Below are 72,089 nucleotides of genomic sequence, written 5' to 3'. Positions count from 1 at the left end.
TGAGCTACTAGCCGTGCCTTATTCCTCACCACAAGGCCATTTTCATCTTGCTTTTTGCGGTAGATCCACTTTGTGCCAATGATATTGTGCTTGCGAGGATCTGGACGTTTGACCAGTTCCCAGACGTTGTTGAGCTCGAACTGATGTAATTCTTCTTGCATGGCCTGAATCCACTCAGGCTCCATAAATGCTTCATCTACCTTAGTGGGCTCTGTAATAGAGACGAAAGCAAAGTGCCCACAAAAGTTAGATAAATGTGAGGCTCTTGAGCGTGTGAGAGGACCTGGTGCTTCAATGTCATCGATGATTCTCTCAATTTGCACTTCTTTGCAACGCGAGGATGAGCTGGTTGTCGTCGAGGAATTTGATCAGCATTTTCTTCAGCACCATTTTCTTCAGCATTTTCTTCAGGTGCATTAGCTCGACGTTCTTCATGTTCTGGAATGAATTCTTCAGCAGATTCCTCGGTAGGAATAACATCCTCAGTAGCCTTGAACTTGATAGATTCCTCAGGTGCTGGTTCATCTATCACAGAAGGTAGGTGCTCTCTTTGCGAGCCATTAGTTTCATCGAACCGCACATCTACAGTTTCAACAACCTTGTGAAGAACGTTGTTGAAGACTCTGTAGGTGTGCGAGTCCTTTCCGTAACCAAGCATAAAACCTTCATGTGCTTTCGGTGCAAATTTGAGTTGTGATGAGGATCTCTAATCCAACATTTAGCACCGAAGACTTTGAAATAACTCACATTGGGTTTCTTGTCAGTGAGGAGTTCATAGGAAGTCTTCTTGAAGAATTTGTGAAGATATACTCTGTTGATGATGTGGCACGCAGTATCAATTGCATCAATCCAGAAACGACGAGGCGTTTTGTATTCATCAAGCATAGTGCGAGCCATCTCAGCAAGAGTCCTGTTCTTGCGCTCCACGACGCCATTCTGCTGAGGAGTATAAGGAGCAGATAACTCATGAGTAATACCAAGTTCATCAAGATAGTCATCAAGACCAGAATTCTTGAACTCAGTTCCATTGTCACTTCTGATGTGCTTGATCTTCACACCAAAGTTGGTTGAAGCCCTCGAGGAAAATCGTTTGAAGACTTCCTGCACTTCATGTTTGTAAGTAACAATGTGTACCCATGTGTAACGAGAGTAATCATCAACAATAACAAAGCCATATTGAGATGCATCATTTGAAACTGCAGAATAATGGTTAGGACCGAAGAGATCCATGTGAAGCAATTCAAATGGTCGAGTAGTGGTCATGATAGTCTTCGCTGGATGCTTAGCCTTTGTCATCTTTCCAGCTTCACAGGCTCCGCATAAGTGATCCTTGAGGAATTTGACATTCTCAATGCCAATGACGTGCTTCTTCTTCGCAAGCATGTGCAAATTCCTCATGCTTGCATGACCAAGTCGTCGATGCCATAGCCAACCTTCTGAAGCTTTTGCAAGTAGGCACACGGCTGGTTGAGGTCCTGTAGAGAAATCAACAATATACAAGTCTCCTCTCCTAAAGCCTTCGAAGACTTTGGAATTGTCAGCTTCCATGATCATAACACAACAATACTTGCCAAAGACAACAACCATATCAAGATCGCAAAGCATTGAGACAGACATGAGGTTGTATCCTAAGGACTCGACAAGCATGACGTTGTCCATGTGTCGATCCTTTGAGATCGCAACCTTACCTAGGCCCAATACCTGACTTTTGCCTTTATCAGCGAAGATGATATGCTTCAGATGCGATGGAGATAAGGGAGCATCCATCAAAAGATTCTTGTCACCAGTCATGTGATTTGTACATCCACTATCGAGGACCCACTCAGTGTCTTTGGGTTGATCATCCTGCAGATGAATTAGTGCAACTTACGAACTTCATATACTTCATCAGTGAAGAATATGACATCAATTCATCAGATCAATTTCATCAAGCAATGCAACAGATAAAGCAGTATGAGGACGTGAGAAATGAAAGTTCATTTCTTCATGATTAGCCTGCGTCCTTTCAGGCACCTTTCAGGTCTCCAGCAAATTCTTCAGACGTTTGAGCACGTCTGGAGACCTGACCCTGCAGAAGAGATTAGTTCTTTTTCTTCACCACCCACATCTGAAGGGGTGGCAAAGAGTTCATCACTCTGCGAGCTCCATACGAGAAAGGTGGCATAGAAGCCAGTCCATTTCGTTTCACATAAGAGGAGTTAGGATAAGCATATGAATAAGCAGAGAAATTCTTCGAGGACTTATGAACATAATGGTTAGAAGAATAATGCTCATATTCATAGCCCTTAGCTCTTCCCTGCGAAACAGAGTTGTTAGCACGATGATATTCATATGAGGACTTTGATCCTTTTGAGGAATTTGATCCACGTGAGGAATTTGGTCCGTATGAGGACTTGGATCCATATGAAGAATTTGGTCCATATGAAGAATTTGATCTGGGGTTCCTATTCTTCACAGGTGGTGTCATGAGGACATTCACCTGAAGACTTTCAAGGCACTTTTTGGGAACCCAGATTTTCTTCATAGGGGAACCGTTCCTGCAGTTAGTGCCAACATATCTAGCAAATACTTCACCATTCTGATTTTTGAACAGTTTATAGTTGGAGTCAAATGACTCATCAGAAGAATGAGGAGATTCACATGTAAAGCCAGATAAATTAGATGGATCAACTGGAGGTCCCTTTGCAGCAACCCATGAGGTTTTGGGGTACTGCTCAGGCTTCCAATATGTACCATCAGCATTGAGTTTCCTCTCAAAGGCAATACCCTCTTTCCTAGGGTTCCTGTTGAGGATCTGCTTTTTAAGCACATCACAAAGAGTCTGATGCCCTTTGAGGCTTTTGTACATGCCTGTCATGTACAATTCCTTCAGCCCTGCATCATCAGTGATACTAGCAATGTCCTCAGATGAGGAATTAGTGATAGCAGAGACAGTTGAAGAATTTGTAGCATTAGAAGCATTTGAACATTCAGGTGAAGAATTAGCAGATTCACGTTCAATGCATTTCAAACATGGAGGAACAAATTCTTCCTGAGAAGCGCTGATTTGTTGAGCAAGTAATGAATCGCGCTCCTTCTGAAGATCTTCATAACTCACTCTTAGCTTTTCAAGATCTTGCTTTCTTTGAAGAAATTCATAAGAAAGCTTCTCATGATCAGATAAGAGAGTGTTATGATGACCTTGAAGGTTGTCAAACCTAGTCTGAAGTCTCTGAAGATTTTCAGTCAAGGTTTTAGTGCGATCCATTTCTTCACCCAACATATCATCACTTTTGTCTAGCATGTTTTGAACCTTTTCAAAATCCCTTTGTTGTTTCACAGCAATCTTAGCAAGTTTAGAGTAGCTGGGCTTGAGGTTTTCATCAGATTCATTCTCACTTGATTCAAATGAGGTATATTTGAGTACCTTGGCACCCTTTGCCATGAAGCAATAGGTGGGAGCGTAGTCATCATTGCCTTCATCAGCCTTGTTGGTGAAGCCATTTTCTTCAGAGTTGAAGATAGACTTGCTGACGAATGCAGTAGCGAGAGCTAAACTCGCCACACCAGACTCGGACTCCTCAGATGCCTCCTCTTTCTCATGTTCCTCAGATTCAGCCTCAGAGTCCATTTCCTTGCTAATGAATGCCCGAGCCTTCTTGGAGCTGCTCTTCTTGTGAGACGAAGACTTTGAGGATTTTGATGATGAAGATTTTGAGGATTTCTTCTTTTTCTTCGCATCATCAGAACTGTAATCCTTGTATTTCTTCTTCTTTGATTCCTTTTCCCACTGAGGACAATCTTGAATGTAGTGTCCAGGTTTCTTGCATTTGTGACAAAGCCTCTTCTTGTAGTCACTGGATGAGGAATCATTGCTCCTTGAGGATTTTCCAAAGCGACCACGTCTTGAGAACCTCTGAAATTTCTTCACGAGCAGTGCTAGCTCCTGGCTCAGTTCTTCAGGATCACCAAGGCTACTACCAGAATCTTCACCTTCAGATTCAGAGACAGCCTTGGCCTTCAGGGCACGTGATCTGCCATAGCTCGAACCATAGAGATCTCTCTTCTCAGCAAGCTGAAACTCATGAGTATTTAGCCTCTCGAGGATATCAGCGGGATCAAGTGACTTGTAATCAGCACGTTCTTGTATCATCAATGCCAGAGTATCAAATGAGGAATCAAGCGATCTCAGCAATTTCTTCACCACCTCATGATCGGTGATGTTAGTGGCACCAAGCGCTTGAAGCTCATTTGAGATGTCAGTGAGGCGATCGAAGGTTTGTTGAACAGTTTCATTATCAAGTCTTTTGAAGCGGTTGAAGCGATTGCGAAGAACATCAACTCGAGAGCACGCTGTGTTGAGACTCCTTCATTGACTTTGGACAGCCTATCCCAGATAAGCTTAGCAGTTTCCAAAGCACTCACTCTTCCATACAGTCCTTTGCTCAGATGGCCAGATATGATATTCTTCGCTTGAGAATCGAGTTGCTTGAATCTCTTCACATCAGCAGCATTCAGAGAAGGTGTGACTGAGGGAACACCATTTTCCACAACATACCAGAGATCGTTATCAATTGCCTCAAGATGCATTCGCATCTTATTCTTCCAGTAGGGGTAGTCCGTCCCATCGAAGGTAGGACACCCAGCAGAGACCTTGATCATACCTGCGGTCGACATAACTAAAACTCCAGGCGGTTAAACCAAAATCACACAGAACAAGGGAGTACCTTGCTCTGATACCAATTGAAAGTGCGTTATATCGACTAGAGGGGGTGAATAGGCGATTTTTATGAATTCTTCACTGAGGAATTTGCGGGTGAGGAAATTCCTTAGCGAAGAACTACTTGCAGCGGAATAAGTACTCAGAAGTAAACATAACAGAACACAAGCATGGTCATCATGATGAAATGAAGACAAGCACAGAGTACAGAAAGCGTAAACACAGGATAACACAGGATGAAGACAAACAGACTGAAGAAATTGAACTGAGGAAATTGAGAAAGTCTTCAGTCAAAGTCTTCAAACAGATATGAACAAGCACACAACAACTGTAATGAGGAAATGAAAGAGTTGAGGAAATAGAACCAGTAAGCTTGGTGAAGACAATGATTTGGTAGACCAGTTCCAACTGCTGTCTCAGTTGTACATCTGGTTGGAGCGGCTAGGTATTTAAACCTGAGGACACACAGTCCCGGACACACAGTCCTCACCATATTCTCCTTGAGCTAAGGTCACACAGACCTCGCCCAATCACTCGCGGTAAGTCTTCAGGTGACTTCCAAACCTTCACAAACTCGGTCACTCGGCGATCCACAATTCCTCTTGAATGCTCTAGACCATGACGCCTAACCGTCTGGAAGAAGCACAGTCTTCAAAGGTAACAAGCGTCGGATCCACGCAGGATCAATCTCTTCAGTGATGCTCAATCACTTTGGGTTTGTAGGTGTTTGGGTTTGGGTTTTCCTCACTTGATGATTTTCGCTCAAAGTCCTCGGAGGATGGGATGCTCTCAAATGACAAGTGTCAGTTTCTCTCGGAGCAGCCAACCAGCTAGTGGTTGTAGGGGGCGGCTATTTATAGCCTAGGGAGCAGCCCGACATGATAAGACATAAATGCCCTTCAATGATATGACCGTTAGGTGGGTAGATATTTTGGGACAGCTGGCGCATAGCACAGCAACGGTCGGAAATTTGAGTATCAAATTCCTCAGGGCTATCATGTTCCTCACTGTGTAGGCAATCCGCACTGGCGAATTCCTAACTCCTCAGTCAGAACAAATTCCTCAGAGACCAGAAGAACTTCGTCTCTGTCACTGAAGAATATGACTGAACTGTATGAGATTTCCAATGGCTTCACTCGAAGGGATTGGTAGGTGTAGGATTTTGAGTTGAGCATCACATGGAAATTTTTCCTTAGTATTTCCTCGACCCCCTTTAACAGTACGGTGTTTCCTATGACTCAAGAAAGAGAAAATGAAACTACAAAAACAAAAGTCTTCACGCTTCGTGTTCCTCGATGAATACCAAGTCTTCAAGGTCACACCAATTTCTTCATTTTCAAAGTCTTCAGAAAGTCTTCAGTCGAAGAACTTCATTTTTAGGGGTCGACTTTCTCTGTAAATATCAAACTCCTCATAGACTTATAGACCTGTGTACACTCATAAACACATTAGTCCCTTAACCTATAAGTCTTCAAAACACCAAAATCACTAAGGGGCACTAGATGCACTTACATGTAGACATGACCGAGACTCATCTCCGGTTAATAACCAATAGCGGAACCTGGATGCTCATATTGGTTCCTACATATTCTACGAATATCTTTATCGGTCAAACCGCATAACAACATACGTCGTTCCCTTTGTCAACGGTATGTTACTTGCCCGAGATTCGATCGTCGGTATCTCAATACCTAGTTTAATCTCATTACCGGCAAGTCTCTTTACTCGTTCCGTAATGCATCATCCCGCAACTAACTCATTAGTTACATTGCTTGCAAGGCTTATAGTGATGTGCATTACCGAGAGGGCCCAGAGATACCTCTCCGACAATCAGAGTGACAAATCCTAATCTTGATCTATGCCAACTCAACAAGTACCATCAGAGACACCTGTAGAGCACCTTTATAATCACCCAGTTACGTTGTGATGTTTGGTAGCACACAAAGTGTTCCTCCGGTATTCGGGAGTTGCATAATCTCATAGTCATAGGAACATGTATAAGTCATGAAGAAAGCAATGGCAATATACTGAACGATCAAGTGCTAAGCTAACGGAATGGGTATGGCTAGGAAACATAACCATCTTTGATTCAACGAGCTAGTCAAGTAGAGGCAAACTAGTGACACTCTGTTTGTCTATGTATTCACACATGTACTAAGTTTCCGGTTAATACAATTCTAGCATGAATAATTAACATTTATCATGATATAAGGAAATATAAATAACAACTTTATTATTGCCTCTAGGGCATATTTCCTTCAGTCTCCCACTTGCACTAGAGTCAATAATCTAGATTACACAGTAATGATTCTAACACCCATGGAGTCTTGGTGCTGATCATGTTTTGCTTGTGAGAGAGGCTTAGTCAACGGGTCTGCAACATTCAGATCCGTATGTATCTTGCAAATCTCTATTTCTCCCTCCTTGACTTGATCGCGGATGGAATTGAAGCGTCTTTTGATGTGCTTGGTTCTCTTGTGAAATCTGGATTCCTTTGCCAAGGCAATTGCACCAGTATTGTCACAAAAGATTTTCATTGGACTCGATGCACTAGGTTTGACACCTAGATCGGATATGAACTCCTTCATCCAGACTCCTTCATTTGCTGCTTCCGAAGCAGCAATGTACTCCGCTTCACACGTAGATCCCGCCACGACGCTTTGCTTAGAACTGCACCAACTGACAGCTCCACCGTTCAATATAAATACGTATCCGGTTTGTGACTTAGAGTCATCCGAATCAGTGTCAAAACTTGCATCGACGTAACCATTTACGACGAGCTCTTTGTCACCTCCATAAACGAGAAACATATCCTTAGTCCTTTTCAGGTATTTCAGGATGTTCTTGACCGATGTCCAGTGATCCACTCCTGGATTACTTTGGTACCTCCCTGCTAAACTAATAGCAAGGCACACATCAGGTCTGGTACACAACATTGCATACATGATAGAGCCTATGGCTGAAGCATAGGGAACACCTTTCATTTTCTCTCTATCTTCTATAGTGGTCGGGCTTTAAGTCTGACTCAATTTCACACCTTGTAACACAGGAAAGAACCCTTTCTTTGCTTCATCCATTTTGAACTTCTTCAAAACTTTATCAAGGTATCTGCTTTGTGAAAGTCCAATTAAGCGTCTTGATCTATCTCTATAGATCTTGATGCCCAATATATAAGCAGCTTCACCGAGGTCTTTCATTGAAAACTCTTATTCAAGTATCCTTTTATGCTATCCAGAAATTCTATATCATTTCCAATCAACAATATGTCATCCACATATAATATTAGAAGTGCTACAGAGCTCCCACTCACTTTCTTGTAAATACAGGCTTCTCCAAAAGTCTGTATAAAACCATATGCTTTGATCACACTATCAAAACGTTTATTCCAACTCCGAGATGCTTGCACCAGTCCATAAATGGATCGCTGGAGCTTGCACGCTTTGTTAGCATCCTTTGGATCGATAAAACCTTCAGGTTGCATCATATACAACTCTTCTTCCAGAAATCCATTCAGGAATGCAGTCTTTACATCCATTTGCCAAATTTCATAATCATAAAATGCGGCAATTGCTAACATGATTCGGACGGACTTAAGCATCGCTACGGGTGAGAAGGTCTCATCGTAGTCAACTCCTTGAACTTGTCGAAAACCTTTCGCAACAAGTCGAGCTTTGTAGACAGTAACATTACCGTCAGCGTCAGTCTTCTTCTTGAAGATCCATTTATTCTCGATGGCTTGCCGATCATCGGGCAAGTCAACCAAAGTCCACACTTTGTTCTCATACATGGATCCCATCTCAGATTTCATGGCCTCAAGCCATTTTGTGGAATCTGGGCTCATCATCGCTTCCTCATAGTTCGTAGGTTCGTCATGGTCAAGTAACATGACCTCCAGAACAGGATTACCGTACCACTCTGGTGCGGATCTTACTCTGGTTGACCTACGAGGTTCAGTAGTAACTTGATCTGAAGTTACATGATCATCATCATTAGCTTCCTCACTAATTGGTGTAGGAGTCACAAGAACAGATTTCTGTGATGAACTACTTTCCAATAAGGGAGCAGGTACAGTTACCTCATCAAGTTCTACTTCCTCCCACTCACTTCTTTCGAGAGAAACTCCTTCTCTAGAAAAGATCCATTCTTAGCAACGAATGTCTTGCCTTCGGATCTGTGATAGAAGGTGTACCCAACTGTCTCCTTTGGGTATCCTATGAAGACACATTTCTCCGATTTGGGTTCGAGTTTATCAGGTTGAAGCTTTTTCACATAAGCATCGCAGCCCCAAACTTTAAGAAACGACAACTTTGGTTTCTTGCCAAACCACAGTTCATAAGGTGTCGTCTCAACGGATTTAGATGGTGCCCTATTTAACGTGAATGCAGCCGTTTCTAAAGCATAACCCCAAAACGATAGAGGTAAATCAGTAAGAGACATCACAGATCGCACCATATCTAGTAAAGTACGATTACGACGTTCGGGCACACCATTACGCTGTGGTGTTACGGGTGGCGTGAGTTGCGAAACTATTCCGCATTGTTTCAAATGAAGACCAAACTCGTAACTCAAATATTCTCCTCCACGATCAGATCGTAGAAACTTTATTTTCTTGTTATGATGATTTTCCACTTCACTCTGAAATTCTTTGAACTTTTCAAATGTTTCAGAATTATGTTTCATTAAGTACATATACCCATATCTGCTCAAATCATCTGTGAGGGTGAGAAAATAACGATACCCGCCGCGAGCCTCAATATTCATCGGACCACATGCATCAGTATGTATGATTTCCAACAAATCTGTTGCTTGCACCATTGTTCCGGAGAACGGCGTTTTAGTCATCTTGCCCATGAGGCATGGTTCGCAAGTACCAAGTGATTCATAATCAAGTGATTCCAAAAGTCCATCAGAATGGAGTTTCTTCATGCACTTTACACCAATATGACCTAAACGGCAGTGCACAAATAAGTTGCGCTATCATTATCAACTCTACATCTTTTGGCTTCAATATTATGAATATGTGTATCACTACTATCGAGATTCAATATAAATAGACCACTCTTCAAGGGTGCGTGACCATAAAAGATATTACTCATATAAATAGAACAACCATTATTCTCTGATTTAAATGAATAACCGTCTCGCATCAAACAAGATCCAGATATAATGTTCATGCTCAACGCTGGCAAAAAATAACAATTATTCAGGTCTAAAACAAATCCCGAAGGTAGATGTGGAGGTAGTGTGCCGACCGCGATCACATCGACTTTGGAACCATTTCCCACGCGCATCGTCACCTCGTCCTTAGCCAATCTTCGCTTAATCCGTAGTCCCTGTTTCAAGTTGCAAATATTAGCAACAGAACCAATATCAAATACCCAGGTGCTACTGCGAGCATTAGTAAGGTACACATCAATAACATGTATATCACATATACCTTTGTTCACCTTGCCATCCTCTTATCCGCCAAATACTTGGGGCAGTTCCGCTTCCAGTGACCAGTCCCTTTACAGTAGAAGCACTCAGTCTCAGGCTTAGGTCCAGACTTGGGTTTCTTCACTTGAGCAGCAACTGCTTGTCGTTCTTCTTGAAGTTCCCCTTCTTCCCTTTACCCTTTTTCTTGAAACTGGTGGTCTTGTTGACCATCAACACTTGATGCTCCTTCTTGATTTCTACCTCCGCAGCCTTTAGCATCGCGAAGAGCTCAGGAGTTGTCTTATCCATCCCTTGCATGTTATAGTTCATCACGAAGCTCTTGTAGCTTGGTGGCAGTGATTGAAGAATTCTGTCAATGACACTATCATCCGGAAGATTAACTCCTAGTTGAATCAAGTGATTGTTATACCCAGACATTTGAGTATATGCTCACTGACAGAACTATTCTCCTCCATCTTGCAGCTGCAGAACTTATTGGAGACTTCATATCTCTCAATCCGGGCATTTGCTTGAAATATTAACTTCAACTCCTGGAACATCTCATATGCTCCATGACGTTCAAAACGTCGTTGAAGTCCCGGTTCTAAGCCGTAAAGCATGGCACACTGAACTATCGAGTAGTCATCAGCTTTGCTCTGCCAGACGTTCATAACATTTGGCGTTGCTCCTGCAGCGGGTTTGGCACCTAGCGGTGCTTCCAGGACGTAATTCTTCTGTGCAGCAATGAGGATAATCCTCAAGTTACGGACCCAGTCCGTGTAGTTGCTACCATCATCTTTCAACTTAGCTTTCTCTAGGAACGCATTAAAATTCAACGGAACAACAGCACGGGCCATCTATCTACAACAACATAGACATGCAAAATACTATTAGGTACTAAGTTCATGATAAATTAAAGTTCAATTAATCAGATTACTTAAGAACTCCCACTTAGATAGACATCCCTCTAATCATCTAAGTGATCATGTGATCCAAATCAACTAAACCATGTCTGATCATCACGTGAGATGGAGTAGTTTTCGATGGTGAACATCACTATGTTGATCATATCTACTATATGATTCACGCTCGACCTTTCGGTCTCAGTGTTCCGAGGCCATGTCTGCATATGCTAGGCTCGTCAAGTTTAACCTGAGTATTCTGCGTGTTCAAAACTGGCTTGCACCCGTTGTATGTGAACGTAGAGCTTATCACACCCGATCATCACGTGGTGTCTCGGCACGACGAACTTTCACAACGGTGCATACGCAGGGAGAACACTTGTACCTTGAAATTTAGTGAGAGATCATCTTATAATGCTACCGCCGAACTAAGCAAAATAAGATGCATAAAAAGATAAACATCACATGCAATCAATATAAGTGATATGATATGGCCATCATCATCTTGTGCCTTTGATATCCATCTCCAAAGCACCGTCATGATCTTCATCGTAGCATCGTTGTCGTCTCGCCAACTTATTGCTTCTACGACTATCGCTACCGCTTAGTGATAAAGTAAAGCAATTACATGGCGATTGCATTTCATACAATAAAGCGACAACCATATGGCTCCTGCCAGTTGCCGATAACTCCGTTAAAAAACATGATCATCTCATACAATAAAATTTATCATCATGTCTTGACCATATCACATCACAACATGCCCTGCAAAAACAAGTTAGACGTCCTCTACTTTGTTGTTGCAAGTTTTACGTGGCTGCTACGGGCTGAGCAAGAACCGTTCTTACCTACGCATCAAAACCACAACGATATTTCGTCAAGTATGTGTTGTTTTAACCTTCAACAAGGACCAGGCGTAGCCACACTCGATTCAACTAAAGTTGGAGAAACTGACACCCGCCAGCCGCCTGTGTGCGAAGCACGTCGGTAGAACCAGTCTCGCATAAGCGTACGCGTAATGTCGGTCCGGGCCGCTTCATCCAACAATACCGCCGAATCAAAGTATGACATGCTGGTAAGCAGTATGACTAGTATCGCCCACAACTCACTTGTGTTCTACTCGTGCATATAACATCTACGCATAAACCTGGCTCGGATGCCACTGTTGGGGAACGTAGTAATTTCAAAAAAATTCATATGCACACGCAAGATCATGGTGATGCATAGCAACAAGAGGGGAGAGTGTTGTCCACGTACCCTCGTAGACCGAAAGCGGAAGCATTATGACAACGCGGTTGATGTAGTTGTACGTCTTCACGATCGACCGATCCTAGTACCGAACGTACAGCACCTCCGCGATCTGCACACGTTCAGCTCGGTGACGTCCCACAAACTCACGATCCAGTAGAGTGTCGAGGGAGAGCTTCGTCAGCACGACGGCGTGATGACGGTGATGATGAAGCAACCGGCGCAGGGCTTCGCCTAAGCACTACGACGATATGACCGAGGTGGATTATGGTGGAGGGGGGCACCGCACACGGCTAAGAGATCAATGATCAACTTGTATGTCTATGGGGTGCCCCCCTCCCCCGTATATAAATGAGTGGAGGAGGGGGAGGGTCGGCCTTCCTATGGCGCGCCCCATGGGGAGTCCTACTCCCACCAGGAGTAGGATTCCCCCCCCCCTTCCCTAGTTGGACTAGGAGTGGAAGGAAGGGGGAGGAAGGAGGAAGGAAAGGGGGGCCGGCCCCCTTCCCAATTCGGATTGGGCTTGGGGGGGCGCGCCCCCTCCTTTGCTCCCTTCTCATCTCTCCCACTATGGCCCAATAAGGCCCATATACCTCCCGGGGGGTTCCGGTAACCTCCCGGTACTCCGGTATATTCCCGATCTCACCCGGAACCATTCCGGTCCAAATATAGTCGTCCAATATATCAATCTTTATGTCTCGACCATTTCGAGACTCGTCGTCATGTCCGTGATCATATCCGGGACTCCGAACTACTTTCGGTACATCAAAACACATAAACTCATAATACCGATTGTCACCGAACTTTAAGCGTGCGGACCCTACAGGTTCGAAAACTATGTAGACATGACCGAGACTCATCTCCGGTCAATAACCAATAGCGGAACCTGGATGCTCATATTGTTTCCTACATATTCTACGAAGATCTTTATTGGTCAAACCGCATAACATCATATGTTGTTCCCTTTGTCAACGGTATGTTACTTGCCCGAGATTCGATCGTCGGTATCTCAATACCTAGTTTAATCTCGTTACCAGCAAGTCTCTTTACTTGTTCCGTAATGCATCATCCTGCAACTAACTCATTAGTTACATTGCTTGCAAGGCTTATAGTGATGTGCATTACCGAGAGGGCCCAGAGATACCTCTCCGACAATCGGAGTGACAAATCCTAATCTTGTTCTATGCCAACTCAACAAGTACCATCGGAGACACATGTAGAGCACCTTTATAATCACCCAATCACGTTGTGACGTTTGGTAGCACACAAAGTGTTCCTCCGGTATTCGGGAGTTGCATAATCTCATAGTCATAGGAACATGTATAAGTCATGAAGAAAGCAATGGCAATATACTAAACGATCAAGTGCTAAGCTAACGGAATGGGTCAAGTCAATCACATCATTCTCTAATGATGTGATCCTGTTAATCAAATGACAACTCATGTCTATGGCTAGGAAACATAACCATCTTTGATTCAACGAGCTAGTCAAGTAGAGGCAAACTAGTGACACTATGTTTGTCTATGTATTCACACATGTACTAAGTTTTCGGTTAATACAATTCTAGCATGAATAATAAACATTTATCATGATATAAGGAAATATAAATAACAACTTTATTATTGCCTCTAGGGCATATTTCCTTCACTTTTTCCTTTATTAATTGCACACTAGTGGGCCGGCCAAATAACTGCAGATGCTTCAACAAGTGAAACTTTTCATCTCGCTTAATGCGATAAGTAGTCACCGCAAACTCGAGAGTGGACTGAGACCTATCTCAGGTGCCGCCACTTGTCGCGCTCTGGGCACTCCCACCGGATTTTATTTTTTTTATTTTCTCGCACGCGTTTTTGATTTTTTAGATAGTTTTTTCTGCATTTTTTTTGTTTTTCTTAGCTTCTTGACAAAAAAATCAAAACTAATTTGCGCGAAAAAACGTGTTTTCTTTTTTTTCTTCCATGAGAGGCACGGTTTTGCTTTCGTGAGAGGCACGGTTTTTCTTCCGTGAGAGGCATAAGCGTGCCTCTCGGAGACGGAAAAAGATGCTTTTCTTTTTCTTCCGCGAGAGGCACGGACATGCCTCTCGGAAATGGAAAAAAGTTGTTTTCTCTTTTTTTTTCTTTTGTGAGAGGCATGGTTTTGCTTCCGTGAGCGTGCCTCTCGAAAACGCAAAAAGAAAACATGTTTTTTTTTCCTTCCACAAGGGATACGGTTTTGCTTCCACGAGAGGCACGGTCATGCATCTTGGAAACGGCTTTCGAAAAGGGGAAAACACGCTCCCGGTGTGGTTTTTTGTCCGGGTTTTTCATGAAAAATAAAGTTTGTCAAAATCAATCAACAGGGAATCTAGTTTTGAAGATCTCGATGCGAGGAATCCATCGACGAAAACGGTTCGATATTTGAATGCACGGTTTAAGAGAGAAAACATTTAGAATAAACGGATCTATGAGAAAGGAAAAACTCACAGGTTGCGACAAGTGACGCACATGCAGCGCACCACTTGCCGCAATCGGGGTGAAAGTGATCTTCGAAAGGAGGACTCCTAAATTAATGATTTCGAAGAATCGGTCGCATTCGTACTTTAGATCGGACAATTTAGGGTCTCAGATCGCTCTAAGGTCTCGTTGGTGGCTCTATTAGGGCCAATTCTTTTGCAAACCACCCCACTAACAGCACGGTTTCTGGCCAGCTCCAAAAGGAAAAGAAAAACACACTAACAGGAGCAGTATTGTTGATCATATCATATAAGCGAGTGTTTTAAATATGTATCTAATAGTAAATAGGCTATTGCTTCTTCCGGTGCGTCATGAAAATTGCCCTCAAAAGTTCTAAAATATTAGCACACAATGCCAATTATAAGTGATAAAAACGTTTCACATAGGGGAATCTCTCACCTATGCCGGCCATGCAGTAGGGATCTCCTATACTGCGGTCTGCACGCTGGGAGAAGACGCAACAAGCCTGTTTGGGCCGGTACATGTCCGGGCAGCCTGTTTTTAAAATTTCCTTTTTTATTTTCCATTTCGTTTTTTCTACTTTAAATAACTTGGGACTTCAAAAAAGTTCCGAAAATTATACCTTATAATAAAGGGGCTATTGCTTCCGGCGGTACGTCATAAAATTGCCCCCAAAGTTACAAAGTATTACTCACCAATGCCATCTACAAGTGATAAAAACAAAGTTTCACAAAGGGGAATCCCCCGCCTGGGCCGGCCAATGCAGTAGGGACCACTTATACCGCGCTCTGCGCGCTGGGAGAAGATGCGGCGGCCTGCTTCTTAATTTCATTTTTACTTTTTTATTTTTATTTTTGGTTTTAATTTATTCTTATTTAAATAATTATCTGATTCAAAAAAGTTCCGAAAATTAAAAAATGTGAATTATAAATAAAATGTTTGTGGATTCAAAAAATGTCCGTGGTTTTATAAAAAATTGCTTCTTCAAAAAAATTTAAATTTATGAAAATATATGTTCAGAAAATCAAAACATGTTCATGATTTTTTTAAAAGTTTGTGTACTAAAAAATCTTAATGAAATTGAAAAAAAATCAACAATTCAAAATATGGTCATGAATGGAAAAATATCCTAAAAATTCAGAAAATGTTCGTGACTAACAAAATAGTTTATTCATTCATAAAATGTTCCCTGATTCAAAAAATGATCATGCATTTTGAAAAATGTTTGTTCAATCAAAAAAATTGTTTGTGAATTTCAAAAATTGTTCCACCAATTTCCAAAAAAATCCTCATCGATTCAAGAAAATTGTTTTCAAAACTGTTCACAATTTTAAAAAATTGCAAATAGTATAAAAGGTTCATGAATGCAAAAGAAGTTCTTGATTTGATAAAATGTTCAAAAAATTGTAGAAGTGTTCACAAATTGAAAAAATGTTCATGATTTTAAATATGTGCATGAGTTTAGGAAAATGCTTATAATTTCAAACTTTGTTTATGATTTCACGAAATTGATGGTGGTAGTGCATCTTGGTGATCCAGCAAAATGTGGTCACTGCCATTGGAGATTATGATATTTTTTTTTTCTCCCTTTGCAACGCACGGGCCGTTTTGCTAGTGCCTAATAATAAAGGGGCTATTGATTCCAGCGGTATGTCACAGAAATGGCCCCAAAGTTGCAAAATGTTGCCCACCAATGTGACCTATAAGTAACAACTAGCACAAATGCCCATGCGTTGCAACGGGAAATACATATTCTATTGCACAATACCAATTTTGTGTGACATATCTTTAGGATACATATTCTATAGTTCGACCTCAATTTTGTGTATCACATATATTTTTGACTATGACGTACATCAAGCAACAATGCCGACCCTTCTTTTATGTTGAATTACTCCTTCCTCCACCCTACATATATATCTCTTTGTGTTCTGCATCATCTTAGTAGGACTCTCTTTCTCTACCGCGCGATCTTCCGATGACTCTCTAAAGAAGGTCCTCGTTAGCTGGGGTTGCTCGTCTTGATTGGATATTGAACGATGGAGGTTGCCCCATGTTGTAAGAAATGTTTAAATTTACATTATTGCAGTTTTCTTTTTGTCTGAGGGTGGTTGGTAAATGTGCCTACCGGGTAGCAATCTCGAAAAGCCGTCTGAGTATTGTAGGAGTACCAAGGCACATCTACAATAGCTTTATGAGATAGCTTAAGCCACTATTGGATACAAAATAGAATTTGACAATAACTTTAATGGAAAAATTTACAACAATGCACTAGCCCTTTAGAAATGTAAATATTCCCTCATACCTGGTGTAGAGTATGCAAAGTTCATACATTAAAAAAATAGGTTTCTACGTAAATTATTAAATATATAACTGAAGCATTCACGTAATGACATGCATGAAAAATTATATAAAATAGAGCGGGATGATCGATTGTCTCTTCAACTAAGGGAAAATGAATAGCAAAGAGATAGATTCCCAAACTATAATTTTACGCATGGAATAATATTACTGTTCATCAGATAAAATAAGATTTCACATGATAATATAAAATTAAAATATTTAGCCAAATCTGTAAGTAAGAAGTGTTCTGATGTTGTACAGATTTTGAATAATTGAAAATCATATTCAGCAGCAAACTTTGAGTTCTTTTTATAAGTTTGAGTTATTTTTGCCTCTTTGTAAGTACGTTGTTTCTTGTCCCGCGTGGCATGAAACTCTTTTTGCGTGTGTGTATGTGCGCAGGCCATGCATGTTCCTCCTCCTTAAATCTGAATCCATATCTGATCTTCTGATTGCTGCTTGCTGATTCTGATACAACTCACTATGTATATAGATTGGTGGGATTTGATGTAAAAAGGGGATGCAGGACCAATTAATTTAGAAACGTCGCTTGTTTTTGTTTTCCTAACACAATTGCAAGCCAGTTCATTTGGCTTTGCCCTTCCCGTAGGAATAACTATTTTTTCCTGCAGACCAGGCCCAACATCGGCCCATGTGTGAGATAGAGGGTCCATAAATTTGTTCGTATTAAGCAGAGGCTAACTCTAGTTTCCATGACAACAAAGAGCTAGCTCAATTGGTCTTGTTATAGTAACACGGCGGGAGCTCTGGGGTTCGAGTCTCACCACGCCACTTTTTCTTTTTTTCTATTCTATTTCGTACGTTGTACGCCCGATTTCTATTTCGTAGGCAGCACCCCCGAACGACGGGTGAAAATCCGGTGCACATGAGACGGACGAAAAATTAGCTTACCTACTACTACTACAAAAAGGACTTGATGACGAATAAAAATGGAGAAACGATCCGTCCTTTAATATTAGGTAGAGAAAAACATATTTCACATAGGGGAATCCCCACCTAAGCCGGCCCTTGCAGTAGGGACCTCCTGCGCTCTGCACGTTGGGAGAAGACGCAGCGCGCCTGTTTCGGCCAGATCGGGCCTATTTTGAAAAATTCGTTTTTATTTTTTTCTTCTTTTTTCTGTTTCTTTTTTCCCTACTTTAAATAATTTGGGACTTCAAAAAAGTCCCGAAAATTAAAAAAAGAGTACAATTTTTAATTAAAATGTTTAATAACAATAAAATGTTTGTGGGTTCAAAAAATGTTCTCAATTTTATAAAAAAATGTTTGCTTAATCATAAAATGTTTGAAATTTTGAAACTAATGTTTGGAAAAACAACAAATGTTCATGATTTTTTTAAAAGTTCGTGTATTAAAAAAGTTAATGAAATTAAACAAAATTTTACCAATTCAAAAAGTGTTCATGAATGAAAAAATATCCTAAAAATTCAAAAACTGTTCGTGACTTACAAAAAAGTTTATTCATTCATAAAAATGTTTGTTTAATTAACAAAATGTTTGTGAATTTCAAAATTTGTTCCACTAATTTCTCGAAAAATGTTCATTGATTCCAGAAATGTTCGCCGATTCAAGAAAATTGTTTATAAAATGTTCACAATTTGAAAAAAAATGTTTGCAAATAGTATAAAAAGTTCATGAATTGAAAAAAAATCTTAATTTTAGAAAATGTTCAAAAATTTGTATAAGCGTTCACGAATTTGAAAAATGTTCACGATTTCAAATATGTGCACGTGTTTACAAAAACTTTAATGACTTCAAAAATTATTCACGATTTGACAAAATTGGGAGTAATAGTGTATTTCGGTGGCAGCAAAATGTGGTCATTGTGATTGGAGGTTATAATTTTGTTTTTTCCCGTTGCAACACACAGACCTTTTTGCTCGTATACAAACAATGAAAGAACAACTCAAGGCTTCAAATATTTGCACTCACCCAACTCAAGACTTCAAATATTTGCACTAACCGCATCTAACTTACAGGTCGAAACCAAGAAATGTACATGGGGAGAGCAGGCAAGGAACTCCCGCGGTAATCTGAATACACGTCAACGATTCAAAGATGATATAATGTTGCAAATCTCTTACACAGTACTGATGCTCCAGTTCTAGTCCTTCACCCACACGTAACATACCAAAATTGTTTAACATAAATCTCTGATTCTTGCAGCTGCAAGATTTGTCACAAAACCAAAACTAGCAGAACTAGGAAAAACAATACAAACATTATTCCAGCTACAAAAGAAGATTATCAATTAGGACATAGATGAAGCACACATAGAATCCACCCATGGCAAATTATTGCTCCTATGAACTTCAGGATCGATACAAACGAAGAGAATCATTCGTCCGCAAGTATCGGTTTCACAACCAGGGGGGTACACGGCTGTTAATTTTCTAGTGCCAGGTAGGAAAAATGACAGGAATAGATTAAACGGCCAAGGGAGCAACAATCAAGAAATCACGGCAGGGCTGGGCCTCCTCTTTTCCGTCCCTGCTGGCATCTGCTAAGCAAAATTTACATGTATGGTGAAGTTACAAGATCGATCTCTCCACACAGATGGGGGAGGGAGGGAGACTCACTTCTACATCCTAGGATCCTAGACTAACAATATACATACATGTATAGAGAGTACCCCCAATGCCTCCATTAGTGCAGCAGCAAACCCCCATGCTCCAAACTCATCAGGATCCACGTGGCCTCGCCGACAGCACCGCTCCCGCCAATCATGACCAAGCTTGCAACCAAAACCATGCATGGCTGAGCAACTCGACCGCATATCCTTGGGCTCCCTGCCAGAGACAAAATCTTCTCTGCTCTTGATAGAAGGGCATGCATGCTATCTAGACCAAAATGTCCATTTATTCTCATCCGATGTCTGTCAAATCCACCAGAGGATCCAACTCCTCGATACCAGCAAGGGAAACTGGGTCATACTGGTACGGGGCAAACTCAGTGTCTGTCTCTTCTAGAGGAAGATCCTCCATGTAGGTCAACTCAGAATCGTCAATGCCAAAGTCGGATAGGGACTGTGTGATGGGGAACTCAGCTGCACTTGTCAACAGTTGCCGGGGGGATCGGAGAAAATCAAACTTCAAAGCCGGCATGTCCTGTGGTTCAGCCGTCCTCTGAATTTTCGATTTCGGTGGTCTTCCCGATTCTGAAGCTGCTTTGTGTTTTCCTGTGGACTTTGAGCCAGATTTATGTCGAGCAGTATCATTCATGTGGACAGATGATGCCCAGTGAGAACCTTCCCCTTCAAAACAAGCTTCTGATGCTATCCTGCATAGATGTACATTAGACATAAGCATTAGTTTACATTTCAGAAGGCTGCTAAACAACATGAAGATCCAAATAATTTGAAGCACAACTGCTCATCTCGATTACAAAATAAGGACAATAAGGGTCACCAGCACTGCAACAATAAAGCATTAGACACCACTGACCTGAATCTGTTCTCAGCATGTCTATGAGGAAGCCCAGACAGCAGTGATTGTTCCACCGGCACAACAGTGCGTCTAATAGGATCTGGTTCTAGAATGGACACATTCACTACAGATGGAAAGTCTGCCTGGTAAGCATGTCGATCTGTCCGGAAATCCAATACTAAATCTAAATGCCTCCGGCGAGGTTCCTGATTGCTTGTTGGTATTGCCACTCTTGGACATTGGGCCTGAGCGTCTGCGAGGGCTGTCCTTACAAGATTAAAGGATGGCTTGTCGTTCGTCATGGACCAGTTCTCACTCAAGCTAACAGGCTTATGGGTTGCACTAGAACAAACACTTGTGACACGTCGGGACTCATGAGTACATTTTGATCTCCAAACAGAAGAAAGTATCGCCATGAAATGTTTCTGGAGAAGCAACTCGTTGTTAGGAATTTCACTGATCACATTCAGCAACATCCGAGTTTGATCCTGAAAGATGTCATAGAGAAATGGTCAATAGGCAGCTAACAAGCAGCTGGAAGGCACATAATATAGCTGACAAACACCTGGAGAGAAAAATGATGTCAAACTATATGACCCAAAGAAAAGAGACATGGATGAAGCCACGTAATTTCAATACTGTATCAAGCCTAGCACACATATTTACACATACCGCTTGACTATTTACTCGCTTATGAATTTCAGAGAGGATTACTGGTCAGCAGAGCTATGCTGACTTGCTTACTGGTCAGAGATGAAATTCTCTTCCCAGCAGCAATAGAAAGTTGGTCAGTGATCAGCAATTACCACAACTTAAAAAAGAGGAATCCAATGCTATGTTCAGTTTCTGAGAAAAGGAAATTCTGAAATAAACAATAGGATGTTTCACTCCAAGATACTCCATATTGTGTCAGTGGCATCTTTCACACATGCACCATTTCAGACTTAAGCCCAGTTCTTTTTGTGCTTCTAAAATATAAGCTGCCCCCTAGGCTTCTAGAAATATGCCTCAACGAATATAGGGGGCAATTTCTAAAACAAACTGGGGACAGGGCGGCTTATGTCATAAGCCGCCAAAAGAACTGGACCTTACTGTAAAACATATCAGAGAACAATAGTACTGGAAAGCATGAACATGCAAAAATATCCTCATGTTGGAAATTTCTCCTCTACCAAGATAACAGTAAATCAACTCACCTCAGATACTTTCAAGACAGCCTTCCCGGCACCAGAAGGAGCCTTCTCACTGTTTGCATTGTCAGTAGCTGACAATACATATTTGCAGAATAATTCTCGGAATCTCTCACAGCAATGTACAGGATGACGATATCTTCCCCTATAAAATGCACCACCAGGTATGGAATGAAGAAAGTCACTAGCCAGTTCCCAAACAGGACCATACTCATGTACAGTTCCACAAAGAACTGCATCTTCCTCAGTAGTCCACGAATCTAAAGCACAATCTCGAGGCCACATAAGACCCTTCTTCTTCAACCTCTCAGGCTTAATTACCATAACACGTTTTGCTGGCATGGAGGGCATGGCAATCCGGCCATCACTCTTAATTCTCACCGACTTCGGATCAGAATCATTCGCTTCATCCATCAACTTGAGTTGCTTGCCTTCGAGCGAGTGCTTATGTGATGAGGACTCAGGAGTACAGTTCGATTTAGGGGCTTTCTTGAACTTCTTCAGGGCTCTGCTACTGCTGCTCACTTCCTCATTTCTAGGTGTCATCTTTTTACGCTTATTTGAACCATGATGTGGTGATTCATCACTCATAAGCTCTGGCGAGGGTGCATTGTCATCAATACTCATAGTATCTACAGACGTTTCATCATGCATGGCCTCTGACTCAGATGACACACGTCCTTTTTTTAAAGACTTAAATTTGCCTGCCTTCCTTTTCTTCTTCTTTGACTTTTTGCGGTGACTGCTATAAAAGGATTACAAAAGGAAACAGTCATTTATGTGGTCAACAGCAGAAAAGCATATAAGAATTGCATGTATAGCATGATATTACTGCAAGAAGAGTGGGGACAGTAGTGTAGCAGAGGAGTGTCTAACAGAACTATAAAACAGGTAATTCAATACATCAATGATAAAATTGTGAACGCGCTGAGAGCAAAATTGCTCATTACCTCGCCATGTCATTCATTTCCTCTAGCTCTTTGGCTGCTTCAAGAGCTTGTCTTTCCTGTTCTTCCAACAACTGCGCGTATTACAGCATGGACGCCATTAATACTCATAGTACTATGCAGGCACACACACAAGAACTTGAGATATAAACTAACCTGCTTTTTAGCTAGAGCCTCAACCTGTTGGCGATACGCTGTAGTAGCAAAATCAACATCCCATGCTGCAATTGAAACAATGTCAATACACTGGAACATAAGAAAAAGGAGCAAGACATGCACCAAGGAGAGCACTAGCTTGAACCAATTGCAAAAAATAAAGTGACTCTAAACGAATTTTTAGAAGACAAACATGAGTGCAGTCAGCATCAACATGAAATCACTTACACTCATAAGATAGTGGTTCCTGGTCTTCATCAATTTCTGCTTCTAAATCTTCTTTGAGTTTTTCAATGCGTTCAAGTTCCCATTCTTCCTCTTCAACATTCACCTGATAATTTACAGCAGCTTTGTCAATTATTGGATCCCAGAGCTCCAAAAACCGCATTGCATATCTATCTATTGGCCGAAGGTGATTTTCAAAGGATGAACTCGCTTGTCCTGCTGCAGCTGCTGCAGCAGCCATTTGCTTAACATCAGCAAGCATATCCATATCTCCGTCACCTGCAGCCAATGTAAGAGCCTTTTCTTCATTTATTTGGTTCACAGGTAAACCAACATTTTTATCCTTATCCGCATCAGAACTTTGATGTTTATGCTCTTCACTGGTGTGATCATCAGGCTTTGTATCCTCCTCATTTACAAGCTCATCATCCTCTAGCCTTCCAGCAACCTCCTCACTGAATTCTTGATTGTCTGCAGCCTCTTCCTGCTCCAACCTTTTGAGAGCCATATAGTCAGCTTCATCTTCTGCCTGTCTAATAGCTGCTTCAACATCTGCATTTGACAGCCCCAGACCAGTTTCATTCGAGGATACAGCAGTGGTAGAGTGATCCCTCGGCTGATCTTCGACATTAAGAGCTGTGTGCCCAGAAAAAAATTCCATAGGGTCTAGCTTCTTGAAGAACTCTGTATTGTAACAACCGCGTTGTATCACTAAATCATCAAGTGTTCGCTTCTGATTTGCTTTCTTGAGAATATTCTCCTCAATAGTGCTCTCACTAATCAGCCTATAGATGTTAACTTCACGTGTTTGTCCTATCCTGTGACATCTGTCTTGGGCTTGTTGATCCATTGCAGGGTTCCAGTCACTGTCATAGAATATAACAGTGTCTGCACCTACTAGGTTGACTCCCACACCACCACTGCGAGTGGATAAAATGAACAGAAAAAACTTCGGGTTTGTATTAAACCTCTGCATTAGTGTCTGCCTCTCTTCTGGCTGGGTAGAACCATCTAACCTCAAATATGTATAACCATACAAATTAATGAATTCCTCCAAAGTATCAAGCATCTTAGTCATCTGAGTAAATATCAAGGCTCTGTGTCCTTCTGACTTCAAACGTCTCAGCAAGATAGCAAGCTCCTGCAACTTCCCACAGTCAAACTGGATCAGGCGCCTATCAGGGAAGTACACTTGACGGCGAACAATTGCAGGCCTTATAGGGGAGAGAATGGGCGAGAACTCATTCATACATTGTTCTCTGTAAGCTGGTCCAAGAAGAACAGGTGAATTTCTTTTTTTGCACCAGCAAATAGGAGTAGCAGCCCGTGCAGCAGGAATTGCAAACGTAAATGATTCAATAAAGCCAAGCATTTTATTGAAGCGTTCCACAGATGAAAGAACAAGATCTGCTAGACTCGATGAAAAATCCATGTAGCATGAAGGGTTGTTCTTCTTCTCAAGAACATCACACATAGGATGTCTTATGGTCAGAAGCTCTCTAATGTTTCTACCATAAACAGGCCTCTTCTCGCATCTCAACCTATTCCACCAAGCAATTGAAGCTGCCCTTTCTTTGGCCTCTTTAATTCTCTCCTCCTGCAAGGCTTTCTGAATTTCTTCAAAAATATTTGTTCCATTACTTCTCTGACCAGCCTTACTAGAGCAAAAAATCTCTGCACCAGAGCCCCTAGAGGTGATGCCTGGAAGAAAGACAGCAGCAACCTCGTCCGCTTCCCAAGAAGTCATATTAAATTCATTCTGAGTAAACACAAGGTTCATATCAGATAGGCCAGCCTGAGAAAATGGCCCCTTATCCAGGACCATGCAAACAGAAGAGCTGATCTGCATGTCAATCCCTGCCATGTCAAATGAGCTGATAATTGGGCGGCCTTCAAAAAGATCTGGATGGTTACAGACCTTTCTGAGTTGCATAATGATACTAATCATACCAAAATAGTTGCCACTTGACAGTGTTGCTTGTGTATCTGAGCTGGCAATAAAATCTTCATACAGGTTTCTTTGCCTTCTGGAAAGTCGGCAATATATGACATGCTCATGCTTCTGTGGTAACTGCTTCTCAACATCTCGTTTCAATCGCCGTAATATAAATGGGCGGAGGACATTGTGCAACCGATCTATAACTTCCTTGTTTACCTTGTCTTGGCCCTCCACCATTCCTGATATCGGATTGCAGAACCAATCCTTGAACTCTTGGTGAGACTGGAATACATGTGGCATCAAAAAGTGCATGAGAGACCAAAGTTCCATAAGGTCATTTTGCAAAGGAGTTCCAGTCAACAGAATACGTCGTTTTGAATTAAAATTCAGCAGAGTCTGCCATCTTTGTGATTTCCAGTTCTTTATCAGATGAGCCTCATCAAGAATAAGATACTTCCACTTCTTTCGCTTGAACGCTTTGGAGTCCTGAATAACTAGCCTGTATGTCGTGATGCATACATGGAAAAAATTTGGCTTCATCCAACCTTGACGTTTCTGCTTTCTCTCCTTTGCACTTCCAAAATAAGTAAGTATTTTAAAGGCAGGACACCATTTCAGAAATTCTGTTTCCCAATTTAACATAACACTGGTTGGCACGACAATAAGATGTGGACCCCATATCCCCTTCTCACATGCAAGGTGTGCTAGCAAGGAGATAGTCATGATCGTCTTCCCTAAACCCATTTCATCTGCTAAAATTCCATTCAGCCTCTTTTCATACATAGCAACCAACCAGTCCAACCCAATATGCTGATACTCCCGAAGAGAATGCTTGAGAAGGAATGGGAATTTCGTGCGGACACTTGTTGTTGAGAAGGTGTTCCCAGTTGGTTGTGCTGCTCTTGCAGCAGCAGCAGCATCAGCCATTACACTGTCACCAGTTTCCTCATTGGCAATCACCTTAGCATCAGTCCTCTCATCTTCTTTAACAGAACGTTCTTGTACACTAGTTTCCTCATCGGCCATCACCTTAGCATCAGTCAGCTCATCTTCTTTAACAGGACATTCTTGTACAATAGTTTCCTGATCGGCCATCACCTTAGCATCGGTCATCTCAACTTCTTCAACGGAACATTCTTGTACACTAGCTTCCTCATCGGCCATCACCTTAGCATCAGTCAGCTCGTCTCCTTTAACAGGGCATTCTTGCACGCTAGGCTCTGAAACTATTTCTAGTTGTAGGGCATTGCCGCTCACATGCTCAGTTCCCAGCACTTCTGCTATTTCATGATTTTCAGACGTATCATTGTTCAGTTCCAAGTCCGCAGGTAGATCATCCAGAGACATGTCACTATTAACCTCTTCGCTAGAGTGTGTGGGTGAATCCTCCAGTTCATTTGTTACCTCATCTGCATAGCCATCCTATAAATATAAAAAGGGCATTACAGATGGACCACAGTAAAATGCAGTTGAAGAAAGCAAATGGAAAATCTGCATACCTTTGGGTACCTCGCAAGAAGTTCTTCTAGTGGGATCTCACTCTCTTTTTGCAGAAGCTTAATCTGTATTTACGAAACAAGATCAATGATAAAGCGTTAGTAGAAAAATATGCAAGGGCGAAGCTAGTATGTGCGTGCAATGATCATAAAACTGAAACCTCAAATAACAGGGTCTTAAACACACAAGCAATTTAAAACAGCCCAATGCCCCCATCTGGTTTTTTTACAGATGTATGCTAGGTCTTTAATTAAAATAAAGTTCAGTCAATGAACATTTATCATTTTAGACCCATCTTTCACTGCAGTGGTTCTGACCTCACTCAGTTTTCTCATTGTTTTCCACTCTCGCTTCACAAGCAAACAATAAAGCTCAGTTGTTTTCTGATATCTAGAACATAGGGGGATTTTGTGTGCATGTGCCCAAGACACTTTGTTTAACAGACATAACAAAAACCTCTAAAACTTTGGAAGCTCTTTGCCCAAATATCCATGCTAAATTAAGTTTTGCTTAAAAGTCAGATAGCAGATTGACAGAATCAGAATTTCACAATTTGCTCTACAGATGTGCTACTAAGAGAATGGACATCAGAAGCTTAACCAATTAAAATATTGAAAAAATGCTAATCTTTGGTAGTTGCATTGTATGACATTTATAGTGAATCAATTGCAGGAGTAGCTTTTACTGACTAGTTCATTCATGTTGTAACCAAATCCGTAAATTCACAACTACAGCAGCTCAAAATGACAATGTGAACAGTTCAACAACATTACTGACTAATGTATGAGATCACCTCATCCAAAGGATCAGGGCCATCTTTCTTTGCCAACTCTTCCTCTTCAGATAAAGTTGCTTCATCATCCTACCAAATAGATGCAGCTAATAAGGCTCACAAATAGCCAAAGGTAAACACATATACGAAGAGCAGGAGAATTCAATGCACATGGCAACTCCATGAATCATGAAAGGATGTGTTTCTAATCTTCCAGAGCAACTTCCATATAATCAGTATAACGTTAAGTATCAGCAAACAAGCAAGTGGTGAAGAAATCAGATGAAGATGGGTGCATTACCTTTCCTTCATCAGTACAAACATAATCGTTATCCTCCTGAAAATAATAAACGATGCGAGTTAGTATGCAAAACCCTAGATTCCCCACACAGTACTTAAGAAGAAAAACAGATCGTTGACTTGGGTATACTTTCGCATTTATTACACCAAAGCAGATCATGCCAAAACACAAACAGGATAATCACTAGGATTGCTTAGTGTTTCAATCCACGTTAACAATTTTCAGCAAGCTATTCAACCTGTGAACTCTTGCCAATTACTACTCCAGTTCACGGTTCCTATGTCGCATGCCTATGGTTTTTAAGCTGTGGAGAAGGTTGAGCAGAAAGATTATTCCATTCAATAGGCGTCAGCATGGTCCATCATTAATAGAAAATCTTGACTGTGCATGTTAGTTGGACAAAGGAAGTGAAAAGGGCTTATTGCCATTAAGATTTTCAACATCTTGTTAATTTGTCCCTTCCTACTTCACACTCCAAAACTCTCTTATGCCTATTTCCCATTGGCATTTCGGCATTCTGTTGTTGTGACCCTTCCTCAGATTTTAACTATCCCTCCCTGAACTCTTAAGTGAGACTTAACTTTTTACCATAAATTAACATACCGTTAAGACGAACCTCAACCCTTTTTTTTATAGAAAGACTGTAAGGGAACCCCCTACAGTATAATTGGTGCAACAAACCCAAATTGCAAGTACCATGCCTTGAACCTGGGTGGGTGGGAAGGCATCAACCCCTCCCCACCACTAGGCTATGCCTTAGTCTGCTGACGAACCTCAACCCTCAAAGAAAATGTTGTCCTAATCTAGTTGGAAAAACAGTTTTGGATGACATGGCTGCCACCTCAACCTCCGGTAGGCAATAGACCCGCAGTGCAAGTGCCACATTTGTTTTTCAAACACCATCTTTGTATTTGCCTTGCTCCCGTGCAATCCTGGGGGTAAAGCGAGGGCCTGCTTCAGCTAATCTTTAGGAGTGCTCTGCACAAAGAAACTGATACCTGAGGTGAATGTGTTCAACATGCAGATCCAACATGTCCACCTCACATGCTTCGCTAACCACATCAATCTGTTCAAGCACTGTCGCACAAAACAGACAAGGGCTGACTCCACAAGGATGGGGAGGAATGGCAGAGGATGAGCAGGTCAAAAGGTAGCTTCAATTCAGTGGATGGGAGGTGTACGATGGAAAACTAGAGTGAAGCCCAAATTGGTGAAAGAAAGGGGGCGGTGCAGCAGATGGGGAAAGAAGAAACTGATCAAGTCCACCGCATTGTTCAACTGACCTAATGAGCTCCTCTTCAAAATTGCTGGTGAATCTGGATCTCATGATCACTCCCCCCGATAAATCCACCACCACTTTTAGTCCGATGAATTTTGGCAGCAAGTTTGTGCTAAGTTACTAGTATGCCACATCAACCAAAAACCGCTCAGTAAACCAGTCTACTGACAAGATTTGCTTGGCTTCAAGAGTCCAGACATGTCAAGGTTTGGGGTGAAAATCAGACTTGCGCAACTGGCGAAAAGTAGATTTTTCACAAAACAAAATGATATATTCTAAACGGTATTACGGTTCAGGGTGAACACTAGTCAAGCAACAGGCAAGGGAGGAAATTAAGTTTTTTTACAAAGTTAGATGATTTTGTAACGAGGAGAGAAATTCTACAACAGTAAAACAGGTTATTGAAATTTTATACCTGCTCACCAGAGATACCGCCATTACTTTTCCCCTGCAAAGATAAAAAAAATAGTAGAAGGTTAGAGAACATTCTATAACTTGATAACCTTGGCTCTCTCACACACATGGCCATATGCAAAAAAAGGCACAAGGAAAACAACTGTACATGATTCCTCTTCACAAACTCAGCATAATGGTGGCTATCATCAACTTCCTCAGAAAAATTGCCTTCATCACTTGAAGTATAACCAGAATCATGATTACAGCCATTAACTTGGTTTGAAGAATCTGATAATAAACAGCAAAAAGGCCAGATTAATTTGGAAAGACATCAATGAGTATGCAGTATTTCAGTTTCCTAATGCCATACAGGTATTTGAAAATCTAACCTTTAGTTGAATTCTTCAAATCTGAGTTGCTGCAAGTGTCTTTGTTAGCTGGACTGCTTTCCCTGCTAACTAAGAATGCTTGAGCTGATCAATTTATCAATTTAGCACCAAATAGAGCACAGTGTTGTCTCTATATATGTTAAGGCAGGTAGAAGAGAACTGCTTTCGGGGATCACCTTGGCTTTTGAGATACGACTTAAGAAGATCATCAATTGGTATGTCAGCTTCTGCCTGCAATGCAGCTAATTCTTCATTGCGTTCAGCCTCCGTGATTTGGGCTTCATCCTCATCAATTGTGCGCTCGTCATCTTCCTGCAGTACCAACACATATCAGAGTGATTCATATGTTGTGAAGACAATGGAAGATTTCCAGCAGGGGCAGAAATGCAGTATCATAACAATACTTAGGTATATGGCATGTTGTATTATATTTTGTTATTTTGAACAGCAGCTAATCAACAGAAATCTAGGAGTGCCGAGCAGAAATGTGGTATCATAACATACCGGCATGAAAAACAGAACAAGAAAATGGCAAACTGCCAATAAAAACAAATTGTTCAACTTATTCACAACAATAATGTTTGGTACTAAGATCCTTAGGATTCATATGGACAAAATAAAAACATGCGCAAACAAAAAATATTAGCTTACCTGTTCTTCGTTCAAGGAGCTGCTATCGTAGTCATCATCAGTTTCCATTGTATCTGCAACTAAAAGGTGTTAAAGCCTAAAGAAAAGGACAGTTAACTGGATAAGTTTTCTGAAGTATGCAGTAATTCGTCAAGCTAAACACCTAGATCATCAGGAGTTGGTGCATTTATGTTCTCCTCAGCTACTTCCTCCTGCACTGGTTGATTAGTGTGTGAAGGTTCTGCTACATCCTCCTGCAATGGTTGATTAGTGTGCGAAGGTTCTGCTACATCCTCCTGCAATGGTTGATTAGTCTGCGAAGGTTCTGCTACATCCTCCTGCAATGGTTGATTAGTCTGCGAAGGTCCTGCTACTTCCTCCTGGGATGGTTGATTAGTCTGGGAAGGTCCTGCTACTTCCTCCTGGGATGGTTGATTAGTCTGGGAAGGTCCTGCTACTTCCTCCTGGGATAGTACATTTGTCTGTAACAGTCCATTTTCTTGTGTTTGCAAATGGGGAACATCCACGAGATTTTCAGCCAACATTGTAGAATATCTGAAAATTCAAAGCAAATGACAGAAGCTTAGCATGCAGCCAGGGCCAATCGACCTAAAATAAAAAAATCCAAGGTTTGAAATAGACACGGAAAATCAACCAACAATAGATGGTGGTACCTTTCAGTCTGACCTAAAAGGAAATCAAGCTGCTTATCGAGGGCCTTTTTCTTCCTTTCCTCAACCTCTAGTTGATTCTTATAGAGAACCTACATTCACATCATTAAGTGATATTGGTTCAGTTTCTTGAGAACATGACATAGTAAAGTAAGTGGTACAGTAAGGCACACAAAAAAAAAACTTGCCAACTTCTCTATTTTGGTCCAGAACTTCTTCACATCCTTAGAAATATTTAGGGCAACTTTTCTCAGGCGATGTTCCCCCTCCTGCAAGAAAAGGATCATCAAACTAAGATACAACTCCATGGAATCGATATCTGGATGGTAGAAATAAAGGCATCCCTTGATTTGGTACCGATCAAATAAAGTATAAAAAATATAGATTGGTTATATCATAGATAATGCAAACCTTTTGTTTTTTCTCATCCTTTGTTGCTTGGTCAACTACACCCATATTGGCCCTTTGAGCAATCTTTTTAGCCATGGACAACTTCCACTTTCTCTCAGATTCAAACTCCTGCGGGATATTTAAATAAAGAAAGAAAAGATAATAGAATCACTACAGCTCCATGACAGAATCCTGCAATATTACGCCATTTAAAAGGAGGATAGCAAGTATTCAATTGTATTAGTAGCAACTAACCTTTGACAGCCAAACCATTTCCCCCAGAACATGGTCCCAGTGAACTTTTGGCTTCCGAGGCTCCCTTGGAGCTTCAAGAGCCTGAACAGATAGGGAAAAGGTTTCAGTCAATGTACTAAAACCAAAGTGATAACTGGCAATGGATGGCATACCTAACATACAGATTAAATAATACTAGTAACAGAAAACTTAAGAGAAGAGAAGCACTTCTTCAAAATTCTTTCCCACACTGACTACAGGGTATGACAATCGAAATTTGCCATCATGTAAATACGAAATGCTAAGTAAAGAGATGAGGAAGATGGAGAGCAATGATAAAATACAGCTGGTAAATGAGATGTCAAAGCTGCAAGCTAACCTTCTTGCGTCTAGGTCTTGTCTCATGGTCTAGCTTCGACCGGGGACCTTTTGATGCCATCTTTTCAATCCCTTGCAGAGGAGTGTCTCATGTCTTGGGGAATATGTAGAAAAATGGCATACGGGCTGTGCACTGCATATGCTAACAGAGAATTAGTAGCGAGACAGAAGACCTTATCTATTTTAAATAATGCATGCAAGGCAAAGCAAGAGCAAATGGTGAAAGCAGGTCTCAAAGCCATCCAAGCATGTAAATGAGCTTTTTTTTTCAGACTCACTACAACTGAATTTTGACCATTTTAACCCTGCCCATGATATGCTCAATTTCTAGTAAGTAGGATTCATCAGTGACAAGCCAGACCACACCCCCTTGTAGAAGTGAACGGCAGAAAGCAGAGAAGCCTGTCAGGGCACACCAGTGTCACAGCAACATGCTGCCGCAGCAAATCGCAAACGGAAAAGCCGAGCGCACTTGAACGCACAACTGTTCGATTCGATAAAAGCATGTACTTCTGTCACACTAACGTTACAGCAACTGAAAATAAACTAATAGGCGTACCTAGAGTCACATCGTCATTGTCAAACTAACATTCAGTATACATTCACAGCTCGATGACACGGCTGAAACTACTGACCATATTCACATTGGCATTTTCCACCTCCTACACTACCGGAACAACAAACTGACAATGCCGTGCAGCTTAAACAGCCTGTATGGGAGGGCACCAAATGTACCGGAAAGAGCACCGTGGGGTTACCCGAAATAAGCAGGCTATTCTATTTTATTTTTTGAAACTAATAAAGCAAGCACACTACCAGGCCATCACTACCGGGGCAGAAAAAAAGGCGCTCGCCCGCTGATCTCAGAGCTAACCACGGCATCTTTGCCCGAAACGGCAAGGCACACGCCGCATTACCACTTCGCTGCGCTACCCCCAGGGAAGAAAAAATCCACCGATTCAGCGCGCCAAATCTCGAGATCCGGCGAGCCGCATTCCGCGCGAACGGGAGGGCGCCCGGTCCGTCCACCAGGCGAACCTCGCGAAATGCGCGCGGGAAGGGAAGGATGCCGCGGATTCCAACAGGGTTCCGTACATGGAACAGCTGGTCGCGCTACCTACCAATCAGTGGCCCGAGCAGGGGACCGGGCAGAGGTAAGCGGGACGTACCTACGCGCGGGTCGCGGCAGCTCCGGTAGGGTTCGGGGACGGTGGCGGGCTCCGCCGCGGGGCGGGCGTCGCCGTCGGCAGCGGCGGGCCCCGCGGGAGGGGGGAGGGGAGGGCGCTGGGGCGCGCCTCCGGCCCTGGCCCGGCGGCGGCGGCGGCGGCGGTGGAGGGTCGCCGCGGGGAGGGGGTGGGGTGGGTGGTGGGGGGCGGAGGCGGCGAGATCGAGATGGGCTAGGGCACGGGCGGGTTGGGGGGGACTGGGGTTGGCGTCGGGGGCCTGGGGAGCTAAAACTCGGGGTGGGGTGGAATGACGGGAACGCCCCTGGGGGGCGCGCTATGGGGGCACCGCGCGGGGCGGCGTTTTGGGGATTTCGCGTGCGCGTGAGTGGATTCGTGTGTCAGAGGATAAAGGGTGGAGGAGAGGAGGGAGCTAGTGAGGGAGGTCGCCGCCGCGCCCGGCGACAGCGACCGGTGGGTTCGTGCGTCGGTCCGGCCCACCGGCGGGTGCAGCCCAAGATATAGTTTCTTCTTCTTCCTTTTTCTCTTTTATTATATATATACTAGGAAAAATGCCCGTGCGTTGTAACGGGAGAAACAAACCTACACACCCCTTTCATGGAAAACAAATGATGCTCATCTCAACTAAAGCTTACAATTACCGCACGTAATAAGGCATAAGTTTCCATCTTATGTTGTTCATCTATACATGGGTCTGTATTCGACTCAGCTCCACTTCATTATACAAATCTTCATCGCCCTTCCTTTCTCTGTCTGATCATCACCCCCTTGCTCTACTCACCATATCTTCGATAGAACACAAATATTGTTTTTCCTCCACCAACACTTAAAGGACGCAAGGAATGTTTTTTTAGCAGAGTAGAAGCATTGCCGAATCATCTTAATCTTTAGCCAAGACAATTATACTCAAATGGGGTTGATGACCTTATGTTTTTTATACCGAATCGTCAACAATATTGTTTCTTCTACTGTTTTTTTAATAAATAAAAATGGACAAGAGGAAAAAGAGAAAGAATGCATGCATTTGTTGCCTTAACTTAGGAAGGGAGTCAAAATATCCAAGGGACAATGGCGTAGCACCAATTCACGGTCTATTTCTAATCCTACACAGCTGCTATATCGTTGTATATTTTGAAAATCATCCCAATCTTCTTTACAGTATGATGTTCAAGGCAGACTACAGTTTCATATACATAATTGATGATCTGTAACATACAGAAGAAACTGAATTCCATCAATTTTCTGTTGTAGCCGAGTGGTACTTTTACCTTTTCATGATCTAAGGTGTAACCATTAGAAGCAAGTCTCAACAGGCCAATTCTATGTTCCCAAGCAGAATAACATTTGTTAAGCACAACTTAACATCCACGACAACATCAATGACCCCCTCCGTACAGTCTAGACCTGTCATATATGTAGACACCGAAATAGATAGATAAAGCTTCCCCAAAGACATATAACTCTGATTAGTTCATACTTGAGAGAACTGCAAGTATATTACGAAAGTTTGCTCTCTTGATTAGGCAGCCTAATCAAAATGTACATGTATATCTGGCTGTTTGGGATTTGTCAAAGAGCACAATTAATGTGGTTTGAAATGTTGTGCCAAATAAGTTAGCAAACCTCTCTACAAGAGATAGATAATTTGTTATATTATTCAGCAGAACATAATATAAATGGATGCAGTTTTCAACTTGTACCAGTTGTCACCGATGAGGTTTACCATGAGCTAGCACCTTGAGACAAACCAGAATCATTAGAGCCACTATGAAATTTTAACCGTGTATTGCAACGTGATACATATTGTTTTATGATGTCCAATACACATGGGATACTGTGGAATAACAAATTATTCCACATCATCAACATGTGCATCAAACATGACGTTCCTGTGTGGGCTCTCACCCTCTTTCTCAGTTTCTTGCCTTGTCTATCCTTTCCACATGAATGAAATTTCACCCGCAAAATAGATCATAGCGAGCATCGTATTTTAATTTTGTTTAAACCTAAAGTGAGCATCTTATTGCGTGCCAATAAGAATATCCGCATCGATATGCAATGCATCTCAAATGGAGTATCATATCAAGCTTGAAGCCAAGGTTAATTACGGCGAGCGCCTAAAAAAGGTTAACTATTTCTTGAGTACAATTAGTCCATGTAGGTTAAGCGACACATACTGATACATTAACAGGTAGTGGAAACAGGCAAAAGTGTCTAAAGTTGTTGTCTACTTCGAGCTACTTACTACCCACCATTGATTGATGAATACATCATTTTTCTTACCGTGTACAAGACGGTTTAGGTGTTTCATCATCTTTGCTTGCAAGCTATAAGATGCCCCTGGTCCCAGGCCATTGATCATGGCAGAGGCAGATGTAGTCAACAACCTCTTAGACATGAACAATCTGGCTGCACAAGAACACAGATACACACACATCAATGTGCAGAACATCATAGTGAAATTTGTACAAAAGAACAACCAAAATTGCACAAATATCACGCACCAAGTTTGGAAACACGCTGCACAGGACCTGAGCGAATCGTTTGAAGCAGAATTTTGGGCTCAAGTGTTGAGGCCAAACATTAATTTTGCAACTCAAGAAAGGGAAACTGTGAGCAAGATAGAGGAGCATCAATCCAGCTCTTCCCGACTAAGAGATTGGGAAAAGGTGAGATGTTTGAAGAAATTAAGGTGAGGATTAGTTACAGACCTCCACTCCAATTTCTTCAGACAACTGTGAGCAGAACGCATGCGGAAGGGGATGGGGATAGGCACTGCCGCCTCACGACCTCAAGCCAATCTGCCGCACCAGCCACCGACAGCCGCGTCATTGGTGCGCCACCCCTGCACCGTCTCGTGGCAACTGAGACCACATCTGGTGAACTACGTATCTTTTCAGCATACCTGGCGACGCTCGTCCGCAGCCACCGGACGCGGATCCCCTGCAGGGGGCTCGTCCGCCTAAGGTAACGGCCTGACATCTTCACCAGGGCTCGCCTATGGCCTGTAGATCTCAATTCCGGATTCCGATTTAGCGGCGAGGTGAGGAGCGGCAGCGGCGGTGTGTCGTCTTCCTGCGAACGGAGGATGAAGGAGTCGCGTGGCTGGCAGTGGCGGCTGCCGGCAGGAGGTGGCCGTGGCGGCGGCGGAGGCTAGAGGACGCGAGCCTCGTCGCGGCCGCTCGCAGGGCCATGCCCTTCCTTCCTTGGCAGAGGGAGACGGGGGGAGAATGGGAGCACGGGAGCGTCCCCCTCCCCGGCGCTCCTTCTTCTCCTCCGCGGCTCACCACCGCCGTGGCGCCTCATGCCGGCGCCCCACTCACGACACGGGAGCGACTCTGCCGCGCAGAGCGCTCACCTCCTTATCTTGTGTGCCGAGGCTTGCTCGTCTATTTTCCTTTTTACCCAGGCCCAATAGAAAGTAACGGCCCAAGCGTTAACGGAAGAACGTAGACCAAGCCCGTGAGCGAAAGAACGTTGTAATAAGGAATTTTGACAAAAATCTTTAGTGCGTACCCCAAATTAGTACCACCTCGTTTATATTACGATTTTATCTATATAAATTGTAAAAGCGTATTATGACATGAGAAGAAAGCGTATTGTGACGGTGAACCCGACAAAGTCAATCCGTGCTTTATTATTAGGGAGAGATAAATGGATGCAGTTTTCAACTTTTACCAGTTGTCACCGATGAGGTTTACCATGAGCTAGCACCTTGAGACAAACCAGAATCATTAGAGCCACTATGAAATTTTAACCGTGTATTGCAACGTGATACATATTGTTTTATGATGTCCAATACACATGGGATACTGTGGAATAACAAATTATTCCACATCATCAACATGTGCATCAAACATGACGTCCCTGTGTGGGCTCTCACCCTCTTTCTCAGTTTCTTGCCTTGTCTATCCTTCCCACATGAATGAAATTTCGCCCGCAAAATAAATCATAGCGAGCATCGTATTTTAATTTTGTTTAAACCTAAAGTGAGCATCTTATTGCGTGCCAATAAGAATATCCGCATCGATATGCAATGCATCTCAAATGGAGTATCATATCAAGCTTGAAGCCAAGGTTAATTACAGCGAGCATCTAAAAAAGGTTAACTATTTCTTGAGTACAATTAGTCCATGTAGGTTAAGCGACACATACTGATACATTAACAGGTAGTGGAAACAAGCAAAAGTGTCTAAAGTTGTTGTCTACTTCGAGCTACTTACTACCCACCATTGATTGATGAATACATCATTTTTCTTACCGTGTACAAGACGGTTCAGGTGTTTCATCATCTTTGCTTGCAACCTATAAGATGCCCCTGGTCCAGGCCATTGATCATGGCAGAGGCAGATGTAGTCAACAACCTCTTGGACATGAACAATCTGGCTGCACAAGAACACAGATACACACACATCAATGTGCAGAACATCATATTGAAAATTGTACAAAAGAACAACCAAAATTGCACAAATATCACGCACCAAGTTTGGAAACACGCTGCACAGGACCTGAGCGAATCGTTTGAAGCAGAATTTTGGGCTCAAGTGTTGAGGCCAAACATTAATTTTGCAACTCAAGAAAGGGAAACTGTGAGCAAGATAGAGGAGCATCAATCCAGCTCTTCCTACGGATGGGAACCGACTAAGAGATTGGGAAAAGGTGAGATGTCTGAAGAAATTAAGGTGAGGATTAATTACAGACCTCCACTCCAATTTCTTCAGACAACTGTGAGCAGAACGCATGCGGCAGGGGATGGGGATAGGCACTGCGGCCTCACGACCTCAGGCCAATCTGCCGCACGCGCCACCGACAGCCGCGTCATTGGTGCGCCACCCCTGCACCGTCTCGCGGCAACTGAGACCACATCTGGTGAACTACGTATCTTTTCAGCATACCTGGCGACGCTCGTCCGCAGCCACCGGACGCGGATCCCCTGCAGGGGGCTCGTCCGCCTAAGGTAACGGCCTGACATCTTCACCAGGGCTCGCCTATGGCCTGTAGATCTCAATTCCGGATTCCGATTTAGCGGCGAGGTGAGGAGCGGCAGCGGAGCGGCCCCCTCCCCGGCGCTCCTTCTTCTCCTCCGCGGCTCACCACCGTCGTAGGGCCTCCTGCCGGCGCCCCCCTCACGACACGGGAGCGACTCTGCCGCGCAGAGCGCTCACCTCCTTATCTTGTGCGCCGAGGCTTGCTCGTCTATTTTCCTTTTTACCGAGGCCCAATAGAAAGTAACGGCCCAAGCATTAACTGAAGAACGTAGACCAAGCCCGTGAGCGGAAGAACGTTGTAATAAGGAATTTTGACGAAAATCTTTAGTGCGTACCCCAAATTAGTACCACCTCGTTTGTATTACGATTTTGTCTATATAAATTGTAAAAGCGTATTATGACATGAGAAGAAAGCGTATTGTGACGGTGAACCCGACAAAGTCAATCCGTGCTTTATTATTACTAGCAAATATGCCCGTGCGTTGCAATGGAAGAAAAAAACTCAATCTTAGGAAAAGAGTGGTTTAAGAGCCCACATAGATACACGCCCACCATTTCAACACGGCAGAGAAGCAGTAATAGCATAAACCATGAATATGAAATATTACTAAAGCTTAATTTCCCAAATCAAGTTTAATAGTGCCAACAATAGTTACAGAGGCATGCATTGTTTTCCACTATAGAGATTGCTACAGAGTATCTACTTTTAGTGTGGATTTTCTAACTTGTAGTTGTATTTTTTACATGGTCTTCCTTGGTCTTTGTACCCGAAATATGACTGTTTCTTGCAAAAAGAAAACAAAAACTCAAATGTGCAGTTATTTTTTTTCATGTAGAGCATACATGTTTTGATTGTTTGAACCTATTCTTTAAAGATGTTTTGATTGTTTGCATCTAATTTTAAATTTAGAAAAAGAGAAAATACACTCAAATCGTTGCTCCAAACATCAATTTTGTGAGTGCCCGTGAGTTTTATACAATTTTATATGGGTGTTCGGCTCGGCTCCCATCCCCATGGACATATGTTCATGTTCTTACAAACGCTTGTAGACGGTGGCAACTGCTGACGCGGATGGTGGTATGTGTGCATGGCATGGTGGTCTTGGCTCCCACTCACCGCCGACCATGCTTCTCGACAGATTGGTCCTAGAGTATTCCTATTCCTATCGTCTTGAAGCTAGCGTTTATCAGGTGTCGTTGGAGGAATAACCTGAGGAGCATGGCGTGCTTCCTCATTGCATCAATCACCGCCGAGTCCATACTGGGTTATTCCTCTTTATTTTTTTGGCAGCTACATACACGGTGTGTTTTTCTAATTGAAATCAACCGATGTGCTTGCGGGAACCATGGGAGTATTTTTCCGTGATGGAAATAAATTCGTGAGTTTTTCCTTGTGTACACGACTTGCCCATCTACTACTCCCTCCGTCTCAAAATTCTTGTCTTAGATTTGTCTATAAATACGGATGTATCTAGTTACATTTTAGTGTTGCATACATCCGTATCTAGAGAAATCTAAGACAAGAATTTTGGGATGAAGGGAGTATTTCTTTGTGTATATTCATCATTTTACCAAACTTGCCCATCTTCTATCGAGTGAACCGCGTTTCGGCTAGCTCTGAGGCATAGTGATCCGTGTACATTTGTTTTCAATTAAATTTAAATTCCTCCATCATGACCAAATCCTATATGTTCCTGGTTTAAGCACATTTAAATTGATCCAGGGCAAATATCCTCACTTCAAAACTCGAGGGGAATTTTCCTCACTTCTTTTAGTTCTCTGTTTATTCTAAATTAGAAAGAAATAAAAACAGCAAAGAGAGAGAGAGGCCCACTTGCCTAGCTGGTCTAGCAAAGGCCCATCTCCTGTTTCTCTTACCCTACCAGAAGTTGCTCAAAAAAACCTAGAGCAGACCGATCCTAAAATTCCTCTCCTCTCTCTCTCGATCCTTTCCCTCTTGCGCCGCCATACAGGCACGCTAGCCCCCATGCCCCGATCTCCTCGCTTCCCCCGCTGCCCGCGCCTCTGGCAAGGCGTTGCCGCCGGCGAGCTCCTCCTCCGCGCCTCCTCTCCTTCCTTTTCTTCCCTCCCCTGACCTCGACGGTGAACCAACACCGCCCAAGTTTGCCCGCTGCCGGCCCACCCTCCCACAGTCCATCGCCACCTCTGTTCTGGCCATGACATCGCCTGAGTTCCCTCTATTCTTTTGCCCTCCCACAGTCGACCACTGCCTCTGCTCGGGCCATGACATCGCCTGAGTTCCCTCTGTTCTCTTTCTTTGTTAATTCCTTTGATTCTTGAGGTAGCATCTCCCGCTCCATTTATTCCATCTTTGACCAACTCCTTTGATGCTACTTGTTGTCGTCAACTCACAAACACATTTAAATTGGTGGGACTGTCTACAAGTAAACGATGTGGGATTATCTATTAACCATAATCTTCTACATTTTATTACAGAAACACTCGCTGGGGCTGGAACATCTCACACAGACAGGCTGAGGCCCAAGTGGCAACGCATCAGCCACGAAACGATCGCAAGGCAAGGCCCAAGCAAGAGCGCAGATGGAACATATACAGTGCACGTACAGACGCGTATAGATAAACGCGCCATTGAAGAAATAGATAGTACCACCTCGGATATTAAGGAAAATATGAAATCAAGAAAAAACGGACAGGAAGAAGCGTATTATGACATGGGAAGAAAGCGCATTGTGACGGTGAACCCGACAAAGTCAATCCGTGCTTTATTATTAGGGAAAGACTAGCACATATGCCCGTGCATTGCAACGGGAGAGATTAGTCTATACATCAAAACAACCCGAACGGTGGCGTCCGGCGATGACACGGAGGTGCACGCCAAAATCTAGATAAATGTAGTTATTTTTTGTTTCTCCTAAAAATCAGATTATTTGCATGAAGAAATGATGGGTAACATAATAGATGCACTATTTTTTCTATTAAAAAATTACAGACTAATAGCACAACATAAAAATCAATGAGTTTATCCCTTCACATTGAACCACGGGCCTCTGCATTTTCTATTTATCCCATGTCAGCACAAACCCATATAGACAACAGCAACAAAACTTCTCATAAAAGACAGAGTTGAACCAAGTTGAGCTGCAGTCTAGCTTCGTGTGGTAGCATAAATTGGGACGGCTCATGTTGTGCGGTGGTAGCATACACTGGGACATCTCTTGCTGTGCGGGGTGGGTTGACGGCAGAAGTCTCGCGTCTCACAACAGCAGCAACACGTGGCCTAGCAGTCGGAGTAGGAATGCAGCTTCGATCGTCAGAGCGTTGTGTGGTGGTGGCGGACAGACAGAGCATGCAGCGGCAACCTTCGGACCTCATCTTGTTTAAATACTCTTTATGCAGCCCATAATCCTCTGCCTTTAATTACTGTGGTAGCCTACAAATCCTCTTTCTTTTAAATTATGGGGCAGCCCACACAATCCTCTGTTTTTTGTCATGGAGCGTGCACAACACGCCCCCCCCCCATCTTGTTTATTTAGCTCACATCCTTTAGTCACAACAATGTTCCTTTCCTCCTTCCCCACGTTTGCTTGTTGACCATAACGTATATGAACAGCTGCAAATCCTTTTCTGACAGCGAGGTGGAAGTAATAAACATGGCATGTGCTAGCTCAGTGGTTGGTGTCTCCTAGACTGAACGAAAGGTCCTGAGTTCGACCCCAGTATTCTACATGGCGTCTATTTTTTGCTGCTTTTCAAAAATCCCACGCTTGCCTCTGTCGGTCAGATGCGCCAAGGCCCATTACAGCAGGGGCGGAGGCCCATTATTGCTGGCGAGGCAATGTTGAAAATATAATCAGGTGTGGTGCGTCAAAAATTAGTACCACCTCATAAAAAACAATAATAATATAGATCATCTAAGCGGGACAAAGCCGGAAAAAAAAACTGAAAGCGTAAATTTACGGGAAGAAGCGTATTGTGACGGTGAACCCGACAAAGTCAATCCGTGCTTTATTATTAAAAATAATAATATAATATAATAATATATATATATATATATATTAATTTTTTTTTAGAGAATTAGAGATTAGAGATTAGAGATAGATTAGGGAGAGATATACTACTATCTTCGTTCCGGAAAGTAAGGCGTATTTTGTTTCGTTAAGACATTCGTTCAACCAATAATTACTCTGTAAATACAAGGTTATATGGCATGAAGTTTGTGCCGCTAGATTCATATTTAAAAGATACTTTTTTATGGTAGTGATTTTGTATCACATAAATTAAATACTAAAAGTGTAATTGTTGGTCAAACTCTTATCTTGACGAAACAAAATACGCCTTATTCATCAGAACGGAGGGAGTCTGTAAGTTGCCATGGGAGCCAATTTTTTTAATGTGTATAAATGCTAGGTTTGTGTTAAGGTAGAAGGAGACGTAGTTACACCTTATATGGCATAGGGCAGGCGAAAGCACCAAGGATTAGATTTTTATTCTGACTAAACGGTGTACGGGAAGATGCGATCAAATATGGCATGAAATTAAGTTATTGCAAAAGATAAGTTAATAAATATGGAGTCGATGTTGTGCTGCAAAAGGTATGTAAACTAGATGTTGCCCCGCGCGTTGCTGCGGGAACCTTAGTAAAACATATGCATAAATAAATGTTAGAAAACTAAAACTATTGCAAAAAAGTAAATTTTAGAATGCTCTCATGATATATTTTAAAAACAATAAAGTATATGAAGCACGTGACAAAATGTTGTATAAAAAAGAGAAATCTATTGGATTGAAGTCAAACGGGATGTTATTTTTTAGAAAAATGTGTAACATGACCTACATATATTTGTTCCTTCTAAATGTACAACGTACAAATATATGTAGGTCAAGCTATAAAAATGTGTAACATGACTATCTACTAGTGGTTGGGCCCCGCCATTGCGGGCCTCTTGAGAGGAAGTTGTGCGCGTATTTCTCCCTCTTAAAAAAACTCATCTTCATCTCAAAATTAAAAAAACTTTCTCACAACACGTGGACATCACATCCATCTCAAAAAGAAAAAGGGAAAGCTAAAAAAATTCTCAAGAAGAAAAGAAAAAAGGTCTCACTTCCAGCTTTCAAAAATAATCTAAAAAAAAAGCTTTTCTCAAAAGAAAAAAGGTCTCACCTCCAGCTTTCAAAAATAATCTCAAAAAAAGCTTTTCTCAAAAGAAAAAAAATCTCACTTTCATCTTCCAAAAATAATCTCCAAAAAAACCAAAGTTTCTCGCCACGGCCAACCAGCATGCGCCACGTGGCATGGTTGCCCTTCTCCCGCACGTTAATGTTTTAGTGCCTGCACACAAAAAAGTGAAACAAATTAATATGCATGGTTGCTGAGGTGGCATGGTTGCATGAATAGATTAGTGCACAATTTTAACTTGTGACCACATGCATGACTTGATGAGGTGGCATAGTTGCATGAAGAGGAAAAACATGGTTGCTGGGGTGGCATGGTTGCATGTATAGATTAGTGCACAAATTGTAACTTGTGACCACATTGTTGACTTGATAATGTGGCACGGTTGCATGAAGAGGAAAAATAGATAGTGAATTACAACTATTTAAGAATAACGGATTAATGTGATTGAGTGGCGTGTTGGGAAGGTGCGATCAAATATGACGTGGTGGGAAAAATTGATTGGATAAAAAAATCAATGGTGGGACGTGGTGGAAGGGGGTGAACCGGTTGACAAAGAGTTCTGCCTGGCACAAAAAGAAACACTACTTTTTTAAGTACTATACTAGGTATGTGCCCGTGCGCTACCACGGAGCTGAAAATTTATAATGTATAGATGCTATGTAAGTTTTAAGGTAGAACGGGACGTAATTTCACCTCGTATGACATGGGGCAAACAGGAAGCACCAAGATTATAATTTTGATCATAAATTTGGTGGCATGGGTCATGCATGGTAAGTAAACTAATGTGATTGAGCGGCATACAAAGAGGTGCAGTCAAATATGACATGGAATTGAGCGATGTAATTCCACGCTATTCCAAATGTTAAGTTAATAACTAGCACAATGCGCGCGCGTTGCTACAAAGCCATAAAAGTTGATGAGTTCCCACCGGCTTAGCAGACCGTCAAAAGATGATGGTCTTGCAGCCGTTGTATGGTTCACGATTGAAAAAGAGAACGAAAAATATAATGGAAGGTCATGTTGCAGTCACTAAAGAGTTTCGAGTGATCATAGTAGGTCCTTTGCAAGATTTATAATGAGATAAGTAATTGTTTTTAAATGGTATGAGTATGTTAAATGCACAAGATCGTGAATTCACTAGTAGAGAAATGGCTAGCCACAACTTTAGTTGGTGGCATCATTTTTAATCAACGCCAACACTATTTTTTTTAAATAGTGGTGGCATAGCATATTTCGTACGTCATCACTATGCCTTTAGGGGTGGCGTTGAATTTTTATCGAATGTCACTTGTATGTGGGACCTAATGTTTTGACGAGGCGTAACTTAGTGGTGGTGTCACAAAACCATCCAACGCCAGCACTAAAGCTAATAGCTATGGCGCGGTAATTTTCATGATGCCACTGACATATTTTGCAGGTCCACTTTCAGGCCTAATACGTCTCCAATGTATCTATAATTTTTTATTGTTTCATGCTATTATAGTATCAATTTTGGATGTTTTATATGCAATTACAAGCATTTATATATTATTTTTTGGGACTAACTTATTAACTTAGTGCCCAGTGCTAGTTGTTGTCTTTACGTGTTTTTCGTTTTCCAGAATATCAGTACCAAACGAAGTCCGAATGCCACGAAAGTTTTGGAGATTTTTTTTCTGGACAAAAGAGACCCTGGAAGCTTCGGGAGAGGGCCAGAAAATGAAGGAGGGGCCCACCAGGCACCAGGACGCGTCCTGGTGGCTCGTGGGGCCCGCGTTCACCCGTTTGACCTAATTCCGCCTTTATAAATTCTCTAAAACCGGGAAACCAATAGGGAGCCACCCGAAATACTTTTTCTGCTGCCCCAAGCTTCTGTTCTCAAGAGATCCTATCTAGAGGCCTTTTTCGGCACTCTGCCGGAAGGGGAATCAACCACGAAGGGGCTCTACATCAACCTTGTTGCCCTTTCGATGATGTGTGAGTAGTTTACCACACACCTACGGGTCCATAGGTAGTAGCTAGATGGCTTCTTCTCTCTCTTTGATCTTCAATACAATGTTCTCCTCGATGTTCTTGGAGTTCTATTCGATGTAATTGATACGTCTCCAATGTATCTATAACTTATGAAGTATTCATGCCATGTTTACAACAATTTTATATGGTTTTGGTATGATTTGAATGGAACTAACCCGGACTGACGTTGTTTTCAGCAGAACTACCGTGGTGTTGTTTTTTGTGCAGAAATCAAAGTTCTCCAAATGCAGCGAAACTTTTTGACAATTTTTTTTGGAAGAAAAGAGGCACTAGGAGCTTCGTGGGAGGGTTAGAAGAGCCACGAGGGCCCCACAAGACACTAGGGCGCGCCAGGGGGCCTGGCTCGTCCTGGTGGGTTGTGGTCACCTCGAGGCCCATCTTCGCGAGATTCCAACGCCAAAAAATCCTATAAATACAGAAACCCCCAGAAATATCCCTAGATCAGAAGTTCCTCCGCCGCAAGCCTCTGTAGCCACGAAAAATCAATCTAGACCCCGTTCTGGCACTCTGCCGGAGGGGGAAATCATCACCGGTGGCCATCTTCATCATCCGGAGGCCACCATGATGAGGAGGGAGCAGTCCACCCTCGGGGCTGAGGGTTTGTACCAGTAGCTATGTGTTTAATCTCTCTCTCTCTCTCTCTCTCTCTCGTGTTCTTGATCAAGGTAGTCAGAGTCGGGATTCGAAGTCGGATCGATTTTCCTCAAATATAATCGAGTCGTGGAATCGAGGATTGTACTAGATTGACTCAAATAAGATATTTTTATGCACACAAGAAATTTATATGGGTTCTATAGAGTTTTGACACTAAATATGGAGCAAAGAACATACACATCAATGCTAGTTGTATTCCACTTCTTTTTATGCCTAACCTATACCATCTAGCTCGCATGTATGGAACATATATGTGAGGGAAATATATAGAATATTTAAACCTTCAATGCACGAAATTTACTTAGGTTCTTTTTAGAGTGCGTGAATAGTCGATCACTTGTCTATCTGACCTGCAATGCTAAAAGTTGAAAGGTCTTGCTCTCCTTCTCCGATCAATCTTCAAGCATCCTCCTTTTCACGCCAATTCCATCTATCGACAAGCCTGATCCTCAATTTTGATCTAGGGTTTCTGAGAGCAAGATCAAAGGTGTTGGCAGCTGAGCGTTTGGGCTTGGGAGGGGAATAAAGGTCCATGAGGTATATGAAAAGGGGTTTTGATGATGGTATAATATTCTGCTACAACTAAACAAACGACTTAGATAAATTAGTAGAATCGGACATAGTCCATAGCATAGTCGGGATTGTACAGTTTTGTACAGGATTATATGATTTGCATCGCGACTCAACATGGATTCTACCTGATTCGGATTCATAGTGGGATTTGGATCACATGCTTCCGTAGGGTCGTGAAGTCGTAGGATTCTAGCAGTCGGGTCGGGATTCTGACTACCTTGTTCTTGATTATTCCCATGCGAACCGGCTTATAGTGTCAACTATATGGAAGTGGTGAAACTACCAGAACTAATTTCCATTACATGTTGGTATCTGTTGGGGAACGTAGCATGCAATTTCAAAAAAAATCCTACGCTCATGCAAGATCTATCTAGGAGATGCATAGCAACGAGAGGGGAAGAGTGTCTCCATGTACCCTCGTAGACCGAAAGCGGAAGCGTTTGTTAACGCGGTTGATGTAGTCGAACTTCTTCTCGTTCCGACCGATCAAGCACCGAACGTACGTCACCTCCGAGTTCTGCACACGTTCAGCTCGATGACGTCCCTCAAACTCTTGATCCAGCAAAGTGTCGAGGGAGAGTTCCGTCAGCACGACGGCGTGGTGACGGTGATGGTGAATTGATCCATGCAGGGGAGGAGAGGCAGCCAAGGGGGCGCCCCACACGACTAACTATGTGAATATGACCGGAGGCGTAAACTGTGGAGGGGGGGGGGCGCTGCAAACGGCTAACAATGTTTGATGTGTGTTCTAGCGGTGCCCCCTTCATATATATAGGTTGGAGGGGAGGAGAGGCAGCCAAGGGGGCGCCCCAAGTAGGAGGAATCCTACTTGGGCACCTCCCAATTCGGCCTCCCCCCTTTCCTATTCCTATTCGGAGTAGGAAGGGAAGAGGGGGAAGGGGGAATCATATTCCCTTTTTCCTTTCCTCCTTCCCCTTTCCTTCTCCAATTTGGCCAACCCATATGGGGCGCGCACCAGCCCCTTTGTGGCTGGTGTGTTCCCCTTTTGGCCCATAAGGCCCATATCTTTTGCCATGGGTGCCCGGAACCCCTTCGGGTAACCCGATAAGTACCCGGTGCTTCCCGGAACACTTCCGGTGTCCGAATACCATCGTCCTATATATCAATCTTTACCTCTCGACCATTTTGAGACTCCTCGTCATGTTCGTGATCTCATCCGGGACTCCGAACAACATTCAGTCACCAAATCACATAACTCATATAATAACAAATCGTCATCGAACGTTAAGCGTGCGGACCCTGCGGGTTCGAGAACTATGTAGACATGACCGAGACACCTCTCTGGTCAATAACCAATAGCGGAACCTGGATGCTCATATTGGCTCCTACATATTCTACGAAGATCTTTATCGGTCGTACCATAATGACAACATACGTTATTCCCTTTGTCATTGGTATGTTACTTGCCCGAGATTTGATCGTCGGTATCTTCATACCTAGTTCAATCTCGTTACCGGCAAGTCTCTTTACTCGTTCCGTAATACATCATCCTGCAACTAACTCATCAGTCACATTGCTCGCAAGGCTTCTTATGATGTCTATTGCCGAGAGGGCCCAGAGATACCTCTCTGATACTCGGAGTGACAAATCCTAATCTCGATCTATGCCAACCCAACAAACACCTTCGGAGATACCTATAGAGCATCTTTATAATTACCCAGTTACGTTGTGACGTTGGATAGCACACAAGGTATTCCTCTGGTATCTGGGAGTTGCATAATCTCATAGTCGAAGGAATATGTATTTGACATGAAGAAAGCAATAGCAATAAAACTGAACGATCAACATGCTAAGCTAACGGATGGGTCTTGTCCATCACATCATTCTCCTCATGATGTGATCCCGTTCATCAAATGATAACACATGTCTATGGTTAGGAAACTTAACCATCTTTGATTAACGAGCTAGTCTAGTAGAGGCTTACTAGGGACACGGTGTTTTGTCTATGTATCCACACATGTATCAAGTTTCCGGTTAATACAATTCTAGCATGAATAATAAACATTTATCATGATATAAGGAAATATAAAATAACAACTTTATTATTGCCTTTAAGGCATATTTCCTTCAGTCTCCCACTTGCACTAGAGTCAATAATCTAGTTCACATTGCCATGTGATTAAACATTAATAGTTCACATCGCCATGTGATTAACACCCAAGAGTACTAAGGTGTGATCATGTTTTGCTTGTGAGAGAAGTTTCGTCAACGGGTCTGCCACATTCAGATCCGTATGTATTTTGCAATTTTTTATGTCTACAATGCTCTACGCGGAGCTACTCTAGCTAATTGCTCCCACTTTCAATATGTATCCAGATTGAGACTCAGAGTCATCTGGATCAGTGTCAAAGCTTGCATCGACGTAACTCTTTACGACGAACTCTTTATCACCTCCATAACCGAGAAATATTTCCTTAGTCCTCTTAGGTAACTAATGATAACTTTGACCGTTGTCCAGTGATCCACTCCTGGATCACTATCATACCTCCTTGCCAAACTCATGGCAAGGTACACAATAGGTCTGGTACACAACGTAGCATACTTTATAGAACCTATGGCTGAGGCATAGGGAATGACTTTCATTCTCTTTCTATTTTCAGCCGTGGTCGGGTTTTGAGTCTTACTCAACTTCACACTTTACAATACAGGCTAGAACTCCTTCTTTGACTGATCCATTTTGAACTCCTTCAAAATCTTATCAAGGTGTGTGCTTCGTGAAAGTCCTATTAAGCGTCTCGATCTATCTCTATAGATCTTGATGCCCAATATATAAGCAGCTTCACCGAGGTCTTTCATTGAAAAACTCTTATTCAAGTATCCTTTTATGCTATCCAGAAATTCTATATCATTTCCAATCAATAATATGTCATCCACATATAATATTAGAAATGCTACAGAGCTCCCACTCACTTTCTTGTAAATACAGGCTTCTCCAAAAGTCTGTATAAAACCATATGCTTTGATCACCTCATCAAAGCGTATGTTCCAATTCTGAGATGCTTGCACCAATCCATAAATGGATCGCTGGAGCTTGCACACTTTGTTAGCACCTTTAGGATTGACAAAACCTTCTGGTTGCATTATATACAACTCTTCTTTGAGATATCCATTAAGGAATGCAGTTTTGACATCCATTTGCCAGATTTCATAATGTGGCAATTGCTAACATGATTCGGACGGACTTAAACATTGCTACGGGTGAGGAAATCTCATCGTATTCAACACCTTGAACTTGTCGAAAACCTTTTGCGACAAGTCAAGCTTTGTAGATAGTAACACTACCATCAGTGTCCGTCTTCCTCTTAAAGATCCATTTATTCTCAATGGCTTACTGTGGTGGAATTGTCACGGAAGATGTCCTAGTGTGAGGACTTAGTCGTGAGGCCAACGCATCTATGTAGTAGCTTGAGAGGGGTTGAGCGGAATCGAGAGACGCAACACACAAGACAAGGATTTAGACAGCTTCGGGCCCCGGGAAACATCATCCGGTAATAGCCCTACATGCTGTTTGAGGCTAGGTCTCATTATCCTCATGGGGGAGTCGCTGTAAACCGGCTCTCCTAGTTGTGTCTAGCCCTAGAGATTATTGCTTGTTGCTTGTCCCTCTTTGGGGAGCCCTGCCCCTCCTTATATATGTTGAAGGGGCGGGTTACATGTGGAGTCCTATTAGGATTAGGACTAGTCTATCTCTAATACAAACCGGATACAAGTCCAGGTCTTAACTCCTTGTAAGACAAATATTCCTCATGCCTTTCCTCTTAAACCGGCCCACCATGAGCCGACCTTCTATGCCTTGGGCCTTGTCACCGTCTGTCCCGCCCGCCGGGTTACCAGTGAATCATAATGTTCAGTCAGGTTGCTTGTAAACCGTCTGGTCTGTGCGGGTCGCCGGTGAATCGCCGAGTGTCAGTGGGGTCTCAAATAAACCGCCCAGTCCGGCCGGGTTATACTTCCGGCCGGTTTACGCCGCGGGGTATATCCCCGACATTAGCCCCCAGTTTAATTTGGATTTATCCATGTTAAACTAATCCTGTAAAATAAACACAAGAACAAACTTGGCAGATTATACTCCGGGTTAAGAATTCTTGTAAACCGGCACCTGATCATCCTTAATTCCTTGTCATTTCCTTCTTCTAGAAAATCCAGGTCAATAAGCCAGCTTCATACTCAATTTACTGACATTGGTTTCTCACAGAGAAATATTGTGAAGAATAATCCACTTGAGTCGGCTTCCAAAGCGCCGGCTTAAGAAATATTGGTCTTGAAATACTCATCTGATGTTCAGCCGGTTTGAAGATGTAAAACTTGCCGGTTTAATATTACCAAAATTGCTGGTTTGTAAATATGGATGGCACCGAGTCATAATTGTTACCGACGCCGGGTCATAATTGTTGCAGACACCGAGTCAATCTGGTTTGCTCAGAACTGAGGATTTGAAGATTTTTCTCCCTTATATCCATATTACCTGTAGCCCCCAAGTCTTGAGCAGAACACAGTGATGGCTTAAGACTTGTTTCCATATAATTACTGCCACTTTGAAGAAATCCATGTTGTTCATCTCAGTCACTAGTAAAAACTGAATACTCCATATATGTAGCCCCCAAGTGCTGGGTCATTATGCAATAATGAGCAGGGACTTTATAAATATGATCATGTAGATTTGAACAATAACGTGTAGCCCCCAAGGGCCGGCTCAGTAAGATAATATTGAGCTGGTACTTTACATGTAACCCCCATCATGGGGCTTGAACCCACGTCCACAAGGTTAAGAGTTTTGTGCTTTACCAACTAAGCAATGGACCTTTCAATATAATGGTTTAAAGACTTGTGTACCTTGAATTGTTGACAGGAGCAATTGGTAGCCTCCAAGGGCCGGCTCATTATGATATGATGAGTCGGGTCTTCAATAAGATGAGCAAAAAATGACTTTGCATTAGCCCCCAAGTGTCATGGTGCATGCTCGCAGCGACATGAGACTTGCATATTTGATATAATCTCAATTTAAATAATGTAGCCCCCAAGTGCCGGGTCGTAAGCCTGCAGCGACCCGGGACTATTCCTTCAATTGTAGAATAAATTATATCCATTGATAATATGATAGCCATTGCACTAAAGCGACTTTGAAAACCTTAATCATAATACTGGTTAGTGATAACCATAAGAAAAATCCATCCATATTGGCTATTAAAGATTTGAATAATATACCCAACGATTTATAAGCGCATGATTCCAATGGCGCAATCCAAATATATACTGGCGACTTATAGTCCAAAGCCAGGCCGGGTTAACAAACACCGGATAATTTCTCATCATACACTGGCGACTTATCGTCTTAAAGCCAGGCCGGGTTAATAAACACCAGTGATTTATGCTTTATTCAACCTGTTTCTGCATACAGCAAGTTTAAAGTGTCCTGGCGGTTTACCGCCGGACGGGTCATAATGCCCAACATATAACCTGGGTTGATAACCAAGGCTGCACTTAAGAATAATCAAATATGAAATATATCATACCTGTGTCATTGAATCACATCGTTGGTTGGCCAACTTTATTGTAGTAAAGGTGATAACCCCAATCTTGAGTACTGATAACTCCTTCCATATTGTGCCGGTTTATGATAAAACCATACCGGGTTGTGATAAACACCGGATTAACCATATATAATACTGGCGACTTATAGTCGAAACCAGATCGGGTTGATAATCTCCGGATTATGACTGATCATATACTGACAACTTGTAGTTGAAAGTCAAGCCGAGTCAATGAACGTCGGTTTAACAGAAAACATCATAAGCTTTGTCAAAAGAGAGAAAAACTTAGCAAAAAGCAAATAAAACCGTTGTAGTCGAGGCTTTTCACGGGCTGCCAGGCCCTAAATTCGACAGCAAAGAATCCCCAAGCAACATTGTGAGCTGTGCTCAGTGGGTGCCTATGTTTGAGCTGTTGTTTTACAACAGTCTCTTTGGCCCCAGATTGATGTGGCTTTGAGCCGATCAAGAGGTGTGACTGTGGTTCGGATACGACCAAGCCCCCAAGTGATGCTGTGGCATTGCGCCGATCAAGAGGTGTAGCTATGGTTCGGGTACGACCAAGCCCCCAAGTGATGTTGTGGCATTGCGCCGATCAAGAGGTGTAGCTATGGTTCGGATACGACCAAGCCCCCAAGTGATGCTGTAGCATTGCGCCGATCAAGAGGTGTAGCTATGGTTCGGATACGACCAAGCCCCCAAGTGATGCTGTGGCATTGCGCCGATCAAGAGGTGTAGCTATGTTCGGATACGACCAAGCCCCCAAGTGATGCTGTGGCATTGTGCCGATCAAGAGGTGTAGCTATGGTTCGGATACGACCAAGCCCCCACGTGATCAATAATATGATAAGCCAATATGGCAGGATACCCATGTTTGAACCGCGCATCATGGCAGCAGGTCCTCTTCGACAACCTTGAAATTTTTGCAATAGATAAATTCTTCTTGAACCGGGATTTTGAACCGGATATTGAGAGCTTCAAAGCTTTGTGGGAGACATCTTTCCCTTGAACCGGATTTTAAACCGGGATCTTCATTTTCAGCCGGAAATTTTCTGACGGCCTTTAAAACTCGAACTTGCGAGAAGTTAATTCCTTTTTGAACCGGACATTTTTAAACCGGATTTGAGAGCTTTAGAGCTTTGTGGGACACTAGTAGAAAACAGGGCTTAGGTCACAGGGCAGTTTTCACATTAGCTCCGGTTCAGTCACGAACCGGGACTAATGTGAGCATTGGTCCCGGTTCGTGAGCCCAGGGGGCCGGCCGGGGCCTCGTGGGCATTGGTCCCGGTTCGTATGGACCCTTTGGTCCCGGTTGGTGGTACAAACCGGGACCAATGGGCCATGCTCCTGGCCCACCACCCTTTAGTCCCGGTTCATACCACAAACCGGGACTAAAGGGCTGGTCCTAGTTGCGGCCAGTGTTTAGTCCCACCTCGCCAACCGAAGGGCGCTCACACCAGTTTATAAGCCCGTCCCTCTATGCCTTGTTGAGCTTCTATTAAAGTGAAAATAGATGCCCTTATACAGGAAATTTGACTTAAATTCATAGTAAATTTCATAGAAATTTAGTATGAATTTAGGTTGAATTTTCTCTATAAGTGCATCTATGTTCATTTTTTATATTTATAAAATAAATAAACCTTAATAAAATAAATAAAACTAAATAAACCTTAATAAAATAAAATAAAATAAACTATAGTAACTACAATAAATAAACCTTAATTAATTAAGTAAAAATAGCAGCAAGTAAAATAAATAAAAATAGCAGCAGTAAAATAAATAAAAATAAAATAATTAAAGTAAAAGACATAAGTAATTAGAAATAAAATAATTAAGTTTTTTGTTGTAAGTAGAAAGAAAACCATTTCAGAGTTCATTTGAAATGCTTTTCAATTTTAGGGTCTTATAGCTCAAAATAATTAGTAAATGCATGAAAAATAACAAATGAAGTCAGAAAGGATTGACAAATGATGATGTTGCTTTGAATGGTGCATTTTGAACACACAAAAAGTCAGGAGTTCAAATAAGTTTAAAAAATGAAATCCCTTTGTAACAGACGAGTTTCCGGATGAAATCCTGATACTTTGAAAGAGATTGTCCGTTTTGTACACGAAGTGCATCCAGTTTTTGCCGTAACCCTCTCAACTTTCTTGCACATGCTATGTGGATGAAATGATGATATCATGCCAACTTTCAACCTTTTCAGAGTTCATTTGAAATGCTTTTCAATTTTAGGGTCTTATAGCTCAAAATAATTAGTAAATGCATGAGAAATAACAAATGAAGTCAGAAAGGATTGAAAAATGATGATGTGGCTTTGAATGGTGCATTTTGAACACACAAAAAGTCAGGAGTTCAAATAAGTTTAAAAAATGAAATCCCTTTGTAACAGACGAGTTTCCGTATGAAATCCTGATACTTTGAAAGAGATTGTCCGTTTTGTACACGAAGTGCATCCAGTTTTTGCCGTAACCCTCTCAACTTTCTTGCACATGCTATGTGGATGAAATGATGATATCATGCCAACTTTCAACCTTTTCAGAGTTCATTTGAAATGCTTTTCAATTTTAGGGTCTTATAGCTCAAAATAATTAGTAAATGCATGAAAAATAACAAATGAAGTCAGAAAGGATTGACAAATGATGATGTGGCTTTGAATGGTGCATTTTGAACACACAAAAAGTCAGGAGTTCAAATAAGTTTTAAAAAATGAAATCCCTTTGTAACAGACGAGTTTCCGGATGAAATCCTGATACTTTGAAAGAGATTGTCCGTTTTGTACACGAAGTGCATCCAGTTTTTGCCGTAACCCTCTCAACTTTCTTGCACATGCTATGTGGATGAAATGATGATATCATGCCAACTTTCAACCTTTTCAGAGTTCATTTGAAATGCTTTTCAATTTTAGGGTCTTATAGCTCAAAATAATTAGTAAATGCATGAAAATAACAAATGAAGTCAGAAAGGATTGAAAAATGATGATGTGGCTTTGAATGGTGCATTTTGAACACACAAAAAGTCAGGAGTTCAAATAAGTTTTAAAAAATGAAATCCCTTTGTAACAGACGAGTTTCCGTATGAAATCCTGATACTTTGAAAGAGATTGTCCGTTTTGTACACGAAGTGCATCCAGTTTTTGCCGTAACCCTCTCAACTTTCTTGCACATGCTATGTGGATGAAATGATGATATCATGCCAACTTTCAACCTTTTCAGAGTTCATTTGAAATGCTTTTCAATTTTAGGGTCTTATAGCTCAAAATAATTAGTAAATGCATGAAAAATAACAAATGAAGTCAGAAAGGATTGAAAAATGATGATGTGGCTTTGAATGGTGCATTTTGAACACACAAAAAGTCAGGAGTTCAAATAAGTTTTAAAAAATGAAATCCCTTTGTAACAGACGAGTTTCCGGATGAAATCCTGATACTTTGAAAGAGATTGTCCGTTTTGTACACGAAGTGCATCCAGTTTTTGCCGTAACCCTCTCAACTTTCTTGCACATGCTATGTGGATGAAATGATGATATCATGCCAACTTTCAACCTTTTCAGAGTTCATTTGAAATGCTTTTCAATTTTAGGGTCTTATAGCTCAAAATAATTAGTAAATGCATGAGAAATAACAAATGAAGTCAGAAAGGATTGAAAAATGATGATGTGGCTTTGAATGGTGCATTTTGAACACACAAAAAGTCAGGAGTTCAAATAAGTTTTAAAAAATGAAATCCCTTTGTAACAGACGAGTTTCCGTATGAAATCCTGATACTTTGAAAGAGATTGTCCGTTTTGTACACGAAGTGCATCCAGTTTTTGCCGTAACCCTCTCAACTTTCTTGCACATGCTATGTGGATGAAATGATGATATCATGCCAACTTTCAACCTTTTCAGAGTTCATTTGAAATGCTTTTCAATTTTAGGGTCTTATAGCTCAAAATAATTAGTAAATGCATGAAAAATAACAAATGAAGTCAGAAAGGATTGACAAATGATGATGTGGCTTTGAATGGTGCATTTTGAACACACAAAAAGTCAGGAGTTCAAATAAGTTTTAAAAAATGAAATCCCTTTGTAACAGACGAGTTTCCGGATGAAATCCTGATACTTTGAAAGAGATTGTCCGTTTTGTACACGAAGTGCATCCAGTTTTTGCCGTAACCCTCTCAACTTTCTTGCACATGCTATGTGGATGAAATGATGATATCATGCCAACTTTCAACCTTTTCAGAGTTCATTTGAAATGCTTTTCAATTTTAGGGTCTTATAGCTCAAAATAATTAGTAAATGCATGAAAAATAACAAATGAAGTCAGAAAGGATTGAAAAATGATGATGTGGCTTTGAATGGTGCATTTTGAACACACAAAAAGTCAGGAGTTCAAATAAGGTTTAAAAAATGAAATCCCTTTGTAACAGACGAGTTTCCGGATGAAATCCTGATACTTTGAAAGAGATTGTCCGTTTTGTACACGAAGTGCATCCAGTTTTTGCCGTAACCCTCTCAACTTTCTTGCACATGCTATGTGGATGAAATGATGATATCATGCCAACTTTCAACCTTTTCAGAGTTCATTTGAAATGCTTTTCAATTTTAGGGTCTTATAGCTCAAAATAATTAGTAAATGCATGAAAAATAACAAATGAAGTCAGAAAGGATTGAAAAATGATGATGTGGCTTTGAATGGTGCATTTTGAACACACAAAAAGTCAGGAGTTCAAATAAGTTTTAAAAAATGAAATCCCTTTGTAACAGACGAGTTTCCGGATGAAATCCTGATACTTTGAAAGAGATTGTCCGTTTTGTACACGAAGTGCATCCAGTTTTTGCCGTAACCCTCTCAACTTTCTTGCACATGCTATGTGGATGAAATGATGATATCATGCCAACTTTCAACCTTTTCAGAGTTCATTTGAAATGCTTTTCAATTTTAGGGTCTTATAGCTCAAAATAATTAGTAAATGCATGAAAAATAACAAATGAAGTCAGAAAGGATTGAAAAATGATGATGTGGCTTTGAATGGTGCATTTTGAACACACAAAAAGTCAGGAGTTCAAATAAGTTTTAAAAAATGAAATCCCTTTGTAACAGACGAGTTTCCGGATGAAATCCTGATACTTTGAAAGAGATTGTCCGTTTTGTACACGAAGTGCATCCAGTTTTTGCCGTAACCCTCTCAACTTTCTTGCACATGCTATGTGGATGAAATGATGATATCATGCCAACTTTCAACCTTTTCAGAGTTCATTTGAAATGCTTTTCAATTTTAGGGTCTTATAGCTCAAAATAATTAGTAAATGCATGAAAAATAACAAATGAAGTCAGAAAGGATTGAAAAATGATGATGTGGCTTTGAATGGTGCATTTTGAACACACAAAAAGTCAGGAGTTCAAATAAGTTTTAAAAAATGAAATCCCTTTGTAACAGACGAGTTTCCGGATGAAATCCTGATACTTTGAAAGAGATTGTCCGTTTTGTACACGAAGTGCATCCAGTTTTTGCCGTAACCCTCTCAACTTTCTTGCACATGCTATGTGGATGAAATGATGATATCATGCCAACTTTCAACCTTTTCAGAGTTCATTTGAAATGCTTTTCAATTTTAGGGTCTTATAGCTCAAAATAATTAGTAAATGCATGAAAAATAACAAATGAAGTCAGAAAGGATTGAAAAATGATGATGTGGCTTTGAATGGTGCATTTTGAACACACAAAAAGTCAGGAGTTCAAATAAGTTTTAAAAAATGAAATCCCTTTGTAACAGACGAGTTTCCGGATGAAATCCTGATACTTTGAAAGAGATTGTCCGTTTTGTACACGAAGTGCATCCAGTTTTTGCCGTAACCCTCTCAACTTTCTTGCACATGCTATGTGGATGAAATGATGATATCATGCCAACTTTCAACCTTTTCAGAGTTCATTTGAAATGCTTTTCAATTTTAGGGTCTTATAGCTCAAAATAATTAGTAAATGCATGAAAAATAACAAATGAAGTCAGAAAGGATTGAAAAATGATGATGTGGCTTTGAATGGTGCATTTTGAACACACAAAAAGTCAGGAGTTCAAATAAGTTTTAAAAAATGAAATCCCTTTGTAACAGACGAGTTTCCGGATGAAATCCTGATACTTTGAAAGAGATTGTCCGTTTTGTACACGAAGTGCATCCAGTTTTTGCCGTAACCCTCTCAACTTTCTTGCACATGCTATGTGGATGAAATGATGATATCATGCCAACTTTCAACCTTTTCAGAGTTCATTTGAAATGCTTTTCAATTTTAGGGTCTTATAGCTCAAAATAATTAGTAAATGCATGAAAAATAACAAATGAAGTCAGAAAGGATTGAAAAATGATGATGTGGCTTTGAATGGTGCATTTTGAACACACAAAAAGTCAGGAGTTCAAATAAGGTTTAAAAAATGAAATCCCTTTGTAACAGACGAGTTTCCGGATGAAATCCTGATACTTTGAAAGAGATTGTCCGTTTTGTACACGAAGTGCATCCAGTTTTTGCCGTAACCCTCTCAACTTTCTTGCACATGCTATGTGGATGAAATGATGATATCATGCCAACTTTCAACCTTTTCAGAGTTCATTTGAAATGCTTTTCAATTTTAGGGTCTTATAGTTCAAAATAATTAGTAAATGCATGAAAAATAACAAATGAAGTCAGAAAGGATTGAAAAATGATGATGTGGCTTTGAATGGTGCATTTTGAACACACAAAAAGTCAGGAGTTCAAATTAGTTTAAAAAAATGAAATCCCTTTGTAACACACGAGTTTCCGGATGAAATTTAAACTATTCAAATTTGGAAACTAATGGATTAACAGAAAGTTTATAATTATTCTGAGCTAAAAGCAAAAAGAATAAAAAATAAAGCAAAAATCAAAAGAAAATAAATAATTCAAAAAACAAAAAAATACTGGAAAAAATAAAAAAATGCCGCCTAATGGGCCACACAGCCTGCATACGACTAGAAACCCATCTGCACATGGGCCAGGATGCAGGCCCGGAGGCCCAATAGGCCCAACATGGCAATGACAAAGGTAGGCATGTATAATGCCTGCATATTAGAGAGGAGCTCAGCACCTGAGCTGCAGCGCAGCTTATAAACAGGTGCTGAGCTCTCTCAGCTAGCGAGGTGGGACTAAACTTCCCACCGCACCGCGCCAGCACATTAGTCCCGGTTGGTGGCTCCAACCGGAACCAATGCTCCCCTTTGGTCCCGGTTGGTGCCACCAACCGGGACCAAAGCCCTCTGCTTCCCGCCCTTTGCGCTGGTGAAAAGAGGCCTTTAGTCCCGGTTGGTGGCACCAACCGGGACCAAAGGGTGGGTATTGGTTCCGGTTGGAGCCACCAACCGGGACCAAAGCCTTTGCTATATAAGTAGCACTTTGGAAATTTTCTGATTTCCATCGCCAGTGTCCCCCCGCCCGACGACGCCGCGAGCTCGATCTACGCCGCCAGGCTGCCCCGTCGTCGTCGCCGTCGCCCGTGCCCCGAGCCCACGCCATCGCCCGTCGCCGTCGTCCTCCGCCCCCCGCCGCCGTCGCCGTCGGCCTCCGCCGCGCACCCCCGAGCCGTCGCCCCGTATACGTCACCGTCGCCGCCCTCCGCCCCCGGCCCGCCGCGGTCGCCGTCGCCCTCCGCCACCCTGTGAGCGCCGCCCCGATCCCCTCCTCCTCCTCCCTGTAATGGCCGCCGCCGCTGCCGCCACGCCCCCTAGCTATAGTACTGTACGTAGTTTAATTTAGATTGTAATTTAGTTGTATTAATTTGGATGTGTAGTTAGATGTGTAGTTAATTTAGTTGTTGTAATTTAGATGTATTAATTTAGATGTGTAGTTTAGATTTTTCATATTTAGAAGTCATTTATGTATGTTCATATTTAGAAGAAAAAGAAGGAGAGAAAAAAGGAAAATAAGAAGAGGAAGAACGAGAAGAAGAAGAAGAAGAATAAGAAGAAGAGGAGAGGAAGTAGAGGAGAAATAAATAAGAAGATGAAAAAGAAGAAAAAAAAGAGTAGAAGAAGAAGAAATAGAGGAGAAGAAGAAGAAATAGAATAATATATTATTCTATTTTTTCTTCTTCTCCTCTATTCCTTCTTCTTCTCCTCTTTTTTCTTTTTTTCTTCGATCTCCTCCTCTATTCCTTTCTTCTTCTCCTCTTTTTTTTCGTCTTCTTCCTCTTCTTATTTTTTATCGGGTATGTCGTTGTCGATATATGTACCCCCCTCCCCGATAACTTTTAGTAAGTACTACTTAGAAAGTGTTTAATAGAATTAGTTAGAAAAATAATAGAACTAGTTAAACTAGCTAGTTTATTTGTAGTAAGTACTACTTTATTCTATTTATAGTAAGGAAATTAATAGAACTAGTTTGTTTTTTTAGTTAAAGCAATTATTCCCGCATCGACGTCGACGATGCCTATCCCGCATCCTCGTCGTCGACTCGGCGGAGGAGGCCGGCTTGATCAGAGGGGCCATGTCCGGGACTGGGCTCCGCCGGGCTGGTTTTGGGAGGTGCTACCTTCCGGTGGGCGTAGGTTGGTGAGGAACCAGCCCGTCGTTGACCCGATCCTTGTTTGGTGGCGCTCGCGTGGGCCAGTGACGGTGCCGAGGCTTCCGGACACCGCGGAGGAGGTACGTCACCGTGTCAGCGAGGAGGACCAGCACGTCCGTCGCTACATGGTTGCGTTGGAGGGCAGGTTCGACAATACCTGGCAGGTTCTTCAGGGATCTCACTGGAGCTATGATCCTGTGATGGTTCCGTCCCTTTGGGTGTCCACCGCCCGCGCCGATACCCGTCGGGCGCTACTGTTCTAGCTGTACTAGCGATGCTATATGTATGATAGTATTCGAGGTGTATTAGTGATAATATTCGGCGATGTACGGACGCATGGAGATGATGTAGTTTTGCTTATAATTGAATGCATCCTAATTTGAATACTACTTTATTTTGTGATTTGATTTTGCTTATTGAATGCTCAAAGTGGAAAACTACTCCGATCCTACTTTGAATGCTAAAATTGGAGAGCACTATGATTAGTTGATAGCTTATAGGGTTTTTGTTTTCGCAGAAATCTAGGAGCCCCCCGGCCCCTCCATCATCCCCGCCGTCGTCCCCGTCACCGCCCCTCCGACATCGAGGTGAGACCAGCCAAATCCTCTTTTAGAAAGATAATTAAACGATATTTCGGGTTGACTGTAAGTCTGTCGAGTCTCCACCATATATGAGAGGACGAAGAATCCCGACTGTTGTCGTGGGGGTAGCTTCTCCTTCGTTCCCGTGTGCTAGACAATTTGGTGTAATGCACTCGAGAACGAAAGGAGGAGCTACCATCACCGACGGTCGCAAATGTCAGAGAGGAATCAGTGAGGGAGAGTTCCACCATATATATATGAGAGGACGAAGAATCCCGACTGTTGTCGTGGGGGTCGCTTCTCCTTTGTTCCCGTGTGCTAGCTAGACATTTTGGTGTAATGCACACGGGGACAAAGGGAGGAGCGACCATCACCAACGGTCGAATGTATACACCACGTGAGCTGAGAGTTTTCAAGAAAAGACTCGACAAACCGATAGTCAACCCGTGATGAATAATAATGATCTAACTTAGGTTTTTTAGTACATATATTTAATTGTAGATGTTTAATATTTGAATTATATATGAACATAGGAAATGTCGTACTCGGACGACGAAAGTCTCCCGGGGGAGTGCGACTGGTGCCACGACGACCGAGGTCAGTGCGACAGGCCTCACCTGGACGAAGATCGGCGCTTCAGTATTAAGCTGGAGGAGACGTTCGATGTTGAAACGGTACGCAACGACGACAAGTGTTATTTTTTCGTAATTAAGCACGACTTCAACTATTTCAACGTGTACTTTTCATCTTTTACAATTCGGCTAGCTTATCCCATGCCATGCAAGACGCTACGTCTTGGAGAGGATGGGTTTTGAAGACCATGAAAGTATGGAAACAAAGAAAATTCACCTAAGGACCCATCATGATATAGATTTTGAAGTAAAGCTGTATAATTCTGAGAGCGTAACCCATTTTGGTTGCAAAAATTGGGAAGCATTTTGCAAGATGTATGGTTTTGATGAGGGTATGCTTGTCACCATGGATCTTGGTGATCCTGACATCGAGCAAGACAATATGGACATTTGGGTCCTTGTTGATACGCCTCCAATTCTACCGCTATGTGAGTTTCTCAAACATAGTTATTAGCTAATTTATATTGTTCATTTCAAAATAGTTGACAGCTTATTTTCATTGACAGCTTATTTTGATTGTTCAAACAATGTGCGGAACATGGTAGACAGAACCTACTACACCGATGGCTCTGAGTTAACTTATAAGGAGAAAACTCATCTGGTCGGATTTTGTACTGATATTGAGAATTACAATATCTACAATCAAACTCCTCATCATTATGGTCCTCCATACGTGCCACTAGTGCACGTGTTGAACTACGGTAACTACTATGGAGATACCCTGGTAAGATTTCTTACTATTACGACATCCGTGCATATTTTGCATAGTTCTAAAACTAGTGCATTATCATTGCTAACTATGAAGTTATTACTATGTTTTTCAACAGATAATCCCAGAGGATTGTGTGCCTCATTTGATGTATCAGAATGGTAGGCTTGATGTTTTGAATATACAACCAGGTCATCCTACGAATCTCAACTGTCCATACCGGATTTCTAAAAGAAGTGGAGACATGCAAATCAAAGAATGGAAAAAATGTATGGACAGTCGCAAGGAGCTTCTTGGAAGCAAAAGGAAGCGAGGCGCAAGAATTGGAGACAGGATGATCTCCATTCTCCATAATGGAGAGTCAGGGTCTATATTGTTTTATGCTATTTTACCTTAAAGAGGGTATTTCGGTCCTACCTAATACTGATGATCATGTGCTAAGAACAATTAAGTAGGGTTGGTTCGATGACTGTGAGGATGATGATCGTATGACTTGTTATTAATAACGAGTAGAAGTTGTATGATGATGATTAGTAGGACTTGTTATTATATATGATGATGCATGATGCGTGCATGAAGAGTTATTATATATCAGCGGGTGAAATGAACATGGATTGGATTGAAGTGAAGGCAACATGCATGTGGTGCGTGTCGAAAGTAGTACAATCCAAACTTGATCAAGTCCGGATTAGTATTACTTTCGACATGCACCACATGTTGCCTTCACTTCAATCTAAGCCATGTTTAGGCATAGCAGTACGTAGCGTTGGTAAACCAAGCACGGAGATATAAGAGAGGACACTTCTCTCTAATAGCTACCTAATAACAACCTAAATTAACCCCCCAAAACCCCCAAACCCCCCCCCCTTTCAAAAAAAACAAAAACCTCAGCTCCTGCCAGGTGCTGACGCGTGGATGCCTATTGGTCCCGGTTGGTGGCACCAACCGGGACCAAAGGCCCTCCTGCCTGGGCTCCCCGCACCAGCCACGTGGACGGCCTTTAGTCCCGGTTCGTGTAAGAACCGGGACTAAAGGGCTAGGGCATTAGTAACGACCCTTTAGTCCCGGTTCCTGAACCGGGACTAAAGGCCCTTATGAACCGGGGTAAAAGCCCCTTTTCCTACTAGTGGGAGAACAGATTTCCCTTGAACCGGATTGTAAACCGGATATTTGAGAGCTTCAGTGAGACTGACTTCCCTTGAGCCGGATTTTAAACTGGAATCCTTTCTGATGACCCAAAACTTCTTCATTGAGTCGGGATTTTGTAACTGTCATATACTTTCTAAACCGGAAACTTCCTGACGGCCTTTAAATTTTCATCAATATAACAGTAGCCTCCGGGACCGGGTTATCTGTCCTCCATCGTCGTGGGGTTCTTAAATTTGCTGAAACTGGCAAGATTTGCTTGAGTCATATCATTGTAGCCCCCGAGTCTCAAGGCGACTCGAGGAGTTGGCTTGAGATTCTTCATATTTGACCGTGATATAATCCGGCATAACTTGTATATCATTGGTGTTGATAGCACGATGTGAATCCATAGAAGGTTGAGGTGACTGCGGCAGGTTATAAATGATCCCGTATGAGCCGTGTCAGCAACTCGGCCAATGGTTCCTTCCAACTGGCGATTTGAAGTTAACCAAATTGTAGTGGCGGCGACTTGTGCGCCTGCCCATTGAGCCACCCAGTGCAGACGGCAGTTGATAGTATATGATAATTTGCCTCCATTTTGTTGAAAGAAAACCGGGTTACCCAAGCTGTTGACTTGCTCATACTGAATTAACAGCTCATGCAGACAGGTGCGGCCCGGTATGTTGATGCAGTCCAGGCCGCGAGAGACGGACGGAAAAGATGACCACAGCTGCAGAGGCGGCAGAAAACAGATGAGCCGACCGCGGCATTGTAAGTCGGTGCGGACGGGCGAGTCAACCATGTTATGTTGATGTAGTGAACAATTATCCTGCATCAATTGCAAACCAGAGTAATTGTTCTTTGTCAAAAAAAAGTATGTTAATGAACTTTAATGGATAGATATCACCTGATTGTTCGGATGACGGATGATCCGTTTAACGCAACAGAGGCGGCTCAGGCAGACCGACGACTCAATACAATCCCGGCGGTTCACATAGACCGGCGACTCCCAGCGGCTCAATATGCGGCATAAGCATTTGAAGAATGTGTTTCCTGGCCAGTGCATCAGACTGGTCATCGCATGCCCAGGCGCACCAATTAAAACAGATCCATTATTCAGACGCCTTGATGATTTGAACTTTCACTTGCAACCTCAGGACCTGATCTCTGGCGACTTTGCAATGAATAGAAGCGGGCTGAGGTAGAGGTGACACGGCAACAGCGGCGACTGGGTCAACAAAGTACACACACATTGTAATTTGGAGAAGGCAGTCAAAGCGCCGGCCTGCAGAGATGCCGTGGCAACTGCAGCAGGCGGCTTGGAGCAACGGAGGATCAAGGCCGCGCGGACGGCGGCTCACCAGTCTCAGCAGCGGAGCCAACAAGCCATCAAGGTAGGCCGCGATGAAAGCGGTGGTTTGCGAGCAAGGCAGCAGCCCTAATGCGGCAGCTGGACCGGCGACTTGGCGGGGGCGGCTCAGGGAGAGCGGAGGCGCGAGGTCGACGAGGTCGACGAGGCGGGGCCTGCGGCTGTGTCGATGGAAGCGGCCGGTGACTTTACGCAAGGTCAGTGCAAGGGTGGCGCGGACCGAGATCATAACAGCAGCATCCGAGTCCAACTCCCGTCCCCCGTCCTCGTCCCTGTTGGCTTAACTGTTCATGTCTGTGTCTTCCAGGTCGTGGCCGGTTTCGAGGCTGAGCCCGATTCCCCCTTTTTTTTGACATATGGAACAATCGCAACTTTTCCTTACGTGCACCCATCGTTGTATGCACGAATCAGTGGGGCTTGGTGGATTGGCACTGTTATTTTCAATTTGACCACAAGCCGTCGGTACGGATCGGATCTGCAGCGAAAAAACTCCATAGCCTCAAGAACACGCTTCAAAAATTAACCTGACGTCGGATCACCGGATCATAAGTACGTGCCACGGCACGCAAAGCCACCCGAACTTCTGATGTAGATCTTTTCAACCGGCTCTTCTTTACCGGCAAAAAATTGCAAACTTCTCGATCCCTGAGTGAGGTCCCTCCAAGAACTCAACACCACCGTGCGCATGCCCCAAGGTGGGCGCCAACTGTCGTGGAATTATCACGGAAGATGTCCTAGTGTGAGGACTTAGTTGTGAGGCCAACACATCTATGTAGTAGCTTGAGAGGGGTTGAGCGGAATCGAGAGACGCAACACACAAGACAAGGATTTAGACAGCTTCGGGCCCCGGGAAACATCATCCGTAATAGCCCTACATGCTGTTTGAGGCTAGGTCTCATTATCCTCATGGGGGAGTCGCCGTAAACCGGCTCTCCTAGTTGTGTCTAGCCCTAGAGATTATTGCTTGTTGCTTGTCCCTCTTTGGGGAGCCCTGCCCCTCCTTATATATGTTGAAGGGGCGGGTTACATGTGGAGTCCTATTAGGATTAGGACTAGTCTATCTCTAATACAAACCGGATACAAGTCCAGGTCTTAACTCCTTGTAAGACAAATATTCCTCACGCCTTTCCTCTTAAACTGGCCCACCATGAGCCGGCCTTCTGTGCCTTGGGCCTTGTCACCGTCTGTCCCGCCCGCCGGGTTACCAGTGAATCATAATGTTCAGTCAGGTTGCTTGTAAACCGTCTGGTCTATGCGGGTCGCCGGTGAATCGCCGAGTGTCAGTGGGGTCTCAAATAAACCGCCCAGTCCGGCCGGGTTATACTTCCGGCCAGTTTACGTCGCGGGGTATATCCCCGACACTTACCGATCATTGGGCAAGTCCACCAAAGTCCATACTTTGTTCTCATACATGGATCCTATCTCAGATTTCATGGCCTTAAGCCATTTTGCGGAATCTGGGCTCATCATCGCTTCCTCATAGTTTGTAGGTTCGTCATGGTCTAGTAACATGACTTCCAGAACAGGATTACCGTACCACTCTGGTGCGGAACGTGCTCTAGTTGACCTACGAGGTTCAGTAGTAACTTGATCTGAAGTTTCATGATCATTATCATTAGCTTCCTCTCTAGTTGGTGTAGACATCACTGGAACTGATTTCTGTGATGAGTTATTTTCCAATTCGAGAGAAGGTACAATTACCTCATCAAGTTCTACTTTCCTCCCACTTACTTCTTTCGAGAGAAACTCCTTCTCTAGAAAGGATCCATTCTTAGCAACAAAGATCTTGCCTTCGGATCTGTGATAGAAGGTGTACCCAACAGTTTCTTTTGGGTATCCTATGAAGACGCACTTCTCCGATTTGGGTTCAAGCTTATCAGGCTGAAGCTTTTTCACATAAGCATCGTAACCCCAAACTTTAAGAAACGACAGCTTAGGTTTCTTGGCAAACCACAGTTCATACGGTGTCCAACGGATTTAGATGGTGCCCTATTTAAAGTGAATGCAGCTATCTCTAATGCATAACCCTAAAACGATAGTGGTAATTCAGTAAGAGACATCATAGATCGTACCATATCTAATAAAGTACGGTTACGACATTCGGACACACCATTACGCCATGGTGTTCTAGGTGGCGTGAGTTGTGAAACTATTCCACATTGTTTTAAATGAAGGCCAAACTCTTAACTCAAATATTCGCCTCCGCGATCAGATCGTAGAAACTTTATTTTCTTGTTACGATCATTCTCCACTTCACTCTGAAATTCTTTGAACTTTTCAAATGTTTCAGACTTTTGTTTCATTAAGTAGATATACCCATATCTGCTCAAATCATCTGTGAAGGTCAGAAAATAACGATACCCGCCGCGAGCCTCAATACTTATCAGACCGCATACATTAGTACGTATTATTTCCAACAAGTCAGTGGCTCGCTCCATTGTTCCGGAGAACGGAGTCTTAGTCATCTTGCCCATGAGGCATGGTTCGCAAGTATCAAATGATTCATAATCAAGTGATTCCAAAAATCCAGCTGCAAGAGTTTCTTCATGCTCTTTACACCAATATGACCTAAACGGCAGTGCCACAAGTATGTTGCACTATCATTATTAACTTTGCATCTTTTTGGCATAAATATTATGAATATGTGTATCACTACGAATCGAGATTCAATAAACCATTCACCTTGGGTGTATGACCAACGAAGGTTTTATTCATGTAAACAGAACAACAATTATTCTCCGACTTAAATGAATAACCGTATTTCAATAAACATGATCTAATCATATTTATGCTTAACACAAACACCAAATAACATTTATTTAGGTTCAACACTAATCCCGAAGGTAGAGGGAGTGTGCGATGGTGATCGTATCAACCTTGGAATCACTTCCAACACACATCATCATCCCACCCTTAACTAGTCTCTGTTCATTCTGCAACTCTTGTTTCGAGTTACTAATCTTAGCAACTGAACTAGTATCAAATACCCAGGGGTTGCTATGAACACTAGTAAATTACACATCAATAACATGTATATCATATATATATATATAATATATATATATATATATATATATATATATATATACACCTTTGTTCACTTTGCCATCCTTCTTATCCGCCAAGTATTTGGGGCACTTCCGCTTCCAGTGACCATTTCCTTTGCAGTAGAAGTACTTAGTTTCAGGCTTAGGTCCAGATTTGGGCTTTTTCCCAGGAGTGGCAACTTGCTTGCCATTCTTCTTGAAGTTCCCTTTCTTTCCCTTGCCCTTTTACTTGATACTAGTGGTCTTGTCAACCATCAACACTTGATGCTCTTTCTTGATTTCTACCTTCGCTGATTTCAGCACTTCGAAGAGCTTGGGAATCATTTTTGTCATCCCTTGCATGTTATAGTTCATCACGAAGTTCTAGTAGCTTGGTGATAGTGACTAGAGAACTCTGTCAATCACTATCTTATCTGGAAGATTAACTCACACTTGATTCAAGCGATTGTAGTACCCAGACATTTTGAGTACATGCTCACTGGCTGAGCTATTCTCCTCCATATTGTAGGCAAAGTAATTGTCAGAGGTCTCATACCTCTCAACATGGGCATGAGTCTGAAATACCAATTTCAACTCTTGGAACATCTCATATGTTCTGTGGCGTTCAAAACGTTTTTGAAGTCCCGGTTCTAAGCCTAAAGCATGGCGCACTAAACTATCAAGTAGTCATCATACCGAGCTTGTCAAACGTTCATAACGTATGCATCTGCTCCTGCAATAGGTCTGTCACCTAATGGTGCATCAAGGACATAGTTCTTCTATGCAGCAATGAGGATAATCCTCAGATCACGGACCCAGCCCGCATCATTGCTACTATCAAGTTTCAACTTAGTTTTCTCTAGGAACATATCAAAAACATAGGGGAGCTACAATGCGAGCTATTGATCTATAACATAATTTGCAAATACTATCAGGAGTAAGTTCATGATAAATTAAAGTTCAATTAATCATATTACTTAAGAACTCCCACTTAGATCACGCAAGATCTATCTAGGAGATGCATAGCAACGAGAGGGGAAGAGTGTGTCCACGTACCCTCGTAGACCGAAAGCGGAAGTGTTTGTTAACGCGGTTGATGTAGTCGAACTTCTTCTCGTTCCGACGGATCAAGCACCGAACGTACGGCACCTCCGAGTTCTGCACACGTTCAGCTCGATGACGTCCCTCGAACTCTTGATCCAGCAAAGTGTCGAGGGAGAGTTCCGTCAGCACGATGGCGTGGTGACGGTGATGGTGAATTGATCCGCGCAGGGTTTCGCCTAAGCACTACGTGAATATGACCGGAGGCGTAAACTGTGGAGGGGGGCGCCGCACACGGCTAACAATGTTTGATGTGTGTTCTAGCGGTGCCCCCCTTCATATATATATAGGTTGGAGGGGATGAGAGGCAGCCAAGGGGGCGCCCCAAGTAGGAGGAATCCTACTTGGGCACCTCCCAATTCGGACTCCCCCCTTTCCTATTCCTATTCGGAGTAGGAAGGGAAGAGGGGGAAGGGGAATCATATTCCCTTTTTCCTTTCCTCCTTCCCCTTTCTTTCTCCAATTTGGCCAGCCCATATGGGGGGGGGGGGGGGCGCACCAGCCCCTTTGTGGCTGGTGTGTTTCCCCTCTTGGCCCATAAGGCCCATATCTTTTGCCGGGGGTGCCCGGAACCCCTTCCGGTGACCCGATAAGTACCCGGTGCTTCCCGGAACACTGTATATATATATATATATATCAATCTTTACCTCTCGACCATTTCGAGACTCCTCGTCATGTTCGTGATCTCATCCGGGACCCCGAACAACATTCGGTCACCAAAGCACATAACTCATATAATAACAAATCGTCATCGAACGTTAAGCACGCGGAGCCTACGGGTTCGAGAACTATGTAGACATGACCGAGACACCTCTCCGGTCAAATAACCAATAACGGAACCTGGATGCTCATATTGGCTCCTACATATTCTACGAAGATCTTTATCGGTCGTACCGTAATGACAACATACGTTATTCCCTTTGTCATCGGTATGTTACTTGCCCGAGATTCTATCGTTGGTATCTTCATACCTAATTCAATATCGTTACCGACAAGTCTCTTTACTCGTTCCGTAATACATCATCCCGCAACTAACTCATTAGTCACATTGCTTGCAAGGCTTATTATGATGTGTATTACCGAGAGGGCCCAGAGATACCTCTCCGATACTCGGAGTGACAAATCCTAATCTCGATCTATGCCAACCCAACAAACACCTTCGGAGATACCTGTAGAGCATCTTTATAATCATCCAGTTACGTTGTGACGTTTGATAGCACACAAGGTATTCCTCCGGTATCCGGGAGTTGCATAATCTCATAGTCAAAGGAATATGTATTTGACATGAAGAAAGCAATAGCAATAAAACTGAGCGATCAACATGCTAAGCTAACGGATGGGTCTTGTCCATCACATCATTCTCCTCATGATGTGATCCCGTTCATCAAATGATAACACATGTCTATGGTTAAGAAACTTAACCATCTTTGATTAACGAGCCAGTCTAGTAGAGGCTTACTAGGGACACGGTGTTTTGTCTATGTATCCACACATGTATCAAGTTTCCGGTTAATACAATTCTAGCATGAATAATAAACATTTATCATGATATAATAAAATATAAAATAACAACTTTATTATTGCCTCTAGGGCATATTTCCTTCAGTATCTCTGGTGGGAGAGGACAGTTATTGTGCGGGAAGAAGAGGTTCAGCTACCGATTCAAACTAGTCAAGCAGTTCGGGCTCTGACCCTCAATTTCGTTGGTGCTTTGAGTAAACCGACAGGGCCCCCACGGGTGGGCAGATGGTATAAACCACTCCAAAACCAGCTGGCTCTTAATGTGGATGCTTCTTTTTCTGAAGAAGACCACACGGGGGCTGGTGGAGCGATACTAAGAGATAGCTCAGGCACTTTCATTGGAGCGCTGACAACAAAGTTTGATCATGTGCCAGACGTGGTCTCAGCGAAAGCGGCTGCCCTAGCAGAGGGCCTGAGACTTGCATCAAATATGGGCTGCACATCTATTCGCATACAATCAGACTGCTTGGTTTTGATACAAGCATTGCAGAAGAATGAAGGACACTCCATGGTCGCTGCTCCACTGCTGGATACATGTCGTTTATCACTCTTAGATTTCGGGAAGGTCGTTTTAGAGCATTGTAATAGAGAGGCTAATAGTAGCTCATGTGCTAGCACAAAATGGTCGTGTTGATCCACCGAATCTGTGGTTGGACTCACCTCCGGGCTTTATTCTTGATCAATTAATGGACGATGTAAGTGTTGTTTAAATTTAATAAAGCTAGCCATGATGACTTTTCCTTAAAAAAAGCATTCTACAGGAAAATGAACGCCATTTTTTTCTAAGCAAATGAAACTCCTTTCTAAAAAAAAAGATAACCCTAGCTAGCCTCAGTGGTGGAGCCACGTTTACAAAAGTGGGTGTACATAATTCAAGATCAATGTTATCTTACTAATTAGAACTAACTGATATATGCAAAATACACTTGTTACGCTTGTATCTACATGTTCTTCGAGTGAAAACCAAAATTAATGGGTGTACATATGTACACCCATTTCCTAGTGTAGCTCCGCCCATGGCTAGCCTCTGCATCATCGGATGCACACAGGCATATGAGACACACCATAGTAAAATAGAGATAGAGATAAGCATAATCCAATTTGTCAGATTTAGTGGCAGCGTCGCCACGCTCCTGTCGCCTAGGAGTAGGACAAGGGGAATGTAATTTTTTTTGATGAAAACGGAGAATTTAAGTGGCAGCAACAGCATCGCCGCGCTCTGTTGCGAGGGCGATACTTACTGTTCTTCCTCCGGGATTTCCCTTCCTCGAAGATTCAGTGCTGAGCTGCTGATTGATGTTGCATTGCATGCCCCCAGTTTGTCAAACTGAAGTCGCTATGTTTTGCAACAAGGGAAATTGGAAAAGATGGCGAGATGGATCGCTGTTCATGCGGTCCGAGATGGAGAGATGGATCGCTGTTCATGCGGTCCGAGACGGAG

At 42.4% G+C, this 72,089-nt stretch overlaps 1 protein-coding gene across 6 annotated transcripts; it reads right to left on the bottom strand.

Moving 5' to 3' along the window:
* Nucleotides 1–19,349: 19,349 nt before the first annotated feature.
* Nucleotides 19,350–33,227, bottom strand: LOC123170204 (protein PHOTOPERIOD-INDEPENDENT EARLY FLOWERING 1). Of its 6 annotated transcripts, none has more exons than XM_044588038.1 (21): nt 33,073–33,227; nt 31,905–32,036; nt 31,547–31,627; nt 31,313–31,420; nt 31,090–31,170; nt 30,905–30,993; nt 30,394–30,785; nt 30,252–30,310; nt 29,777–29,912; nt 29,601–29,684; nt 29,378–29,499; nt 29,231–29,263; nt 27,537–27,572; nt 27,257–27,325; nt 26,466–26,528; nt 23,031–26,388; nt 22,803–22,867; nt 22,650–22,720; nt 21,706–22,444; nt 20,528–20,997; nt 19,350–20,363 (listed from the first exon to the last, which is right to left on the bottom strand). In XM_044588038.1, the coding sequence occupies exons 2-21, from the start codon at nt 31,962–31,964 to the stop codon at nt 19,949–19,951; spliced, it is 6,531 nt and encodes a 2,176-aa protein (XP_044443973.1). In that variant the 5' UTR covers nt 31,965–32,036; nt 33,073–33,227; the 3' UTR covers nt 19,350–19,948. The 6 variants fall into 6 exon arrangements, with proteins under 6 accessions (XP_044443973.1, XP_044443974.1, XP_044443976.1 ...); XM_044588039.1 differs by having other exon boundaries at nt 21,706–22,441; XM_044588041.1 differs by having other exon boundaries at nt 29,601–29,669; nt 33,073–33,226.
* Nucleotides 33,228–72,089: the final 38,862 nt, after the last annotated feature.

The sequence above is a fragment of the Triticum aestivum genome, chromosome 7D (genome assembly GCF_018294505.1).
Source record: "Triticum aestivum cultivar Chinese Spring chromosome 7D, IWGSC CS RefSeq v2.1, whole genome shotgun sequence".
NCBI lineage: Eukaryota > Viridiplantae > Streptophyta > Magnoliopsida > Poales > Poaceae > Triticum > Triticum aestivum.
This window is presented reverse-complemented; position numbering and strand designations above follow the sequence as displayed.

Coding starts and splice junctions, on each gene's coding strand:
- LOC123170204 (XM_044588038.1), bottom strand. CDS start 31,964: ATGGCATCAAAAGGTCCCCGGTCGAAGCTAGACCATGAGACAAGACCT. Junction 30,994..31,089: donor GGACCAAAATAGAGAAGTTG/GCAAGTTTTTTT, acceptor ATGTGAATGTAG/GTTCTCTATAAGAATCAACT. Junction 29,500..29,600: donor TTTGAAGAATTCAACTAAAG/GTTAGATTTTCA, acceptor GTTTATTATCAG/ATTCTTCAAACCAAGTTAAT.